We start from the raw sequence: 72,089 nt of genomic DNA, 5'->3' as shown, positions 1-72,089 counted from the left end.
ATAGCAGTTTTAAACTTCTAACAGGTGATGTCACAACTCTAGAATATTTCGAATCGTCCTTGTAAACTTCTTTTTACGGGCAGGAGTTTCTGATTTACTTACGAGGAGATCCTGCGGGCGTCCGTTTGACTGCAGAAGTGAAATCGTTAAATAGGGAAACACTACAGATGGCACAAAGGTGACTCCACAGCTAGGTGTCTGTGCAATAGGGCGTCGCGCCCTATTTTCTCTTATATCCTTATTGATAAACCGTATTTTACAGCAAAGCTGTTTAATCTTGGATCCCCCGTCGATCGTTACCGGATCATTATTGTCGGTGTGGAGAAGGTGAAAATTGTAGGTCAAGATGTGTAAATAACGTGGCGAGGAAGCAATTAGTCTGTGATCAGGTTGGGGAAGTACGCTTAATAAAAGCGTAGTAACAGAGTGGATGGGGATCGGACCCGCACTTTTACGCCCAAAAATGGCAAAAATCGACAACCTAACCACTGGATCAGTCAAAAGGCCGGAGGCGTTAGGGGTTTGAATCCGCGACAACAATAACTTTTGCAGCCAATTGGAAAAAACCACAGGTTGTGTTGGCGCGCAGTGCTTCACACCTGCAAGAAAAAATTACCAGATAGGCCTTTTCAGACAAATTAAAATAAATAGGTAATTCAGGAATACAAGCAAACTTACTTTAGCAACAAATGTATGCGCCAACATCATTAAAATTCATTTATTCTCGCCTTCTGTAGCTGGCGCTTCGAGAGCACAGATGCCAAATGAACGCCTTGGTTGGGGATGTTGGAAACAAATAATAAAATAATGAAAACTGCGATAACCTATTGGCCCCAACTAGGCTCAACAGAAACGAATAGAATAACTACGCCGCATGAAAGAAATATATCCGAACCAGGCGAAAAAACATTTGCCGTTGCCGACCCCAACCAAAGTCCCTCGAGCCACGAAACCGACTTTTGTACAATTGTATTAATGGCATGATCTCTCGCGTGCTGTTATCCCCGCCAGATCATGTGTGTTCTTGCCTGAAACGAAAAGCCAAACACCGAGTTCACGACGCGGTTCTCGCGGCTTCTACAGCGTGCTCACGCAGTCCACTTTGGGAGAGCTGTGAAAACCTGCAGACAAAACGATGCGAGCCCGCCGGTCATGGAAAATGTTCCGTGGCAATTTCTGAAATGCATGTCAGGAGCAACAACCAGCTCCGAAGAAGGGATACGGGCCGCAGCTCTGCATCTTCTGCAGCATTGCATCACCCATGCTAATTGGGCCAAATTCATGGTATCACTCCTACAGGAACCTGAATCGAGGCTGTGCTAGCTTCATTTGGGTGCCTGCAAGAAATTGAAGAACGCAATTGAACACAGGGATGTCGAGGATGCTCGTAGTTCGTTTATTTCCGGTCACTCCAGCAGCATCTTGCCTGAAGTGCTCATGCACACCTCCGTTCATCGCAGTGAAGGATTTCGGCTCTGGCTTTTATTTTAGCCACTTTTCATACAAACGCAGAAAGGCGTACAGAAATTGTATTGGCATGTATAGTCTGAGCAGCAAGAGCCGAATGCATTGCTCTGAAAAAAAGCTGTTCATTTGTGTAGCTGGGGTGTAGTAGCCTGGTACATACATACATCCCAGTAGTAGCCTGAGATGCATGTTTGTGTAGCAAGTGATTCTCTTGGCTGGTTAGAGGTCTACTGCTTCGCCGTAAAACGCTTCGCGTAGTCAGCGTCTAACGTGGGTCACACTCTGTATGAAACCAGCTTCTAAGCGATTTCTGTCTTGCCATGATCTCTCGCGTGCTGTACCTCATGGCGATTCACGTGCGTTCGGGCCTGAAGTGGGGAGAACAGCAGCCGAATTCGCAAAACCGGTTTCCGCGGGTTGTAGCGCGGGCTTACGTGGTCAACTTTCGGAGAGAAGTGAAAGCCTGCTGACAAAACAATCAGGGCCTGCCAATCATGGAGAACTTTTCATGCGACCTACAATAGCCGCTTCTCCAATGAAGGGAGAAATCTAGGCAGCTCTGATGGCTCACCAGTTTTGCCCTGCTACTACAAGCTGCTTAATTTTTTTATCACTCATTACCGATGCTCAGTCGGGAATGCGGAGGCTTCATATTGGCTGCCTGCAAGAAACTGAAGAAAGCAATTGAACACAATGATGTCGAGAATGTTGGTAGTTTGTTTATTTCCGGTCACTTCAGCAGCATCTTTCCGGAAGTGCTCATGCAGACCGGCATTCATCGCAGTGGATGAGTTCCGCTCTGTCTTTTTTAGCCACTTTTCATACAGATGCCGAAGGGCGTGCCAAAAGCGTACTGGCATTTATAGCCGTCGCAGCAAGAGCCGAATGCAGTGCACTGAAAAAAAAAGAATGTCGTGTTAAGATCAGCCTATTAAAGGCGAAAGAATATTCAACGGGATAATAATCACAAAACAAACCAAGAGACATGAGGCACCTGTGCTTGAAGATGTGGTTTCGTATCAATTTGTTACAGTGCGTCAAAATGTTTCGTCAAAGTGCCTCGGTGCGTAGGTGCATTTCAAGAGATATAATGCTGCTTTTTTGTAACCTCGCGAAGGATATTTTGCTAGAAGATACGAGAAGATACGCAGAGGGGGTTCCATTGTTTCCGTTAGGTTGATTCTCGCATCGCGTGAAACGTGCCGTGAACCCCCTGCCGCGGCTATGACGCAACGTTGCGCGGTTATGACGCAACACAATCCAACACAATCCACTTTAATCCAATCCAAATCCAATCCAAATCAAATCCAATCCAAGCCAGGCCAATCCAATTGAATCCAATCCAATGCCCCTCGCGATAGAGTGTTCCCTATCGGAGAGGAGAGGGGGTGAGCGGCGGAGAGCGCAGCTCGCGCGGCGAGGAGAATGGGGGAGGGTTGTGGACGGACAACGACAATGCCGTATGGAGGGACAAGGAGAGTGAATGAGATGCCGTCGCATCTAAAAGAAAGACTCAGTCAAAAGAAACTCCAGACAACGACATGCCCTAGTGTCGGACCTGAGCATAACTGTAAGGTGAAACCTGCGCTCTCCTTACTTCGGCCCCACATTTTGATGTACGTATGCATACATATAGCAGTATGCTATTTGGGTAATTATTAGCTCTGCATTAAATGCTCGGGGTGAAGGGGACCTTCTTTTAAGGCTCGATATGTTACTCAAACATCTACAGGCTATCCAGAACGGTCAAGTGTCAGACAGCCTGCTTATAACCTATGTGACAAGTTTTCAGAAGCGAGGACGTCTGATGGCATAAAGCCTAATGCAATCGAGAATTAGGGGCCCATTCAAAAACTTCTGAAACGTAAACCTGCAGACTACAATGCTAACGAACGGTAACGGTACCACGTTTCAACTGATTTTCTGACGAAGGTTACGACCGTTGAAATACCTAAACAATTAAAAAAAGCGCGTGCTCTTGCCTCCAAGAAAGGCTTTCTTAGGAAAACACGCTTATAATGACCTAACGAGAATTTCTAAGGTTTTAGGTAGGCCTACCCGCAAGACATGTGTATCTCTGTGTTCTTTCATTACCCACTAACAATAATGTTCCTCATTCTAAAGACAAAAAATGAAGATCCCCTATACATTGAAGATTTCTGATATACTGACCTTCTTTGTAGTTCTCGTATGCGATGTTGTTACTCCACACTGTACTACGATGCAAAACTCACTAACACCTAGGTGTGGGTGTGTACACTCGTCCGTTTGTGCGCGTGTGTTCTTGTTTGTGTTATTGCATGATCGCCACGTGCAACTGTAAAGAGGTTTAACTGCTCACCGGTTGTCCTAAACATGCCGCCTCCGTCTTGGCCACCAATACAACGAGGAAAACAACAGCCATCGCCATCTGGCATCTGAAAAGCTGTGAGACGGGTTTTGTTCAGTCTATACAAAAGCACAGCCGTTTGTGAAAATTTGTTGTGGAGAACCCGAAACACGAATAAATTTTCACGCAATATTGACACTTTCGCTGCAGGGCGTTCTGACGTAAAAGTGCACTTTGACTCCTAGCATTGTGAAAACATCTCTTCTACATCGCTGATTGTGAACGATTTATGAACACAGTTAAAACCAGGAGTAAGGCTCACTAAGTTGACTGTTCGGAGTGACGTTTAGTGACCATAAGCAATTCGAGAACTGACTCTGCATCTCAAAAACCCGAGTGTCAGGATTTTTTAGGCAGTCCTAACACTACTTAAAAACATCGAGTGAGCGCCTTAAATACAACCTAATGCAGATCGTCCCTGTACCCGTTTCTTCTGAGGCGCTTTCCCATAACTCCAGCCGCTTGTGTAAGCCTTAAGAGTAATACATCCAAATCATTGACTTTTTCCCTTTCCTTGCGTTTACGTTACAAAGCAGGCTATTATTCGTTTGTTTTGGGAGGCATGTAAGCATTTTTTGGCTGAATCGTTCTGAATAAAAAAGATGCGCAGGGGAGAATATTATCAAGTGCTTTTTCCGCTAATTATATTTTTTTTCTGTAAAATTTACATTCAAGATATTATTGGTGGAACATTTTCCGCCAGTTTTTAGGCAGACGAAATATTAAATCTATTTAAGGTGTGGATGCGCTTAGCAGAATATCTTTAAAGAGACATTATATTGTTGCATCTCACATTCCTGTGACCTAAATAACTCAAAAACACAGTTAGCACGTAGGTATCTTTTTAATTAACCGCTATATTGGTAGTGAACAACACATATGTATTTGGCTCGCTTAGCAAAGGTCTAAGAATCTCTTTCGAGTAGATTTTGCGGCTATAATCCATTTGAATATCAATTTTCTATGGATTTTCTTCAGATGTACTCGTCACAAAGCTACTAGTAATGACACACATTATCAGAGCAAGTGGTAAAATTAAAACGTTCAGTTTCCCTGTATATACTCGTTAAACGTCTGCAAGAGGAAACGTAAATCTTTTATGCGTCATCAACCCACAGCTAGAAATAGCGACGCCGCATGGAGTGATTTTGGGTGGCGTGCCGTATTTTAGAGGTTGATAAGTTCTCAGGGCATTGTGAGTCGAAGGTTTCATAGTAGGCGTGGTACAATCTGGCGCGTTATACAGCAAAATATACATTCTTTGCTGTAGCTTCCACAGGGTTGCTAGGACTCCTACTGTACCATAATGCACGCCAAGCAGTTTTACACACCTTTTCAGACTTCCTTCTTTATAGCAATATATCGGTGTATATACATCAAAACATCTCGCTGGATAACCCTTTGTAACATGTTATGTAGAGTTTGAATAGCAGATCTGAATCAAACCTGCATAACTTTTTTTACATTGTCAGTGAGGTTACGCTGCGCGTATTGACTGCCTGAAAGCAACTAGAGAAACACGCAATTAATAAAAGTTTATAAAAACACCTTACCACGGAGAAAAATCCCATGATGAGGTCAGCAATCTGCATTAAAAAAGAAATGTCTGTTTAAATTGCATTTAAATATAAGCCAACTTCAATGACTCAATAGAAAACTGGTATCTTGAACAATGACAAAAATGATGATAACGGTATTTTTTTCAATATCGCTGTATATATTTCGGAAACGGTCCTATACACGATCATTTATATATGTGCTCTTTGAAAAAGGGCGCGGGCTAAATAATACGAAACCGTGGATTAGTGAAAAGCTGCCCTGAACAAGTGGATAATTTAGGTTGCACATTCGTTTAAAACCGGACCATAAAGGTTGTACGAGGCCTACACTACTTTTTTGTATTAGGGCAAGTAAGATGGGTTCTTGTATATATAGCTAACCAACCAATCTGTGGAAAGGTAAGGTATTTACATGTAGGTATCCTGTTGTCTGATTTCGAGAAGCACATGCCCGTTTCTTAGGATCAGCATCCCACTTAGATGAAACACTACTTGAGCAGCTTACATAAAGATTTGTTTTCAGGCGTAGATTCTAGACCGAAACAATAAATAGAGATTGCGCTCACCACACCGGTTTCTCCTTCAAGAACGCTTCTACGTTTAGGAGCGTTGGGCCAGGGAATGTGTCTGCGACGTTTTCATGGACGGACTTTTATACCAGGCACATGAAATTAGAAGCCCACATGTTTGACGGGTGTTTTCGTGAAGTTTATTCAATTGCTGCCCAAGTAGAGCGGTAAAACACGCTCGATTTCCAATGGCTCTCGTTTTTTTTGGGCTCATGTCAATAGAGCATACATTTTACACGTTTTTTACAGAAGCTTCCTAATTGATTTTCAATTGCAGCTGCAGGGCAAGCGCCCGGTGCAATTGCTATTTTTACAGATTGAAGTTGTTCTGTTTGTTTTTCTGCATTTACGAAAATCAATTTATTCTTCGACACCACCTGGAATCTTCTCAGGAAGTGTGTGTCTACGAAAACACAATTTTGTGTTTTTCCGAAACAATTTTGGTGCTGGAGTTTTCGATTATCAGGGTTAATGACCGATCACAAAGTACGTTTCAACAAAGCTAGATTTTTTCAGTGATCCTAGGCATGCTCCAAGCAAAATCTGTGCGAAAAAGCAAGTATATTTGAGTGTGTTTCAAGGGTGTTTAAAAAGAAGCAAGGGTGTTTACAAAGAAACATCAGGTATGTCCTTGAGGTTGGGGTGAACATCTTGCTTGGATGAAGAGATAATAAACGCATTTTAAATAAGATTCTTCCGCACCGCCACATACGTGGAGATTCTTTCCAAGTATCCGGAACCTCAAGATCTTTTATAGTGATTGCAGTATCAGCTTTGTTAAAATACACCAAAAAATACCAAGTTCGTTTCAGCAGAGATTTAAGACATTTCCTGTAGCCTTAAGCAACCAGAGTAATCTTTTACGAGTATTTTAACACTCATTTCCTCCCTGCAAGATTTGGATTTCTTCTTGCGTACTGCCGCAAAATAAAGTTGTTCGACCGGTTGTGCACGAACAAGAATAAAAACGGCATAAACATACGATGAAAATATTAATGTCTTGATAGTGTTTTCTAAATAGCCGTTATAAACAAATACGGCACTAGAAATCAACACAAAATATCAAAATTTGCATTGAAATCTCTCTGAAAAAAATATTGCAGTTACGTGGATAACTCACATGTAAATGCTACCTCATTACCAAGCTAGAAGCTGTGCAAAACAGAGCGTCACGGTTCATCTCACGCATCTACATTCACCCCTCGAGCATCACACAACTAAAACACGACCTTGCATTACAGCATCTAGATATACGGCGCGCAGCTGCCCTCCTGTGTCTGCTTCACTAATATATTCACACATCCAGGATACCAGCCTTCCCACTAACAGCACCATTGTGCATGTCTAAATGACTACACAATCAACGAAGCATCACACGCATCTTTGGAAAAACAAATTCATTCAATTTATTGCCTTTGCCTCGTGCTATAACACTCTGGAATGACCTAACCCACGTCATCGTCAATTTAAAAATTTATGAAAATTTTGGGGACCAATTATTGATACAATAATCTCGATGGCATTGTATAACCTCCTTCAAATCTGTTTTTGTTCAGTGTGTTTTTTTTTGCTACTGTTAAATTCTTGTTGTTGGCGAAAACTGCTCCTTGTCATTTGTGCAGCCATTGTTATTAGTTCCAATGGAATATTTTGTAATGTGGCAGACATTTCACCCACTAGCATTCTTTCCTAAGTACCCCCTTACTTCATGCTCCGTTACAGAGCCTGTAAGGTATTTTTAAATAAATGAATAAATAAACGTGTTAGCAAAAAAGCCATGCCCGTAAAATAAATTACGCCACGGGTAACCGAAGGCGACGCTGCGAAAAACAACAGTAAATCAAAAATGTAGTGCCATGTGCCGCCAAACTGGCAACACAGAATCCACTTGAGTGTGAACCACTGAAACAGAAATCCTTACAGCCTACGCACAAAGGAATACAAAAGAATAGAATTCATTAAAATCGGTTTTATAGAGAACCAGAACTAAGTAGGGTTCACCGTATTGTTCGAGGCATATCGAAGTTTGAAGTTTGAAGTTTATTAGGAAGATTGCACATAATGCAGTACATACATTGGTAAAGAATACAGAAAGAGGTCCCATAGTTTATCACTTCTTGTTAAAAAGTACATAAAAAACGGTAAAGCAAGAGCAGTCAGAAGATATAAGCAGAAATATAATGTAGATTTATAGACAAACCAAATGGACACGGTATAACGGTGTAAAGAACAATTGCGATAATCGTTCATTACTGATTAGGCCAAAATTTCAGAGCGGAGGTTTAAAAAAAATGACACGTCACTGGACATCAACAGTGTAGAAATATAGAACAACAGAGTTTAATTGCGCCAAGACAGCCTAGGCTGATTTGTTCAGCCTTCATAAAGAAAACAGAGCATGAAAACAGAATTATTGTAAATTAATATTACACAATAAACGCATTACGGGGATCAGTCAGGCAACATGCTTTCACTGGGATGGATAAAAAAAATTGCAACACAGAAATCAACGTCGGCGAACTGGAGACAGAAGAATGGACGCCCCAACCATAAAATTGATATGACCAACAAATTCGCAATCGTATTCTAGAAAGATCAACATAAAATGGCATTCCGCAAAAAACGACGGGAATAATGCACTCATTATTAATAAATTATTATACTGTTTACGGGATCATACCATCAGCAAACACCAAAAAGAGAAAACAAATTGCAATGCAAGGTGGCACAACACTGTATTTGTTTGTCTGCCCTCTTATAAGCTGCTTAATTAAAACTATGCGAATCTGACACAGTCATCAGAAGAAAAAACAGGGAATGCCCTACTCCCCTCGCAAAGCACAACTCGTCTGGACGAGCAAGAGATGCCAATCTCCTGGAGAATCGGAAGCTCCCCGGAAAAGAAGAGCCTTGAAACAATGACCGGCGACCACCGACCATAAAGCATTAGAGTCAAAGCATTCCCCATCCACAACCATGTGAGGCAAAAACTCAATCTAGAATAAGGACATGCGAGGAAGAAATATTTCAGAAAAAAACTAAAAATAAATTGACAGCCAAGGGAGATAAAACCTTCCAAAACAGGAGAATTACAATAATTTGGCCACAGGTAAATGGACCAATGTACAATTTTGACATTGTTCTGTACGTCGCTAAGCAAGGGTAATTACAGTAAGCAAAATAATATGTAAGGCGCCAACCCACCGCTATTTATTGGCAATCGTTAAGGATATTTTTGGGTTTTTCAGAAGTCCCCACCTGAGGCATACTTACGTGCCCATCCGAGCTACCCCTGCCCGTTTTACTCAAAGACAAACACCTTCCAGGTGGGGCGGCCTCAAAACAGCACACGACGAAACGGCACGCGAGAGAGGAGCACGGACATAACAGCACGGCGTCAAAAGGGCACGAGGCAAAACAGCACGCTGGCAGAAGAGCACATCGACAGAACAACAGCGTCAAGACAGCACAGTGACAGAAGAGCACGATATTATGTAATGCCTAAATGGGGAATCGTTAAGGTTTTAACAAGTATACAAACACTTTGAAGGTCGCAAATGCTCTCAATGAGTTTCACGTTCCGTCACTCTTTCTCGGAAAGCAGTGTTCTGGCATTATTTATTACATTATGTAGGATGTTTGAAATGGAGCGGCAAATGCGGGAAAATTATTCATACGCCGAGAGATAACGCACTTGTATAGAATCACAAAATTCAAAAACAAAAGGCGAAAGCTTGACTGGCATAAAACTCAAAGCTACTTTTGTTTTTTTTAAACATCAAGGTTTAGAGTAATGTTATAAATAAAGGCCTGTAATGCGGCGCTAGTTTATAGAAACGATGACTTACACAAATCGTTTTTGATGTAGCCTTTTAATGTTTTATGATATTATCAGAGCATGATAATCAATCAATCAATCAATCAATCAATCAATCAATCAATCAATCAATCAATCAATCAATCAACCTTTAATTTTGGTGCCCAGGAACAACCCTAGGGTCTTGGTACTGGTACACCATATACAAGCATTCATAAAAACAAACTAAAATCAAGACAACACAACACAGAAAACCATATATATGAAAGAAAAAATAAGGTAAAAATAGTTACAGAGATCCCAGAATGCAAAACAGCCCCCCCCCCAAAAAAAGGAAGCCTAGTGTTAGAAGCCATGACACCCGGCAAGCAAAAACGTTGAAGGCACGAAAAAAATTGAAAATACACAAGCAAATACTCAATGAACATGACGGAGATAGATTATACTCATAAAACAAAGGTTTTGTAACAAAATGTTAGGAAGTTTCAAAATGGAAAAACGAAGTCCAGCATTACAAGCACTGACACTTAAACCGACAGAAATTCAAGCAACACAAAATCAGGAAAAGTGAAAAACAAACAAGCAAGATGATGATTTGCATAAAATAAATATGGAACAGAAATACGGCACATAAATGACATAAAGGCACTTAAGCTACAACAGTTTTCAATTCATTAGAGAACAAAGACAAAGAGCTCTGGAATATATCAAGACTATTGGAATAGACTAAATTCGACACCTATGCATCCTTTTATATTTCCTTGAATGTAGAGTGTTTCGAGCGCCTAAATGACCCCGGTGTTTGGCCGAAAGACTGCCTCTTTAAGGAGTTTCGAGGCATGTTTCGCGAAGGCATGCTTCACAGCTCTGAGCGCATCACGTAAGAAAAACAACCATGACTAGTTTAGCTGTTTTTTATCAGAATGTGCGAGGTCTTCGAACTAAGGCGACTGAATTTTTTGGTAACGTTCTGGCTTCTTGCTTTCCGTTAATAGCTATATCTGAAACTTGGTTGTGCCCTGATATCCTATCCAGTGATTATTTTCCTCAAAATTACCATGTATATCGTAATGATCGTGCTTTAACGGGATGCAAACAAAAAGGGGGCGGGGTCCTTCTCGCCGTTGAGAAATCTCTCCCGTGTGTGCTACGTAGCGATATTGATAACGCAGATGAGTCTTTATGGGTCGAAATTCATTTCTCAAAAACTGAAAAACTTCTAGTTGGTGTTTTTTACATTCCTCCTGATGTAGCTCCTGAGGCGTTCAATAAGTTAATCTCCTCCATTGAACAGGTGCTTATCACTCATGGCAACCGCAAAGTCCTCCTGCTTGGAGATTTTAATGCTCCTGGCGTGGAGTGGAGCCAGCTAACTTGTTCCCACTACAACCACCACATTGAACAGAAGGGTAATAGGTTGCTAGATTTTTTGGCTTTCACTTCTATGGCACAGTGTAATCGCATAAAAAATTGCAGTGGAAATATTCTGGACCTGTGCTTTTCGAACTTTGATGGCGTTAGTGTGTTGCACTCTGATTGTTCTTTAGTAATACCGGACAGATTTCATCCTCCTCTTTCTATTTCCTGTTGCCTCCCTTCATTGCTCCACCGTTCCGTAAATTCCAACAACACGCAACCTCATTACGCTTTCGCCAGGGGAGATTATGCTGGGCTGTATGGCTATTTTTCCGCTGCCGCTTGGTCGACCGTCATTGACCACACTGATGTCAATGAACAGGTCGACCGTTTCACAGATATTGTGCTTTCGGGTATGAAGGAATACATCCCGCAATATTTACCGAGGAGGTTCAAGTTTCCACACTGGTTTTCTTCTGAATTGCGGGATGCCCTGAAACTCAAGGAACGTGCGCACAGAAAGATGAAGCGCTCTGGTGCCAACCAGTTTGCTCAGGAATTCCGGCGCCTACGTGCACTATGTAAAATATTGCACAAACGTGATCATACTTCGTACCTGGCGTCGGTAGAAACTAAAGCAACTCACCAACCGGGAGCCTTCTGGAAATACATTCATTCTAGATCTAGTACAACTAAAGATTCTATTCGTCTTCTAGACTCCAACGGCGATGAGGTTGTCAAGGTGGCCGACTGCTTTGCTCGTCAATTTTCTTCTTTTTTTGGGATTAGCGGTGGTAGTGACAACAGCAGCGCCCCTTGTCACCACGGCGAGAACTCCGGTTGTTTACAACTGGACGAGAACATCATTCGGACCAGCATCAAGCGGCTCAAGCCCTCGCTTTCTTGTGGGCCAGATGGTATTCCTGCTGCAATCCTAAAAACATATGCAAATATATTCGTTCCTGTGTTCACTTCAATATTTAATAACTGTCTCCGGTCGGGAACGTTTCCTCGCTCATGGAAAATCTCTCGCGCATTCCCTGTTTTCAAGTCAGGCCTAAAAACTGATGCTATAAACTATAGGCCTGTCTCGCTGCTTTGTTCTGCCTCTAAAATTTTCGAGTTATCTCTTCATATGGTCTTGTCTTTCTCATTTAAACATATCCTCATTCCTAATCAACATCGATTTATGCGAGGTCGTTCAACTTCCACGAACCTTGTATGCTTCATGGAGCAGGCTGTCCCAGCAATCGTTGGTAGAAGCCAACTGGATGTGGTCTACTGTGACATGAGCAAAGCCTTTGATGTTGTCAACCACTCGTTATCGCTTGCAAAGCTCACTCTGTTAGATGTACACGCTTCTTTGGTGGGTCTTATACGTTGTTATCTCAAGGAGCGATATTGCTATGTAAGTGTTAACGGTCAAACATCATTTAGGTACAAAGCAACCAGTGGTGTACCCCAAGGCTCCGTTCTGGGTCCCCTTCTTTTTTCCATTTTCATTAACGATGTTGCTTCTGCCATTCAAAATTCTTCTTTTTTGTTGTACGCTGATGATATAAAAATCTTTAGAGAAGTGCGTAGTGTTCAGGACTGTAATTCTCTTCAGGTTGATATTGTGTCATTCCATCGTTGGTGCACCAAAAACGACCTTATTTTGAACCCTTCAAAAACTAAAGTTGTCTCCTATAGTAGATAAACTCAACAGCTGCAATACCCTTATGAAATTGCAGGCACCACACTGCCGAGGGTGACCGAAATTTGGGACTTGGGAGTACTTTTTGATTCTCCTCTGACTTTCTCTTCCCACATTGCACAAATTACCCGTCGGTCTCTTCGTTGTCTGGGTGCTGTTTGCAGGTATTCTAGAGAGTTTAAAGGTCCGCTTCCTTTCTTAAAGTTGTATTCGGCTCTCTGCTTACCTCTTCTTGAATACGGGTCTGTTGTCTGGAATGGAACTTGCAAGTCCAATAGTGACCGCATCGAAAGGGTTCAAAATAAGTTCCTTTCTATCTTTAGGCACCGTTTCCGTCATGTACAAGAAGACCCAAACGGCAGCATGTCTTGTCTCAAAAGTATTCCTTCCCTTTGGTGTCGACGAATGAGAGCTGACATTATCTTTCTTTACAAACTTCTTCATGGTGATATTTTGTGTGATGACTTGGTTGCACTTATCAATGTTAACTTGCCGAACAAACTTTTCCGAAGATTTCGAACTTTCAGAACAGATGCTTTAAGTAGACGACGCTCGTCCATCTGCAGAATACAATGTTCATATAATGAATATTCCGATCGTCTTGATATATTCCAGAGCTCTTTGTCTTTGTTCTCTAATGAATTGACAACTGTTGTAGCTTAAGTGCCTTTATGTCATTTATGTGCCGTATTTCTGTTCCATATTTATTTTATGCAAATCATCATCTTGCTTGTTTAATAATATACTACTAATAATAATATAATAATAATAAAATACCACTACTACTACTACTAATAATAATCAATCAATCAATCAATCAATCAATCAATCAATCAATCAATCAATCAATCAATCATGTTTATTTACGTGCCCAGGAACAGCCAGAGGCCTGGGTGCTGGCGCACGGATAGTTACATGAAAACAAAATACAAGAAACATATTGAAAGAAATAAACAAGCGACAACACACACAAATTAAAGTAGCGAAAATTACAGAAATAAAGCACAGGCGGAGCCTGGGTACAGGTAAAAAAGAAAAAGAAGATGCCTTTGTGGCTCAGCTTATTGTAATGAATACACAACAAGCAGAGAACAAAGTTTAACAGTAAGACGACAAGAACAATGACAAAGTATAGAGACAAATGATAAGACAACCATGATAAGTAAACAGTTTCAAAAACAGGCAACTATAGTGGTTAAACAGAACCACAGAGAAACCAAATTTCAGCAATAAAAAAAAGAAAAACGAATGACAGAGATATCATAGATGTTTAACATACTGTGTTCAACAAAGCAGTACGGTAAATTGTAAAGGAGCTTTGAAAGATGTCAAGGCGTTCAGAGAAGCGGTTGTAGCAATTCTGTATTCTGCGCACAGGAGAATGATTGGAGTTGCGCGCAGCGGTCAAGAAAGGGCGATGCGACCTGGTGGGCCTCTGTGGAACACTAAACTCTAAACAGTTAAGCAGGTCTGCGCAAGAAAGGTCACCATGAACAATTTTGTGAAGAAATGTAAGGTCTGCACGCATACGTCTGCAGGTCAACGAAGGAATGGAAGGAACTATGGGTAAGTCAGAATCAGGACCCGAACTGTGATTGTGATGACGGTGCTTAAATATGGATAAAAACTTCTTCTGCACACGTTCTATTAATTCACTACTAGATTTGGAGATGCCGTTCCAGGCAACAGAAGCATATTCTAACTGGGGGATACATATTGCATTGTATAGCATTAGAAATGGATCTGGAGAAGAGAATTCCTTTGTAATCCGACACACATTTCCAAGACTTCGGAGTGCTCGCCGGGTGATGAGCCTAATATGAGAAGAAAAAGAGAGGGTACTGTCGAAAAGAACCCCGAGGTCCCTAATCTCCTCAACCCTTTGCAACGGAGCTCCCGCTATACTGTAGGAAAACAGTAGACGATGGGTTTTCCGGCTGTACGTGACAACCTTTGTTTTAGCTGGATTTAAAATTAGACAGTTTTTGCTGCACCAGACCGATAATTCCGACACATCCCTCTGCAAGGCACAGCAGTCCTGAAAACTGCTAATGTGCCTAAATAGTTTGACATCATCAGCATAGAGAAGAAATGAAGATTTTGTTAACACTGTTGACACATCATTGATAAAGATAGAAAACAATAGTGGACCCAGCACAGAACCCTGAGGTACACCACTCGTTGCAGTGTAAACACTAGACCTTTTGAAGTTTACATCTACGTAAAAGGACCGGTCAAGGAGATAGTTGGACAACAAGGCAACAAGACTTGCATCAACACCGGAGATAGTAAGCTTGTTAATTAATAATTTATGGATCACTACATCAAACGCCTTACTGAGGTCAAAATAAATTACATCCAACTGGCCGTTTTCACAAACTGCAGCCGAAGCCTGAGTCATGAAGCTTGCAAGATTTGTAACCGTCGATCGACCCGAGAAAAAGCCGTGCTGATTTGGTATCAGAACGTTCTTGACGCAGGCAGCAAGAATGTTGTGCAGAGCTGACTCAAAAAGTTTTGAGGCGACACAAAGGAGTGAGATTGGGCGATAGTTGGTAACGGCTGACTTATCACCAGACTTAAATATTGGAAAAATTCGAGCAATCTTCCATGCACGAGGAAATTTACCGAAAAGCAAACAGTTATTATAAATGGAAGTTAAGACAGGCACAAAAATGTTGCCGTAAGCCTTCATGAGGGCTGCCGGAATTCCGTCTGCACCACAGGAAAATGACGGTTTCATCCGTTTAAGGCTATTATTGACAAGTTTTTCATCGAACATAAGTGTACTAAAATTAGACATATTATTAAACGATAGGCGTTCGTCGGGACCATCTGGCAGTTGAAAGACAGAATGAAAGTACTGAGCAAAGCTCGTGGCGACATCCTCAACCTGTTCCCCATCGGAATTAATCAGACTAATGTGTTCTTTAGACGCCTTAGAACGGCCGCGTACATACCTCCAGAAGTCAGCCGGTTTCTGAGACGCAGAAGCCTCTAACGACTCTATATAGAGCTGGTGGTCACGCCGGTAGAGGCTTTTACAAAGTGAGCGATACGGACTAAAATCCGCTTTCCACTTGTCAAGCCCAGACCGCTTGGCCTTTTTGTGGGCACTGTCCTTAAGTTTAAGCGAACTTCGAAGTTCTTTAGAGAACCAGTGGGGAAATTTGGAATGAACAGGCTTATAAAAAGGGATGTACTTTTCCATGCCACTCCTGACAATTTCGGTAAAACGTCGAACCTGTTCGTCAACATCATTGACATCAAAAACACTAGACCATTCAGCAGATGAATAAAAGTGATAGAGCCCAACATAATCTCCACGCTTGAAAGCATATCGCGGGACTGCACAATCGTCAACACCACCATAGCAATGCTGGGCAGCGACAGAGATAGAGACAATAAGAGGGGGGTGAAACTTGTCGGGGCGTACAAGAGATATTTCGGAGGCACACACTTGTACGTTTTTCAAGTTCGAGAAGCACACATCTAGGACATTACCACAGAAGTTTTCTATGTGGCAGAACTGCTGCAAGGAGGTGAATGATTGAAAATCTAATAACATGGTGCATTTCTGCGCTGCGTAATGGTTTTTATGCTGAAATGAAAGACTGTTCCAGTGAATACCTGGGGTGTTGAAGTCCCCAAGTATAATTAGCTTATGGTTGGAGTGTGAATTGGAAACATTTTCAATAGATGTGAGCTTGAGATTATATTCAGCAGGTAAGATATCCGGGGTTATATAGAATGCACCGATGAGCAGCTTCTCGCCCCTCTTGAGGCCTACCTCAAGCCAGACTGATTCCTCAGTCTCGAGGTCTGCACGCCGCACGCATTGCACTGAGCGATCGATGGCAATGAGAACACCGCCACCCTTTTGCTTAGGCCCAGTTAACTTTCTGTCACTTCTAAAAATTTCATAGGTCGGAGGAAAATAGTCGGAAGATGAGATATCATCGCAAAGCCAAGTTTCAGTAATAACAATAGCAGAAAATTTGGAGCACACAACATTTCTAAGAAATTCGGAGGACTTAGTACGTAGACCCCGAGCATTTTGATAATAGATGTCGAGAGTGTCGTTCTTACTGGTCATTCTCAGAAGTTTCACAGCTGTGCACCATGCCAGGGTGGAGCTTGCCTTGGAACGGCTTAAAGAGGCAGCCCTTTGGCCACATAGACGGGTCGCACAGGCGCCTGAAACACTCTGCGTCAACAGTTACACAAAAAGAAGAATAGGAGTCTTGCTTGGTTTTAAGGCGTTTGCACGACAATGGCTTGACTTGCACATTCGACAAGTGGGCCAACAGTTGCCCAGATGTCGTGTTAGCCGACAACTTCGAGACAAAGATGGCCCTGGAGCTCGGCGGTCGGCGCACCACAACCAACTCAGAAGTTTCCGATGCACCAACGCGAGGAGGGCTTCTTTTCTTCACTAAGTTCACCGGCGGGTCATTACTCGCAGTGTCGGACTGTAGAGGCGGAGGCAAGGGGCAGTCCGATGGGGAACTCAAATCACTCAACACCGCACCTGGTTGGCCGCTGGAGCGTTCTAAGAATGCCGAAGCTTTCGTCGAGGACAGGAGAGGGCCGCCTTCGCCCGCTGCACCGGCGGCAGCTGCGGCGAACGACGACCTCATGGGGAGACCGGAGTGGGGTGACGTCACCGGTAGCGTGGAACGGCTAGCAGGCTTCGGGGAAGGCGGCGGACGGGCGAGCTCCCCTCGCAGGCAGCGAACCTCCTCACGCAGGGACGCGACGATTGCAGCCTGATGGGCAAGCCCAGCCACATTATCCCGCCGCAGAAGCCGGTTCTCCTCCCGCAGCTCGGTGACAACATCCCCAAGAAAAGAGAGGCTGTCGCAGGCTTCGGACAGGAGATTCTTCAAAGCAGCTACCTCTGCGCGTAGGTCCGCCGAAGGGTTGAAGCATGCTCCGACAGGGGACGCCACTCGTTTGGCCGGGATGTTCGCTGGCTCACCGTCTTCGCTGGTTTGGTCACCGGGGTCGCTAGGCCTAGCGGGTGACGCCGCGGCCACACACAGATTACAGACGAACGGCTGCTCACCGGAGGTCAAACGCTGCAGTTCCTCGTCCGGAAGAACAATGCACTTTCCGTGCGCACGGCGTTTACACGCAGAACATCGAAAAAACTCCTGCCTGCCGAAGAAAGCGAGGCAGCAGAGGAGGCACTTGTCCTTACTGGGCGCCATCACGCGGCCAAAAATAATAATAATAATAATAATAATAATAAGAAGAAGCTAAATGTCTTGAGACCCCGCTACAAAACGTTTTTGAAGTCTGTACTCATTACAGTTCTTTCAATTCCTATTCAGATATTTTGTAGCATTACAGTTCCGAATAAATGTGTCCCAGGTACGAAATGTGGAAGCTCACTTTCATCTCAGAGCAGCCTTTTACAATGACGCATGGAATATCACCGTCACCAGAGGACTTTAAGAGGGCAGACTGCGCATAGCAGCCATGACATCCTAAATAGTTTTTTTGGGCAGCTGTACTACATCAACTAGCGGCACGAGTATCAGTGGGCAGCCGCGATCGTGTGGCGAGGAATACGCAGACCAGAAGTGATCTGTGAATATTGCGCCTATTCTGGTTGGGTTGGAAGCGATTGTATCGCTATGCTGCAAAGTAATTCGCTCTGGGGCTTTTCTTGTGAGCTTTTTTTCGTAGTCCAACTTCCGGCGTTTTCCAAGCCCAACGGCTCGCTCTTCAGTAATCTCCACGCTACCTTCACGCGCTTGTTATTCCGCACCCTCTCTAGTCGCTCTCCTTGTGATATCCGTGGGGTGGTCAGATAGCGCTTTTTTCACGGCAGATCAAAGCCTCCCGCTGCCGCACCCCGCTCAGGGAAGACGGTCCGCTTTTGGTCTAATTTAGGCCGCCAAGCTCGCATGCATGCGGTAAGTCACGTGGGCAGGCAGCGACCCAGTGCGGAGGGCGCATGCCCCAATCCAGCAGCGGTGGTGCGGGCGGCTAGCGAAGGCGGCAAGTGAACACGACCACTGGCGGAGCTCGGCAAGGCGAGTCACGTGAACAGATTCCAAGGGTAAGGCGCAGCTTCGGTTAAAGAAAGGTCATATTGCCCGCGACGGCAAAATGGCTCTACGAGACCAGTGAAGATTTCCTTTGAAGCAAATGCAGCTGTCTCTTTATGTTTAGCACCCTGTCCGAGTTTTTCTGACGGAGCGAAAGCCTCAAATAGTTTAGTAATCACTCAATAAAATGACGATACCTCATCATAATTAATAATAAATTTGCACACTCGATACTCTGCCAATGTCGATCTATTCGCCCTGGAGAAAAAAAAGATAAAAATAAATATGGCATCAGTTTGCTGAGTAGCAAGACATTCAAACAATCATTATCTGCATGTGCACCGTATGTTTTAGGACATGAAATGATTGGAAACACGGCAGATTTCGTGTAATGTTTTTCGCTGTGATTCTATGTAGCGCATGCGCTATACCTCGGTAGAAAATTGGTTTCCACTGACAAGATAATTCTAAGCGGTCGTGAACCCCAATTATTGAAAACTCCAGGAGGACCTTTTTTCCAGCAAAACAAAAGAAAGTCGTTGCAGCGGGGACACTTGGCGAGTGTTATTGCAGCTCCTATTGAAGGATAATGTATAGATTTGCAGTTCGTAAAAAAAAGAGGCGCACCTGCAGATAGAAAACCTCAGTAATTGAAGCACATGCTTGTTCTGCAGAGCAATTGGGTAGCACTCAAGGAGACGCTTGCATGAAGACACCTGGCCATCATCCATGCTTTTGATTAGCTTCACCTACTATATAAACCATCTATGAAAGCCTCCCTGCAACAGCCGTGGAGGCGACGCTCTTCAAGGCACATGCTTTTGATCCTCGTGACAGGAGTGAGGTAAGCTACGACTAAAGTGTATTTTAAAAAACGCTTGAATTCCAGGCTTTGGGCAGTCTACAAAAGTAATAATTCTTCTCGGTCGACTACTCAGCTTACAGGGCAGCCATAATGTAGTTCTGTGTGGACACCACCGCATATTTCTATAAATGTGTTAGCTTTGCTTATCTTTGCGGGATAGTTGCACAACTAAAAAGGGTGTTCACCTTGTTTTCAAACTTTTGGGAAAACGATTTTTATTCTTCAAGACTTTTCCGTCCTGTTTAAGATACTATACGCGCTGAAAGGTCTACCTGGTCACCGGTCCTCAACCAGACTCCGGATATATTTGGGGCATTCCCCAATAGAGGCTCAGCTGAACTATTAGCTATCTGGTTTCTCACGAATCTGTCACCTGGATACAAAAGCAATGGTTTAGAACTTTCTGGCCATTTATCTGTGAGGCCGTTTTTCATAATCACTAAGGGTTGAATGCTTGCTATTCTACTGACGCTGCTAATGTTGTGTTTCGGTTTGTTTTGCACTACAGATTTAAGACTCCAACATGGGCCTTTTCTCTCTGGTAAGGTGTATTGAAGGCTCCAAGTACATGGAGGTTTATATCAACTCTATGCCTGATGAAATGTTTGTTACGCAAAGTCAACTACAATAGGAATAGAATTTCTGGAGTTCCAATGACAATCTGCTATAGAAAGACACAAAATTGTTCATACGAGAGTCTTTCACAGAAATACACCAATATATTTCGTCCTAACGAGAATCCCGTCACCGCGCTTGCAGCAGTCACGGTCAACGCAAACTCACAGACCACAGAACCTTTTTTTCTTCTGCGCATATGGCGCACTGCCGAGGCCAAATGCCTAGCGCTGGTGTGAAATCCAGAAACACGTCCTCTCATTTGCAGTGACTTTGTGCGCCATCCCATTCTTTACAGGCAATTTTTATTCACTCGTGCACGGACCACTGTGTTGCTAGTAATGTGTGCAAATTTGTAGCACTACCCTAATGCTTTTCATCAAAAACGTTCAACTGTTAACTTTAAAGATCCAATACAATTTAGCCGTTTGACATGAAGCTGATTCCACTATACCTGAAACAAATATTTGAAAGTACTGTTATTGCAATTCTTCCCAGCAAGATCTCAAGAAAACGTTGCAGTTTGAAATTCCTTTATACTGTTTTTGTCCAATGCTGCTCAACGGATAATTTTTAGAATACACTTCAGTCTACAAATTCCTCACATTTTAAACGCAACCTGCGACTCATTCTGCAGAAATACTGTGCTACTCTTAGTCGCAGCTCGAGTAGATTCTCTGATGATCTACGTCCATAGCAAAATACGGAGGTGCTCCTGAAGAGAAAACTACTAATTATAACTGAAAGACCAAAGAAAAAAGGTTAACTAAGGAACGCAAGCGCTCGTAGAAAATCTCATGCACCTTTTTGGTATTTATGAGAAATAAAGTGACCGAAATAGATACGACTGCCTGTGCACGAAACAGCAGGAAATTTAACTAAAAAGCCGTAATCAAAACAAAAAACACATTTTTTAGCCATGGGTTGAGTTTGGGAGTGGCCTTAACCCAGATGACCTTAGCAAGGTCTAGCACCCGTTGCGTCAGTGTCTGTTTGTCGGAGAGGCAAGAGCTACACAAGGCCAGTTACCAGTCCACAATAACAAAAGTAGAAAAAAAAACATAATTAAACTCGGTAAGACAAATGTTTATTCGCCGGGAGAGGCAAGTGAGGGCGACAACTATTGCAATGCTTGCTACAACACGCGCGTTGGTCGGCATTGTCGGTGGTAAAGACGCCAGCCCGGAGTAAATTTGGGTGCTGCTAGCGTCTTTTTGTATCATTTGCTTAAGTCGTGGGCCCTTCCTCCTTCAACCTACCTTTCTCTCCCTGCCTACTTGAAAGTAAAAATTAATAGGACGACTTCATTAAGCAACCACACAGCGCGATGTCCTGACCTCGTTGAACTTGGAAGTAAGGTTGATACTGTGGGGCATTAACCTCAGAATACGTGTCGTGGGTTTACCTGTAGTAAAGAGCTTTCGCTCTTAAGAAAAGACAGATTTACAGGGCCTATTGACGTTTGGTAGAGAGCACTGTTGTTTAAATGTGTTAGACTGGTGATACCATTGAGGCTGTTTCAAAATAAGATTACATTTTTGTGCAAGACTGTTTCAAGATTTTTTCAATATGCTTTTTAGAAATAAGGTAACGCAATTTTGGGCCGCGTGTCTTTGTCAAACAGCCGGGTTGCGTACACTTATCTACAAACCTAATTGCTTCCTCCACCACAACCCACTATTGAGTAATACAAATGGGTTATTCCAAGGCGCACTCGTGAATTCTCCATTTTTTCACAATGCACAGAACACTAATACTGAAGAAGATAGTAAAGGTTTAGCGTGAACTGTATATCGACATTTCTTGATCGTGCTGATTCAAAGTCTAAGGAAATATTATTAGCCGAACAACTTTTGCAAAAGGGTAAATAACAATTTTTTCCAGATTTTCAGATGCCAGGTTGCGTTGACTATTGTTGTCTTCGCTCTTTTGGCTGCACGAACGGATGCTCAATGCGTTGGACGACCGGTAAGCAGTTGAACCTCTTCGTAGTTACACTTTATGATACGAAAAATCAAGTACACCCAAACGCACGCACCACTACCATATACGTATCGCCTTCACGTGGGATTCCGTGCGTCCATATTGCCTAACAATGAAGGGAAGGATAAGCTAAGCTGTTACTACAGTCAGCAGGCTAGGAACCACCACAAACCTAGACTCAAATATGTCTTCCGATTTGTAGCGGGGGAAAATACTCTGAATATATGGGAAGAAAACTGTGATACACGATTTTCGTGAATAAATAGCATCGATACCATTAGGAACAGGCGTCACGGCAGAACACGCTAAATCAGAGAGTCCTGAGTTCCTCCTCAACCCGAAGCTCACGCTTTTCCTGGTTTTTACACTTCAAAGCGCGTCTTCATTAAAAACCGCTAAAACCCCTTACCGCTTGGCCTTCGTTCGCGTTTAGGCTCTCTTTTGCATTTTTGTAATATTTGTTGAGCAATTTATTAACCTGCAAGCTATTAGAGAACCGACGTTTTCGACAACAAACTATTTTTTTCAGGTAGTAGATGTGTAAGTCACATCGACGCGGTTAAAAATGGTTCCTGCACCCCTAGGCGTCCGAGTGGCACTGTTTATTAGGCCTTATTGGATTTCCAGCGAATGAAACGCGTAAGCCGAAGCTTGTAGGTTTTCTAGCGACCGCAGCGCTTGTTTTTCCCCAGTTCGTTTCAAAAAATGGCTTCATCTTATCTCAGAAGACGGTGGATATGAAAGGCGAAAGTTTCGTTTGCCGTCGCTAAGAACGTTTCCAGCGTTCTGCGGGGTGAACGGCTCGATCTTCTTCAGTCTCCGACGCTTGCTTCACGTGGTTCACATTCCAGGCCATCCCTTGTTAGCAGTTGGCCAGGCGTAATCCACGGCATGGTCAGATGCCGGTTACCGACCACAGCTTAACGCCTCCTGCTCCTGAGCAATGCTGCGCAAACGAAAGCCCGTTCTAGATCTGACCCATAGTTACGCTCAGGCTGACAAGGGGGCAAGGCACTTTTCTAAGCCTGGGGCGCGGCGAGTCATGTAGTCAGGCGTAGACCCAGCTGCGGAGAGGGCATGCGCAAAGCCTGATGTGGAGCCGGTAGCAGCTAGCGCTTGCTACGGTGGTGGGGCTCCGCGCCGCGAGTCACGTGATGTGTTGCTGGTGCAACGGCACAGCTGCAGTCGAATGAAGGTCAAATTGATGGCGACGGCAAAACTCAGCACGACTAGCTTAGTAAAGGTCTACATTAAAACTAATCGTCCACCAGGAACTGCAGGCATTATTATCACATCATTATGATTGATTTCTTGTCAGCAGCCTTAGCTTTCTTTTGTATTCAATCAAGGAGCCTTTCTCTTGTATTAAAAGATGCATATGCTTTGTATTAGGAACCCATCGGCGCTATTCGGGGTATGAAGACAATAACATGCATCCGCAAAACAACTCTGCTTTTTAAAGGCTGCAGAAATTGGGTTAAAATTATTGCCCTTAATGACGAGTTGCCGAGCACAGGAAGTTTCCAAATCCAAGCATACAGAACTTACCGAGAAAAACCTCCTAAAGTTATTGGAACTTGTATGAAATCGAAGACGTATTTCGAAGCTTATCGTTCTATCCCTAAGTCACGAGATTTCGTAAAAGTCGGAATTGAAGCTTCATAATTTCTCCTCTCCACTTCAAAAATGGTCAATACTTAGCCAAAAATCACTGAGTGGTCCAGTGCTGTATTACTTCTCTGATATACTACAAGCACGTCCAGATATATATATATATATATATATATATATATATATATATATATATATATACTTGAGAAAATGGTAGACGCACGATTAAAAACAAAAACAGTGGTTTACTTACGTTTCGACTGCGGCACCAGTCTTGAAGACAGTCTTGAAGATGAAGACTGGTCCCGCAGTCGAAACGTAAGTAAACCACTGTTTTTGTTTTTAATCTTGCGTCTACCATTTTCTCAAGTATTTTTTCTCCCTCATCGAGAAGTTTTCTTTTACTACTTATATATATATATATATATATATATATATATATATATATAGAGAGAGAGAGAGAGAGAGAGAAGAACGCAAACATTTTCAAACACGCGCCCCACTCTGGGCGCGTGTTTTTCTTTTTTTCTATCTTCCTTATATTTAAAAAAAAATCTTAACTTTATTAACCGTAGTAAAAAATAGAGCCTAACCACACCCCTATGCCTGCTTTGGCGTTGTAGACTGCCGACCTATGTTTCTGTATATATATATATATATATATATATATATATATATATATATATATATATATATATATATATATATATATATATATATATATATATAGATATATATATATATATATATATATATATATATATATGAAAAAGAAAATAGTAAATAAACAGAATACAGAATCCTGGCTTTTAAGAATACAATTAAAAAAGAAATACATATCTGCCAAGTTCAGCAAAACACCTGTCTGTACCAGGCACGACCAAACAATCTGAACTGCTTTAAAATATTTACTTTTTTCAGCGTCTTTTAGACAACAAGCGCAGTTTTACTTCTAAAAAATATACAGGCTTGGAAGAAGTACATCCTTCCGCTTGGAGTTACCTTTAGACCTGTTGAGGAACTCTATATAAGACTTATAGAAAATGCTTTAGAGCTTCCTGCTCCCATCTGGTATAACAGATGGGTCATCTAGAGAGAAGAACGCAAACATTTTCAAAAAAACAATTGTATCAAAATTTCTAAAGCGTTTAAAACAGTACCCACCTATGCCTTAAACATCAGAATAAATTTCCTGCAAATTTACTTAACGATCGAAAAAGAAACTAAAAGATTTAACGGTTCCTTTTACAGAAAAAAAAATCCCCCAAGAAAAAGCGCGGTTTCACAGGTGCCGGAATAAGCAATAAGGCAACAACAATGTAAAAATAGCGCCCTTACAACAGCATTTAATTTATTCATCCGAATCACTGCATCTAAATAAGCAATTTGACAACAGCATCAGCTGTAACGCTTTCACATAGACCACTAAACTGAATTCGGAGGCAAACTTCGGAGTCAGTACACATTGCTCGTAAGGTAAGCATCCGAGATGTCACAATTTACAACATAAACATGTAAACTTGTGTAAACCAAACAATAAAACAGTCATCAGTGAGGCAATAATTTTAGGCCGAATTAAGCGCTATTTGAAAAGTGAGTGCACATCGCCAGAGCAGCCATAAAAAGTAAATGTGCAACAGCTCACCAATAGACCAAAAACCCTAAAACTATTAGCAATGCAAATATCCGAAACCCTGTCATTATTCGAATTATGGAAACACTGAGTAAATTACAAAACGTGGTTATTATTATGTTCACTCACATGAAAGAGAAAATGAGTAACATTGGCAAAAATGAAAAAAAAATTATGTAGACACGAAAGCAGCAAAATGTGTCGGACAAATAGCCTCACCTATTCCAACACAATTTACTGAGGAGAGGTAAATATAAGGGTACAAAAATATACGAATGTTTACTAGGAACAAGAGCGAAATTCTCTCAAGCTGCGCCGCTCAAGGAAGATCATGCGTAGGGGAGGGCTCCGGAGAAATATTACCAAGTGGGGATCTTTACCGTGCACCAACTTCCCGACACAAGGGCGTATTTGCTGTTTCCTTCCACTTGAAAAGCAGCTACCGTAGCCGCAATCGAACCCATGCCATTCGGGTTAGCAGCGCGACTATTTACCAACTGAGCACTTAGTTACACGTTTGAAGGGATCAGAAAGATCGCAAAATTATTACCCAGTTTCCCACAATCCACTAAACCTCGCTTGTTATTGCAGACTAGGATACAGTAGTATGACATTTTTATATTTTAGGCATTACACACAACAAAAGCGGAAATTGTACCTGGAAACAGACGTCCTGGGCCAGTACGAAGATTTCTCTCATAATGTATAAGGAATGAATGTTGTCATCTTCCACACAAAAACGCCAAAAAGAACACAAAATAGGTACACCAAATAGTGTGGCGCTCACAACCTATATTATCGGCAACACTTAACAATTATAAGCCCTGCAATACTTTATGCGAAGTTGAACACACGCACACACACACACACGCACGCACACACACACACACACACACACACGTACACACACACACACACACACACACACACACACACACACACACACACACACACACACGCACACACACACACACACACACACACACACACACACACACACACACACACACACACACACACACACACACACACACACACAAGAATTTTTCAGCTAAAGAGAATGAGCGGAAAGTAACTTAAGAATAATGACTTCATAACGACTTGTGCAACCATTTTGTGTGTTTATCTAGAGTAATTGTATTTTCTTATTATATTTAACTGTTTCCCGTAGCTTTTGGATTTGACAAAGAAATTTAAAATTTCATGTCTTTTTTAAATTTTTCTCCCGGTTATAACTTAGTGGCACTGCATGGGCTTCAGAAATCATTAGCCTGTTTAGCATGTAAGCCATGAATAAGTGCCCTTCCATCACAGGTTTTCGAACATATGGCAATAAACATACAAGGCCACACCCGAACGGTTGACACAAGTGCTGACGATATAAATGACTCTTGGCGCGACGTGGTGCACACACGTAGGTAGAAAATTTGACAAGGTAGCACGATCACTGTGAACACTTTTTTATTGCGTACACTATCTATTAGCAGTTTCCCAAAGCAGCCCCTGAAAAATGTTCAATTTATACGCTTTCATTGTAGGTACAAATGAAACCGCTATAAGCGTGGCCATATGTCAGAGATACATTGCTGATGGCATTTCGGTCCAAGAACGCCAGGCTTGAGTAGCCTATTTAGAAATATATTCGGTTGGGTTACAAAACACGTATTAAATTTGGAAATGCACATAACAAGTTCTTTTTTTATACGACTCATGGGCAGACTCACCTTCAAGCAGAGTTGTTTTTCTTGTCTTATCTCGGTTGTTCTGGTGTTTCCGTGTGTTACAGGTTTTCAATAAATATTGGTGTCTTAGTGTATAAGTTCTTTTCTTTGAGTGCACAACTTTCGGAACCCCCTGCTGTGCAGGCCATACCTGCTTGGGCCTAGGCGCTGGACTCTGTGTTGCAAGTGGCTAAAAGCCACAACAACCGACAAACGCAATTTCGGCGTTTCAATGCCACGCTCTCTGATCTTTAAACAGTAAGAGTACCCAGAGTGGCTGGAAATAAAAACATCTGCAACAACCCTGTCACCTTGCGTCAAAATGCTTCAGCCGATTTCTGCTTGTCATCCTACATCTGGACTACAACTCAACTAGAAGTTTGATTAGTGTGCGTGAGGAAGGTCAATTCCTTTAGGATGTGGAATACTGGTCCTGTGGTAATATCCTGAGCGATACGCGTTTCACACAAAACTTTGCTGAGTTGGAACCCTCGTTATTATTTATTCTGTCCCTGCCAAAAATATTTTCAATTCTATATTGAGAAGGGGCACGAGCAGCAAGTGTGCGTCTAAAATTTAAGACCTCGAAGGGTAGGATGAAAGTATTATCAGGTAGGAAGCTGTCATTAATTTCAGTGCGTAAGATGACGCAAAGAAAAGCATCGTGGGGATGTAGTTTATTGGGCATTCCGCTTCATGACTTGTAATTATTTTTAACCATCCCCAGCTTTCTGGCTCATGCCTAGTTCCGCCATCGGCAACCAAGCGATCAGGAATGAGCCTAACTCTGAGGGCGGTGCTCTTTTTAGCCCGATTACTGATAATTTTCGAAATGTTCTGCGATCTTTTTCTTACCTTGTTATCTTGGAGTGAACACAACCAGTACATAAAACATGGCTTCAGTATATTAGTTCCACAAGGTTCCTGAAGGGTTTAAAGTGTGAGTATTGCGGAAAAGCTTCAAGCATTGCGTCGCCACCGGAGCAGACCATGCGCTGATAACTCGGCGGTTGCTTTGTCTCGTCGTATCAGTCAGGGTTCCAAAAAATGCACAGGTTTTTTTATTCCTACGTGCATTACTGGCGCATTTACTAAGAATCGAATAATGTGGAGCTAAAGCAAAGCGGTGGTGTGAGTTCTGGGTGCTATTAGGAATCGTTGGTGTGTGAGTGCGCGTATGTGTGTGCGTGTGTGCGCGTGCGGGCGGGTGAGACTGTGTGTGGGTGTTTGTGCGCGTATTCGTGCGTGCGTGCGTTCGTACATGTCCGTGCGCGCTTGCGTGTGTGCCCGCCTGTGTACGTTTGCGTGTGTGTGCGCTTGTGTGCGCGTGCGTGTGTTCGTGTGTGTGTGCGTGTGTATTTGTCTGTGTTCGTGTGTGCGTGTGTGGGTGGGTGTGACTGTGCGGGTGTGTGTGCGCGCGCGCGTGTGCGAGACTGCGTGTGCGTATGCGTGCGTGCGTGCGTGCGTTCGTGCATGCCCATGCGCGCGTGCTGGTGTGTGCACGTGTGTGCGTGTGCGTGTGTGCGCGCGTGTGCGTGTGCGTGCATGCGCGTGTTCGTGTGCGTGTATGCGCGTGTTCGTGTGTGTGTTTGTGTGTGTGTGCGTGAGTGTGTGCGTGTGTGAGCGCGGGTGTGTGTATGTGTGCGTGCGTGTGCGTGTGCGTGTGCGCGTGTGTGCATATGTGTGTGTGTGTGTGCACGCGCGTGTGCGTGCGCGCGTGCGTGAGTGTGTGTGCGCATGCGAGTGCGTGTGGGCGCGTGTTCGTGTGTGTGTATATATGTGTGTGCGTGTGTGTGTGTGTGTGTGTGGGTGAGTGCGCGTGCGCGAGTGTGTGCACGTGTGAGCATAAACCAGTCGTGAATGTCGTTGTGAAGTAACAGAAAGTTTGGTTAAAGGGAAGCTGAAGCGCTTTCCAAAAAAATTGAGTTAGAGGCACGTTTATATAGTTTCTTGAGCGCTGATACCGAATATCACATTGAATTTTATCGCACTTGAGTCCAACCAGCATTTATTTTGCAAAACGCGAGGTCCCGTTTGAAAGACGCGCGCTTTTCGTCTTTTCACGCCCCTGATTGGTTGCGCCCTTCATGACGTCAAAGGAGGTCACCCTTCGGTCGCGCGGGTTGTCGGAAGCATTGGGAACGATCGCACGGCAGCGGCGCTTGCCTTTTCGGCAATTTAGCTTGCTCTTTATTGTTTGCACATGACTGCAAGTTTATTTTATAACTTCCCGTGCGGTTGGTTCAAGTATCTTGGAGCTTAAATTTGCTTTACATGACCGAGAACCCCAAAGCAGTGACTGTGGCGTCGGCTAGAGTGTTTCGTAAAATTATTTATGAATTAGGCAACCCGCATAGGGGTTTCTATTTCTTATGTTTATATTAGGTACTGCCTAAACTGTTTGTTACTATATATGAAACCATTTATGCCGAAGATTAAGCGGCGTTTTATAAACAATCTACCAGCAAAAAGCACGTACGTGCACTGCGGGAAAAAATAGCGTACATGCGCTGTAAACGTATATGCGAGACATGTGTTGCCGGTACACGCATAAACCAACAAGCGGACTCTGCTTCCGAATTTCCATTGTTCGTTGTCGCCCACCCCTGCCCCGTTACTCATCCCCATACACAAAACCGCATGCGCGCGCGCGCGCGTTTTTTGGGCAGCGGCGCTAAGGTGCCTCCGTGATCGCTGGCTGCACTTCGATGAGTGGCGTCTTACTGCTTGAGTTGCATTTATTCTGAAAACATTGTAGCATACTGGGGCCTCCGCAGCATTGTAGGCTTGGGTTTTTGAACACTGTTCTAAGCCCATAGGGAAAGAAAACCAACGCGTTCAACGAAGCAGGTATTTCCTGAACAAATGTGACTTTGGTTCTGGAACTGAACGAAACAGAAGCATCCCAGGCCAAAGTACAGCAGTATTCACCATCCTTCCTAAATCTAGCATCTAATTTGAACATTCACGTCCGTCGCCTAAAAAAAGAGATGAAAAAAAAATAAGAAAAACGCACTGGAGCGTGTTACAAAGTATCTAACGTAGTGTAGTGTATTCTCTGTCATCCGGCACAGCCATCTCGGTTGTCGCTTCCGTGTGTTATCAAACGTCCTGCGTGGCATTATCCTGCTTAGGAATACGGCACGGTAACGTATGCCTCGTTTGGCCTTCGTGCATACATTTGAACACGAATATTGTACAAATAAGTGCTATCAATCACAACAACAACAAGTATCATTCACAAGGCAACACGGCGAAAAGAGCGTGGCAGAGGCGGCCGATCCGGCAGGAAGTCCAGGTATGACGTTTTTCAGCCGGTTTTCGCCCGCGCTCTTCGGTCTTCCGGCGTCGCGCGGCAAGATGGAGACGGGGCATCGGGCCACTTTTGTTTGCTCATTGCGCCGCTTCTATTGCATCTATTGCGAAAATTTTTCGTACACGGCAACTGTTAAATGTGTACTTGCTACTTGTCAACTTTTCTTTTATTTTTAAAACCGCTTCACCTTCCCTTTAAGTACATTTCACTTTTCTCTGGTTTCCCTCTGTACAGCCCCGTCTGAGAATTCAAGTTACGTCACTATGGTAATTTTCGTGTGTGTCATTTACAGCTTCGCAGTCCAACCACATTCACAGCGTTTATTGGAACTACATTTTTTTTTGTATTTTGCCTAACTACATAATTAGTGAAGATTATTTAGCCGACTTCCAAAAGCAGCTAAGCTAGGTAAAAATTTTCAAATAGAATGTTGCATAGTTGTTTGCAATAGTTTTGAATAAATAGTTTCTGTGGGATTTTTCAGCTTACTCGTGCACGATATACAAAACCACTGCGTGACGTGCCCACTTGGGCGTCGTGATTGCAGTGCTCCAAAACGTTCTGCGCACAAACAACCACACGCATGCTGCCGCTTGAAAAGCGACAGGTCAACTACGCAAACGATAACCGTTGCTTGTTCTTATCGCTATGACGAACTGTCGCGAGGTGAGCACATTGCTGGCGGAAATGGCACAGCCAACGCCTACGTCGCGAAACTGTCGCATTTCAAGCGGCAGCACGCGATGGCTGTTTGTGGCGAAAAATTTGGGAGCACTGCAATCAGGAAGCACAGCAGGCATGTCATGTGGTGTTATTTGTATTTTTTTCAGTGAGAAGAAAAACACTGATTCTAAATAGATAGAGAGAAAGGGAAACTTTTTGTTTGGACATTCTGCAAACCGTTCTTCAAATTTCAAGTTAAAATTTTTTGCCTTGCTTCCTTGCTTTAGAAGTTGGCTAATAAAGCTTGACTGGTTATTTGATTAGACAAGATGCCAAAAATAGTGACACACTGCATAAAAAACAAAGTAACATGCATTTGGTCGCGTCGCCTTAGAGTGCATCAGCATATTTTTTATACTCCGGCTGAAGTTAACTGAAACACCCTTACAAATAATACTGAGTTGGAAAATGAGATTGATTTTAGGTATAATAAAAAGCTGACCGACTGACTAACTGCTTTTATTTAATATATTAGATAATGAGTAACAATGCACCGGGAGAATATTTTGTGGTGATTATTATGAACCATCTCTCTTTTGTAGTCGTCTTTATCTGGCGAAAAAAAGAGCCTTTCGATGTGCCGCCTATTTGGGTTTTTCCGTTTGCGAAATGGCACCGTGCGTATTGTTCGGCATATCGGCGTTGGCGTAGCCATTCCAAGATGGCCGCAAATGTCCACGATGGCTTCCGCTCTCCGCTTTGTCAAAGCATAGGGTCGAAGTCGTCCCGAAATTATGATAACACGATTTCAAAATTATTGTAACACTAAGCTGATTGCGGGATGTGCAAAAGTACGAAAAAGCAATTGTCGTAGTTAACTGTTCCGGCCATCTTTTTGACTGCCTGACTCTGCTACATGCTGTAACGAAGAAGCTGAAGTTGGAGTGATCCCCTCCGAATTCCGACTAGCTCAGGTACCGAATATATACGTGAACATCATTACAGGCTTTCAAATGGCATTAGACTATCGGCTGCAGCCAGAATACCTAAACGCCTCAGTAAGATACTCCCATCCACAATAAAGAAAGTTTACGTTTTCTGGAGGACACCTAGGGAGAAGGGGATGGAAGAGGACGAGGCACCGACAAAGGAGCACGCGAACTCACAAACTCTGCTCCTCGCGAGCATGATAACCGCAATAATCATGGTCGCGAGTAGCCATCGCTAATTATCGAGAATCGATTTCCGGGAAATATTATTAACATCTCCTCATCCTACTCTCTTATCCTACACGATCCTTCATCGTGCCGCAAGGGGTTACAATTCTGACGAATCGCGAACTCTGTAGACGACAAACCAACACAGGTATCTACAAATCTACGTGGGTGAACATGTGCAGTGGGAACATGAAACATAAGCTTTAAACTCTGCTAAATTCGGGAACATATCTATCCTTTTTCGCGCAACTTAGCCATGATATATATATATATATATATATATATATATATATATATATATATATATATATATATATATATATATATATATATATATATATATATATATATATATATATAGTAAGGAAATGAGGGTCTCGTTGGGGGAATACAGAAAGATAGGTCGGCAGTGTACAACGCCAAAGGAGGCATAGGGGTGTGGTTAGGCTCTTTTTTTTTACTACGGTTAATGAACTTAATATTTTTTTTAATATACGGAAGAAAGAAAGAAAGAAAAACACGCACCCAGTGTGGGGACCGAACCCACGCCTTTCGATTAGATCTTGAATGCCTTACCAATTCGGCTATCTGGGGGACTGTGTTCTCCTTCACTTTCTGGGCTATTTATATTTACTAGAAGTGTATCTGACGCTTGAGGGTGGTAGCCAGCGCCACTCAGACTACACGGGGAGAAGGGGACCTTCTTTTCCACCCCCGGGGCGTGACTAGAACGTCTACAGCCTGTCATGAGCGGGTAACTAACAGGAAGCCCTCTTATGCTACCTAGGCATCAAGGCTGCCAGAACCGAGACCCTCGCTTGGCTTTCGCAGAATAATATAGTAAGGAAATGAGGGGCTCGTTGGGGGAATACAGAAAGATAGGTCGGCAGTCTACAACGCCAAAGGAGGCATAGGGGTGTGGTTAGGCTCTTTTTTTTTACTACGGTTAACGAACTTATTATTTTTTTTAATATACGGCAGAAAGCAAGAAAGAAAAACACGCGCCCAGAGTGGGGACCGAACCCACGCCTTTCGATTAGATCTCGAATGCCTTACCAATTCGGCTATCTGGGCGACTGTGTTCTCCTTCACTTTCTGGGCTATTTATATTATTAAAAAATATTTAAAAAATATTAAGTTCATTACCGTAGTAAAAAAAAGAGCCTAACCACACCCCTATGCCTCCTTTGGCGTTTCGGAGAGCGATATCTCCAAGGAAGGGTGAGATAACAGAGCCCTGGGGTGTTCCTTTGGGACTTGTGTTAAACGTGTCGGAATGGAATGGTTCGTCACCAAGAGTGGCAGTACGGTCGGTAAGAAATGCACGTATGCAGTTGTATGTGAGTGCCATACGCAGACCATCGTGAGGCACGAAATGTAGGAGCACTAGCTTTGGATCAAGGACGCGTCGGGAAAGAAAAACAGCAAGGCTGGAAGGAGAATTGGATGAGGGCTCTGAGAAAGGGTGACAGATGGCGCGCAAGGAATGTGAAACAAGCGCCGGAGGAGGGTATACGCCACTGCCGCCCTTGCAATTCGAGCCGTCTCAAAATTTGAAGGTACCGACGAAGACGAGCTGGAGGCTCCTAGCGACGGCGAACGAATGGAACGACCTCCGGGAAATGCTGTCTGATGGGGCTGCTTACAGAACGTGCTTTAATGACGGGCGCTGCCGCTAAGTTCTACCGCAAGTTGAAGAGCAGGACAACAGAACGTTCTTCTAGGCTTTCGTCTTCACGATCCTAGGAAGTTCTTAGCATTTCGCGTAAATTTTCTCCGTTGTGGCCCCAGCGCATTCGTGCCCAGTAGAAATGCAGGGTAATCTTTCCCTAGTGAATAGGTGAATATTTAACATAGGTAATACGCGCAGACGCGTAAGCACAACTTCACTGTTTAGGTTTGAACAAACCGTTCCTTCGGCGTCTTTTTTTTTTAATGTGTCCCTACTGACACCTTCAATCAGCTCCGCCATTCTCGTTATTTCTCGCCAGTCGGCATAACGAGTGGCTGCTGGCAAATTGAAGTTCATGATCGTGGCAGAGAGAAGAATACATTTCTAACGCAGGACGGCCCATACGAATTCAAAGTTGCGCCGTTCGCGTTTCGTACGGCGCCGGCAACACTTCAGGGCGTTATGGACACCGTCTTAGCGGGATTGTAATACAGATGCGTCTTGCCCTCCTGGCAACATGATTGCTAAACACCGGTGCATTATTTTGCCGCTGGTATTCGTGTTGCTCTTGTGCAACATCAACTATTTTTGGATGATTGGCACCGGTGCAATATTGTGCCGTTGGTATTCGTGTTGCGCTTGTGCAACATCAACTATTTTTGGATGATTGGCAATTAATTTCCATTTGAAGCAAAGGTGATTCAGTTTATTATAGACTTTATTCACAATATCCAGGAACTGGTGCTCCTTCACGCCTTGCTACACTTCGCTTAAAGGCTCCGCTCCAAAGAGCGCACTGACGTCGCTCTTGTTGCTGTCACACTCAATAATTTTCAATAAAAAAAGTCCATAACAAATGATATAAGTGAGCACCATACACAAAAAAAAGAAACAGTGTACAAACTCAAAGTGTAATTTCTCAAACGACAGTGGAGCTACGACTGATGAAAACGCACATTTATTAATTTCGAAGTAAGCGGACACTTCAACGTGAGGCGATAATGGGTAATGAAATGGCGATAGGCTGCAGTAATTTGCAAGTGACGGGCTAACAGAAACTAATGATCCGCGGCGCTAAAGCTGCTGTGAATAATTTCAGGCCGCAATTACCCACGGGCACGGAGCAATCTTGCTCCATGCCCACGGGACAGGAAACCTGTCGTTCCGGAAGCAGCGCACTGTACAGCTGTGTTTCGTTGACGATAACAAAGTCTGGGAGGCATGATTGAGTGCGCTCGCTTCTGTCGGCTGCTAAACTAGGCGCACTTTCCCCTTCACATGGGAGCGGGGATGCGCTGATCTCCCAACCGGATCCTGTGCCACTGTGATTTCGCGTTCTGAAATTACAAGAGAATATTCGTGTCGGCGCGCATGGTGAATTATATGTTTTTACCCGACAACGACATTTCCTCCAGAACGTTCCACAAACATTGCTTCTGGCATTGAGCGCGTCCGGTTTTGAATAGGCACCGCTAAGTACTTGCTACATTTAGCGGTATGTCGTAGTTGCACATTCACCCGGAGCTGCTGTTTTTAAAAAAAGAATTAGCCCAACCCTTCCCGTGTGAGGCCACTACGTACCCCACGTGTTTGCCGGGTGGCGGCAGGGGCTGCTACCTCGTCTATGCCACGCGTATCCGGGTTCCGCATCTGCTTGAAAATATTTTCCAGAAGAGCGATTAAAAATAGTGTGCCAAATTGGGAATTTGTGTATTCATTTTCGGTATCCCCGTGCGTCAAACATCCGGTTCGCGTGCTATATAAAAGGTTACCGGTTAGTGGGATAAATCACCCGTCGAGGCTTCCAGTATCAGCAGTGTCTTCAAGCCAGCAGGAACATCTTGAACCATGGCACCAATCATGCTTATGTTGGCCCTCACCGCACACACTGCCTTTGCGGCAACTAGTAAGGCGCATTCTCAATTCTGCTAATCTTTCTCTGCCGATGTCGAGTCATCTTTGATTTAATACTAGAGTCCGCGAAGTTTGTTTCAAAACTTCTCCCGTTAATGGTTCATTGCTTATAAAGATGAGAAGACTTGGCATGCCTCATTGCCTGCGTTGCGTCGGTGCGTTAACCCCTACAATCACTCAATTGGTACAACTTGTAACGTAAAAATTAAAGATGGCGGCATGTTTCTGCAGATATTTCCTCGCTCATTCCGCGGATGCATTCGTATTGCTGCAGGTGTGAGACGGGCATTTTTTTAAGTTTTTAGGGAAAAAGTGCAGTGTACGCGCATGGTAACCAATTCGGAAACCATGGGTGGTTGGATATCAGGACATCGCTCTTCTTTTCTTTTGCGATAATATGCCCTTTGGCATAACCTAACGCAGCCCTATAGATACAAGTTCTGTTTTTGTCTAAGAATACTTGGTAATATCTGACTAGGCTCGGTGGTAACAAACCAATTTAACGAAAAATTTGCTATCGAGGTGCAAACAAAAACGGCTTTTTTTTTCTTTTGCTTTCCTTTAGTAGACGTATACATTATTCTAACGTAAATAATAGGGCTGGTTTTCGTTTTAGCTGCTATAACTCTAAAAGGTTTGAATATTGCAAGCTAGGACTATGTAAATTCAGCTATATACTTGCCTAATATACGTGTGGAGGTGTGGGATTCGTCGATCTTAAACACCTTAAATAGACTTTTCAGACTTTTCATTGGAAAACCGAAAGCTAGGAATTAAATCGAGCGTGCTTTGTGAGTTTATGAGTCTAGAGAAGGGTGTATCAAGAAAAAAACAGTTTACGTGGTCGGGTATTAATCAAAAACATAAAATATAGCATTCGAAACTGAAATCAGACGAAGGTAGCACTGAGATGGCACAGGAGAAGAGAAGAGAGAAGAGAAGAGAAACGGCGTTCCGCGATTATAGAATTTCGCCGTTAAATAAACGTGGCTAAACAGCTGCTACCAGCTTGCGGGACAAATGCTAGTGTTTCGTCGCTGAGTTGCCTAAAAATAACCGTATGGTTGCCGGCAGAACGCTCTGTTTGCTTCTCGCGGTGTTTCAAAGTACAGTAAACAATTATTATTTTATTTTATGACGATGATAGCCTCCTTCGAAAGGCGTCAACTTTTTATACTTCGATTACGTGAAAGTCAAGATGTGGAGTGAGTTTACCATATGCGTACCCTGCTTCACCAAAGCAGCACTCGTCGGCGAATCAGAAGTACTGGTTCTCTGAAAACGGCGACCTTAGATACAATCGGTTTCCTTCTGCCTTCCGGCATTGTATCGTTAAATTATTGACAAAATGCAGAATACATTGCTTTGCAATTTCAAAGGTAAAGTACCCTCTAAGAATAAAAGAAGACCAAGGCATTTTGTTGCATTTTTCCAAGGGTACGAAACTATCAGGTGTCATTTTGAAGTGTTTCAGCCTTAACTGGAATTGTGTATAGTTTCCCAACTGAAAAAAGAACTCTTGTTTAGGCATTTTTCTCGCTTGCATTTCCAGCTGGCTGCATCAACGTAACTCTGCCTGGAATTTCGGGGCTTGGGACGGTATGTATCTGCTATTCAACCAAGGTTTTGTCGCTTACAAAGCATTTCACTCGTAAAAACGAAGTGCCTTTTATAGTCGTACATCAGCGAAAGCTTGACGGGACAAAGAAAAGACAACAAAACTAGCGCTGTTTTGTCAGAGTAGCGCAGCTACATTATTGTGAATTCTAACCCACTGGTCCACTTCTGGATCTTTTGCACTTTATAATGAGACTTTCGCCCAGTGTGACATTTTTGTACAAAGAATGCTTGCATCAGGAAGGTCGACTGGTAGCCGACACTTTTTTCGCCGCACATCTTTGAACCCAACTCCTAGCACTCTCCATTGCAGCAACGGGCTCATTTAATATAAAAGTCGCTTTTGCGAAAGCGCAAAAGAAGATGCAAGCTGAAGTTTGTCACCACAGGTGTTCCCAAGGTAACTGCGAGTGAATTTCGACAAACAGATGTCCCCTGCTGCCGGCTCATTTGTTTCGCGTGGTCGGAACCGTGTTATACGAGAGGACACCAAAAAAGCAGCATTAAAACGCTAGTTCACAGCAGCAGCTGTTAAACTTTCACACACTCCGCCGTGCATAGAGGAAACGAAATGAGAGCGCTGAGTTCTCGCCTGGCGAGGCGAAGGGCAACAAAGACTGAAGGTGCAGCAGAAATCGCCCAGGAATGAATAACCCATACCTATAACAGCCTGTTTCGACACGACGCAACCGGGAGCTACGTATGGGACAACCGAAGCGCGTTGTTCGGTAGACTGCAAATAGTTGATTGCTTTTATTGTTTCAGCAGTGTATGGGCATGTTGGTAACATATCCGCGTCGATCTGCCTCGTTCTGTAGCAGAGCGAGCAATAATAGCTCAGAACCAATATAGAGCGTAGACAGCTGATGCAGATAGCATCCTTCGATATGGTAGGAGGTGACGTTGCCATGGAGACCTCACTTTGCACGCATATTCTGTTACCTTTTCCTTCCCTTTCGCAATCTCTTGCGTTTCTGCGTGTTTTAGGCTTCGGCAGTCCAGCGGGCAGTGCCGGTCTGCTGAAAGGAATACTTTGCACACTGGCCTGGCGGCATGTCCGCCGGCGCACGCCACACCGCCGTTGAGAGGTCGAATTAGGCGCCCCTGCTGTTTCCATCGCAAAAGCGTATGACCCGACAAGAACTGTCATGCATATATGCAGCATTGCTCGGCGTAGCCTGAGGTCCAGGTGACGGCGGGAGCCTTCGATGATGTGTTCGAGCTTCTTGTCATCGTTTGGCGGCGTGCGGACGAGGTTCTCACGCATTCCCAACGATCCACAGAAGGACCATGAACTACTACTTTAGTTGCTTTGAAGGTCGGAAAGCCTCGTACATGCCATGAAGCAGGTTATGCAGTTTGCATCGCGCGTTCGACGGCAGTTTAGCAGTAATTTACTTTCGTGGCATATAAGCTTAAAGGACATACGATGGCGTAATCGCTGCTGTCAGCTTGTCGGAAAGTTTACCATCCGATCCGGCCTCAGTTCTCAGGTTTCCACTTAGATGAATCCTCAGGGGAAGCAAGGGAGTGATATGGTGAATTGCATCTCAATGGTTTAGTTTAAAACGAAAAATAAATGCACTGCTATTAGCGGGACAATTTGTAGCCTGTGCTTATAAATTAAAGGGCTTGAATTCGCTAGACCTCACCATTTTAAGCGTTGAATGTTTGGTATCTGAACCACGTTGCCTTTGAAGTTCGCATGCGCCGTACATCGTGGTTTATGCTGTTTCAGCCAGGTATCGTTTTTGAGCATTTTCTGCACCGTAAAACGCAAATAACGTGTAGAGGGGAAAATATCCCCCGAGGCAGTCAAATCTGCTTACGCGCTTTCGAAGCGGAAAAATGACAATACTTACCAAATACGTTTTCCCTGCTGCATCGTGTTTGCGTATCTTCCCTCGCTCCGCTTTCTTATGGTTTAATGGCTAACTTATTAGAGGGGCAACACCGGCCACAAATTCGCCAGGATCAAAGTTCTGCGCGACTTGGGTACATCTTTCCACTCACGTGTTGTCCCGTTTGTCCGTCACACCGTATTACGCCAGCGCTCCATGAACTGACTAACTTTTGTTCAACCGCAGATAACATAACGCAGTGCAGCCTAACGCGGTCGGCTCTATACAGAAAACAGAGTAGATGGAGGAAAGAACGACGTTCAAAGTTTAAGAAGAAATTCGGTAAAAGGAGGTTAGAAGCAATTGCAAGACTGTGGAAATGATCTTCGCCCTTCAGCGGGCTTCGCCAGGCTGGTGTGTATGCTAATGGCAATCAAGCATGAAAGCCAGCCTTACCCATTCTGTAGATGCTCGAATTCTTGCTCCGAAAGCCCCATGTGCTAAACACTTCGCTCGCCTTTTTATTTTATGGGAAAACAGTAGGGACAACTTCTCAAGCGTTGTTTTTGGCGTCTTACAAGTACTGGTAGAAGACGACGAAAGCGCAACGAAGATTTACCAATGTTCAACCTACTCTTGTGGCGAAACGCGAAACCCAGCAAAGCCGCTTGAAAGGAGCGATGGGAGTGATCGGACAGACAGTTCGTAGCTTCTATGACCACGAATGCTCAGGAGCGAAATGCGGCCCAAAAATCACAAAAATCACATTGAGTAAAAATGCTTGACATCTTCCATCAGTACGCTCCGGCTGTACTGCAGCTAAAACGTGTCGCCACGCATATTAAACTGCCGCGTCTATCTGAAGTAATGGTTTCACATAGCTTTCGCCGAAATTCCTGCCACGCTTAAACGCCATCGCGAAGTGGGCGGAATCAATAAAAAAATTCCTTACTCGTGTGGGAAGGCTTGTTTTACATAAACAGACGGCTATTCAGCCTCACGTTCACCGCAAACTTAATCGTGACATACCAGCATTACGTGATTAGCATCAATGTGACAGTACTCACCGTTACGATTACCACAAAATTCACAGTGAAAAATTAGAAGAGCTTTGTGAAAGTGTCCGCGAACTTAGTGAAGCACATCCACTTTGAGAATTGTTTTAACGCTATGCGTGGCGGTCCCAGTTTATACAGATCTACAGAGATTAAACGACCCCCTACTTAATTATCAGCTAGATTACACAACCGGCTCAGTTTCTCGCGTATGCAGGGGAAACAAATTTTTAACACATCCGAATTGCCTCCTCCCATCGGGTTGCTGAATGAATTTTCCGATAACTCAGCTCCTGACACCGACTCTAATTCCTTCGGTAATAAATTACTCCTAGGCTATGTTCAGACTACCGATGTAACAGGCATATAGTAAGCTGTGGACGTAAAAAAACCGCGTGTCACGCAGCTTGGTTGGCTGAGACTTGGAATGACGTTATTCTTGAAATATATTGCGAAAGTTGTGGCAACATTCTGAAGTGGGCCTTCTATTTCCCTTGCAGATTTTAAGTTTCAATTCCTTCAATGTATCATATACAAAGTGCTGTGAAAACTCTTCAAAATCATTTTGCTCTCGTATTTTTGTTTTTGCTTATTTTTTGTATTGCCTTATCCACACGATCTCTTAGTGTTAGCACATTATCTCTGTTAGCACTGTTATGGCGTCCTCAGTATATTATACGAAATTCTATTGCAAATTTTAGTTACTAGTTCTGTATAGTTTTCAAACAGCCGGGAATTGATTTTTTTTTCGTTGTGTCGTGAGATTGGACGCGTCTTTATAATCCAGTTTTTCTGTAGACCGTACCTATGTTTAGCGTGTATTTTATACGCACTTTTTATGCATTACTTATGTTACATGCTAACACTTGCACTGGTGCCTTTGTTAGCCCCGCTTGCTCAGTTCCCTATCCAAGGGTCTCCAAGGTAAGCAAAGCATGTTGTTGGGCTAGTTGGTGTTGCATATTTAGAGGAAGGAACAGCGCAAATGGACAGGACGGATGAAGAAGGACGACAGGACTGCGCCTGTCTTGTTGTCCTTCTTCATTCGTCCCGTCCATTTGCGCAGTTTCTTCCTGTGTCTCTGAGGCACTTGTAAGTATTGCTGTAATCGGTTCCCAGCTTCACTAGGCAGAGGACGGAGGTGCACGCATGATCCGAAACCACTCCCATGAAAGACACCAAAAATAATAAATACGCTTGCGGACTCTCATGCGTTGTGCCTCCGAATGATATGCCTACCAATAATATCACGCAGGAGACAATCGAGTTGACGGTTTAAGCAATAAGAGTATGCGAGGCATTATCAGACAACTAGAGGCGATAACTCCCAAGTGCTTTGGAGATTTGTAGACATACATGACCTTAACTCCAGGAAATGCGAAATACAAGAACGTGACTACTTTATTGCCGTTTCAACGCCATTTACCTGCATTCTTTGTTTTCCTTTTTTTGTTTTTTTTTGTCGGGAATGACAAGTATGTGGAGTTTACATGCTGAATTTCGCGTTCAACGCAAATCTTCCTCAACTGACAACGTGATCGAGGGGTCCAACTTCTACCAACCTGCAAACCGATGTGCCCGTATTAAATTTTTAACGATCGTATCGTCAGCCGATCAAAAGCAAGCATGGAAATGTATTTGAACTGAACAGAGTAGAATAGTAGTTTAATAATAGTAGATATAGAAAAAATGAAATAATAATAATATTAATAAAAATACGAATAATAATAACAATAACAATAATAATATTAACAATGTTTAATACAATATTAACAATATAATATAATAATAGTAGTAAAATAATAATAATAATAGATTCATATTGGAATAATAAAATATGAGTATTGTAGATCGAATAGGCGGCATGCAGGAATTGCGAAGCATGGAGCTGTTACAGAAACGCCCCGTAAGGAGCTGGATTTGTTTCTATTGAAATCCTTGTTCTGCCCTCTTAATAGTTTGGAAAGGAAAGAGAATACGTTTTATCGGGACATGGCTAAATGTTCTCTTCAAAGGAGCTTGTCTTTATTTTCTCTCGTTTTTTTTACAGTGCCTTGGAACTTCCTTGAACCTGTGCACGACACCCGTTGTAAGAACACGCTAGCGGCTTCAACCTATTTTTGTTCTTTCTGATACCCGTACCCCATGTATTTTAAGAGCAGAGCACATTATGGGCTCGCCTTGTCGTCTTAGCTCGCTAACGGTCAATGCGACTGCCGGAATCGGGCGGCGCAGCGAGATAACGGACCCACGTAGAGCCTTCTGTCTGGGCGCCAGGGAGTCACGGTGAGGCTTCAACAACCACGCGGTTTAAATCGTCATAGCCGTTCGAACCTCGTGAACCACTGGAGCTTTTCATACACTCCCCGTTATTTTGCGCAAAAAAACTGCAGGTACATTTGAGGCAAAAAGGAATCTTTAAATATCCAGGTACTTTTACTTGAAACTTACGAACCAATGCTTCTAGTTACTTAAGTGCTTTAGATAGCTTAAATTTGAGACGACAGGTTAATTTTTTGCCATCAATGTATTTCTCGGTGACTAATCTTAGTGCAGAAATCAGGCTTTGCACACTTGTTACAGCCGTACATCTGAAAAAAGTGGATTATTAAAATTTACCAAAAAGCTAAGAAACCTGCACAAATCTCAGCCAATCTTGTTTTCGTTAGCAAACCATAAAATACAAAGAGCAGTGTCGCTGCAAAAGGAACTGCTATCCACTAAATAGTTTACAATTCCCTGTTGGAAGGGGGAAGGGCGGTTAACTTAAGTAAATTTTATTGAATCATTGCACTGCCTGGTTTAGTCATACCTGAGACCAGTCCCCGAAAGGGCAACCACCCATTTAGTAATTTTCAGTGTAAAACCTTTCAGTTTTGTTGGTATTGCTATGCATCCCTGAGAATAACACGCTGCTTTTTTTCTGTCCCGCAGTCTGGGATCGTGACAGCTTTGACGAAGGTTCTCCAGGTAGGTTTGGCAACATGTGTCTGATACCTGTGGCTTTTGTAAAGTGCTGTACACCTTTGATATACATTGTTTGCAATGCTAAGAACATCAATGGTGCAATTTAAGAAAAGTGGGATTGCAGGCAAAAAAACAAGACAATTTCGGTGTGCAAAGACATCCCTATTTGCAAAAGGGAATCTGTACGGCGTTGTTGTACAGTGGCTACACGTGACAAAATTTGTACGGTGCTATGACACTTTCACAAATCTGCTTTATTTGCGTTATTTGCCCTTTTGTGTCGTTTAATCAACCAATTATTTATCAGACTAGGAAATACAAACCGCATTACACATTCCGCATTCCATGCATGATCCACTTTTATTATAGCGTGATCATTCTTTCATGACTTCTTCCTGAAATTTGCCCACCCATAACGCGTGACGGAACGATGACACTATATTATAGGTGATGGGGCCTTGTAATAACTAAAGGCCTTTTAAACGTTATTTTTTACAGCGCATAATTCACTTTTTTGAAGACTTGTTTCTATAATTTCTTAACGTCAGACGCTTAACATCAGCAAATGGTAAAAACCATTGTGTCAAACCGAACAAAATACCTGTTCGGTTGCGGTTCCGGTTCAGGCGAAATCATTTCGTTCCGGTTCAGTTCCGGTTCGACAAAATTACGTACCGAACCGGTCCGCGAACCGGTTCGGGAGCCTGAACCAGCTCGCAAACCGGTTCAATGAGTTGAATTTTAATTAGAAATGTTAGAAAAAAAATTTAGTAGTTTAAAATGACAGTCAAATACAAAATACAGACAAAAATTCAAAATGCTTCTGTTCCACAAGGACAGCGGCGCAATCGGAAAGCAAAGTTGAAACAATTACGAGATATTAAAAAAACAGGTGAAGTGGCGACGATTTACCACCTACTTTCTCGCCCATGCTTTATGTTGTCCTAGCGACTATTTATAAAGCCACCGCCAGGAGATATGACGGTGGAGTAGACTTTCTACCCTTTCCTTTTTTTCTGAAGTCGCAATTGTCGCTATGGAATCGTCCGTCAAGCTAACCTTGAAGCCTTAAATTTAGGTCTGCGTACTGGCGCGGTCAAATACCAGTGCTTGATACCAATGGCACGCATTTTTTATATTTGTAACAGAAACAGATAAATCCTACAACAGGTACATAAATACTACAAATAAATATGATTATTTGGTCACCCTGAATAATTTCTTAGCTGTCACCTTATCGAATCTATTAGCCACGCTTTGTAAAAAGTAAGCCTTAGTTAACGCTTAGTCACTGCATCATTGCTCTAACCACTGCAATTCGTTTTGCAATAGCTTTACCGGTTGTGTGCATTACAATCAGTGTGTCATCGTACCGCCTGACCCCCTGCCATCCTTCTGCGTGCTAGATTGTGGAATCGTATAACAGATTATGCTATTACAAAATGAAAGAGAAACTTGACGCGCTGAGCATGAGATGGGACTTTTTTGGTTAGGCGCTCTTTAATTCGTCCACAGCAGTACTTCCCTCCGGAACGAGTAGCAGTAGAAGTAATGTAGCGAGTTGGGTAGTCAGTGTAAGTGCACCTTCAAAAAAAAAGCAGATCTCAAACAGACAAAACTGCATCAGCAGCAAACGGCTTAGCCACTGAGCAGCTCCTGCGGTCACACTTGTCCAGTATTAAGAATTTGCACGTGTCGGACCATTTAAACCAAATACGGAATAGAAAAAGTTTGCACACATCGGGTGCGAGCTTTCGCTGTTGCAGAGTGGACCAATCCTGCAGCCTGATTGCTCCAATAAAATCGCAGATATTGAAGGGCAAAGTCGTTTTATATCTGAAATTAACAGCGCGAAAGAACGACACAATTAGAGGAGTAGACTAACGGCGCTGTGTTAGTCTACTCCTCTAATTGTCCCGTTCTTTCGCGCTGTTATTCCCAGAAACATGTTCCAACTTGCCCGCGTACAATCCGTGTTGTGCTTTATGTCCCCTGCAAGCTGCCGAGAATGACATTTCGTTTGGTAAACTTGCACTACGCTGGCACTTCCAGCAGCAACAGACCATTGCTAAATTGGTGCGCATTTGTTGCTACACAGAGCGTGATAGTGTTCAATTGTCTGGAGGGGAAAGTGCGGGAGCGGGTACTAAGTTGATGGTACGTGAAAGAAAAAAGGCCGGAATTGTATTGACTGTGCAATATCAACGACGAAGGGCCGAACCGGTTGGGGATGAACCAGTAACCATTATTTCTTTTTTTCGGTTGAGTTCCGATTTGGGTTCAGCGTGCTCAAAAAATATTGGTTCGGGTTCGGGTTCGATTCCGGCGAAAATACCGGTTCAGTTCCACTTTTCGGTTCGGTTCGGTACCGGTTCGACACCCTAGTAATACCAAAAGTAAATAATTGACTCACTCAATAAAAAACAATAAATAAAGTACTAAGTAATTATTTAAAAACCTTAATGCTTCCCTGCAGGGTGCGTCAAAACGAAAGCTTAGTTCTCCCCGGCTCTAGCTAACGAATGTGAATGCAACATCAAGTGCGTCGTACCGATATCCACTCGACAGAGCAGTTATGCGAATGTGAGGCCATGCGCGGTCGCACTGAGCATCGCGCACAGAGCGTAAGACGCATTTAAAGCATGCCGGAGCCCCAAGAACGGTACATAACTAGAAATGCTATTTTAAGCTTGTTGCTGAGCTGCGCGGGCTCAACTGCAATTGAACTATTTGGACTTCGTGAAGATGTCCTGTCCGATCTGTGGCGTCGGCCGCGATCGACCTGTGCCTAGGCCTGGCAGCAGTGCCCAGAGGCTCGTGCATCTCCGAAGAACTATCTGACGTCGACGCGCAGCGTGCCCCAGCGCCTGAATGCGTCGGGAGACAAGATCGCGGGCCAGGACACTTACGCGCTTACTCCTCTGGACATATTCGTTTCCTGGAATTCACACAGCACGGTGGACAACCTTCGACAGGGCGGAGAAAGCATGTTCAACCTAACGTCAAGTTTGGTTGTGGCGGAAGAGAAGTCTGCAGACGAGCTGTACGTCGGGTGTACATTACGGCGGCTCAGTCTGAGGGATTAGTCAAAAGGAAAGGACCTCATCACATTGATATTGGAATCAATTATTTATGACAATGTTCCTAGCGGCCTAGTTTGCCGATTTTAGAAATGTGAAATGTAAAACTCTCGTTCTGATGATGGTTGGAGGCCTTCTGTTTCTTTAGGGACGCCGGTTGTCACCAACCGACTTGCCTGTTGTAATCCCCTGATTAGCCCTACCCTTAACTAATCTAATGGATTTACCTCACCCTATCTGCCTATGGCCCCAACCCCGGTTTTAAACTACCGTTACTCCCTCCACTCTTTTTCCTGCACTTACGCATTTGTTTTTTCCTCCGCCCACTGTTCTAAATTTTGATCCGTTTTAATACTCCTCCCACGGGCCCCTCTTTTTCCTACTTTTCTTCCACCATCCCTCGAGCTGGCCTTTTCGTCCCCTCCATGGCTCCCCCTCACCCATACCCCAAAGCCTCCGTCAACGTCGCTGTCCCATGGCCCCGCCGCGGTCGTATCTCCATGCAATCTGTGACAATATCCTATATGGTTTCCCGTTAGCTGCCGCAGCATATTCACACATAAAATGAGAAAAACTAGGCTGTTAGGAACATTTCTACGGATCTGTAAAACTTTTCGTATTGACACATGGTGGTTTTAAATTTTAAAGCCTGTGCGTTGCGAATTATTAAGTCCCTTAGGAATGTGATCACGTGGGTCCTTCTAAACCCCGGCGACATTTTAATAGAAACGCAGGACTACGGTGACAGCCCATATATTAGATTCACTGAAAACCAATGGTCTTATGGCCTTTGCTATACATAAAAACTTCAAAAACGTAGAATGTATCTCTTTACTGCCAGAAATCACGCATGGAACGGAAAGGGTGCACATCAACATTCCGTAAAGAAGAATCGCACTAAGTGTCGAGCAAATTTAGTGTCTTCCGAATATGGGAAAAACAAGTGCACTTGTGTTGTGCTTCCTCTCGGCAGTGCCTGGTCACCACTCTGGGCAACACCAGTCTCCTGGGCGTAGTGGCGGCTCTGCTCAACTTCATCAACTTCATCTTGAGCTTCCTCGGACTGTGTAAGTACCCGCTCGTTTAAGGGACTCCAATAGAACTAGAGGCCCGCACGAACCGAGGTTTGAATCACGTCTCCAGCCTGGGCACGAAGCTTTCCTTTGTTAGCCCGGCCAGGCCCGGTCAGGCCCCGCCGACTGCTTTGAAAGCCAGGGGAGGGCCAAACGAGGACTGTTCACTCCAAAAGGCAGCAAGCTAGCAAGGCAAGCACAACCCACGGACATGTACTGAACGAACGCTTGTTTTATTTCGCTACACTCTCTAGTGTGTTTTAAAGAAAGCCGGCATATTGTTGCAAACGGGGCAGTAAAATAGATATTTCTGATATAAATTTTCTTAGACCAGAAGTAGCCCCAGAACACTAATACCCACCACCGGTCACTCTTCGCTTGGAGGAAAGGAACCTGATGGCAGCGTTGCCCACAATTGCCGCAGGGGGAGGAAGGCTCTGCCCCGTCCGGCATCCACCCTCCAATTCAAATCCAATACACTGAAATACGGCGGAACTGTTACCGACCTAGACGAGAGTACGCCTTCCCCACCCGTCACTAAGTCTCTCAGGTGGACGCATGGGGCGACGACTTCAAACCAGTACCTTTTACACGACCCCAGTCAATATACCCCTACAACTGCCCTTTCTGCGACATACCGGTATCCACGTGCTGCCTCGTATGGGAATGCCCAACACCTATACCCTGTACTAGTCCCCTTCCCCAGAACACTGGGAGAGCCGCCTGGCCAGCTCGCGGCTCGGGGACCAACAATTGCTGGTCGATCGGGCCCGAGCAGCAGCAGCAGCCCGCGGTGTTCTGAGATGAAAATGTGCCAACCACTTAACGTTTTTCTCTTATCGTCTGAAAAAAAAACGTTTTTTTCTCGTTCTTCTCCTCTGTTAGAAGTCGCTAATTGTTTTTGATGCAATTCTTTCTCAGATGCTTGTGGAAGATACAAACACAAGTTTCAGAGAACATCTATGTTTAGCACTTATACGCACGACGCCGTTAGTAAGCCGTCGAAGGAGCGTTTTTGAGAGCATCTGCTGCATTCACAATTTACGCTCTCCAAGCACTCAAGCACTCAAGACTAGCCTCAATGATTTTTTAACACAGGCCTAGTACGCTTCCGTCCCTGAAGATGCGGGTGTGAGAGCTCGTGGCTGATCATTTTGATCAGTTTAAGCGGGAAACTAGCACAGCGTCCAGGTGTTTCGCTGACGTTAGTCCGCGTGGCGACATCGATAAGACAACCTGAGGCTACAATGCCGTGGGAGAAAGTGATTTGCAAACAATTTATTTACTAATTATAACCTATGTATATAGGTAATTCCTGGTATATTATTCTTGGTATATAGAACCAGGAATAAACGTTCAATGAATTTTCGTGCAGGTTTTCGGCGTAGGTTCTAGCTGCCATGTCATGTGCACGACACGCTGTGTAAAAAAGAAGGCCTGGTGATGCGACAAAAGCGTAAACTAATTCCCACTTTGTAGCACAGAATTTCCTAGTCTCAAAACGTAATTCATGTTTAGCACCTGTGGGGTGTGCTGTTCCGCCTTTTACAGCGCCATATGATTCAAGTGGCGCAGGTCCCGCTGTGCAGCTTTTCGGCAAAACGGAACAAACCAGACAGTTTCTTAGAGTTTCTGCATTGAAATGAAGTGAATGCTTATTTCCAATATTTCCATCACATGTTTTCTGCAGCCTCGCTCTTCTCCGTGGTAACGGGCTTCGTGACAGCTCCTCTGTGCGCCATCAGCGGGGTGCCCAACTGCCTGACGATGCTTTCCGGCAACCAGAGCTGCACCGATCCCGTCAGCCTCACCCTTCCCAGCACCCTCAACCTTGGCAGGGTAGGCGCGCACTCTTCTGGGCTCTGTAAACAGGAAACTGGGTTCACTTCAGAGTTGTTCCCGTACGCGCTTACTGGCGGCTGCAGGTAATTATTAGTGCGGACTTCAATATCAGGGCAGGGAGATTTTCGGGTAAAGCGTCCTTGATGCATCATTGCTTTAAACGTGATTATTTTGGCAGCCAGTTTAAAGGACCGAGCTGCACATTCGACAAACGCCTTCCGTTTCCGTCGTGTCTGGAAGCACAGCGAAAGCTACAGTTATCGCCAGCAGGGAGCAGGACTGCGTGCTTTGCTCGTCGCAGCGTGTGCGCCTTTCGTGTCTGCCTTGCTTTCGCGGTTTCTTTTCAAATAGTGGATGTAGATTGCGTTCATGGCTGGAACTGAAGGAAAGCCAGCCAATAGCCGCTACACCGTTGCAATGACGTAATTTTAGCTGTCGAACAATGCCGAGACTTGGAAAGAAAAGAGAGAACAATCTTTTGAGAAAGTTTCGAAGTTATCTGAATGGAACAGAGTAATCATTTGCGGCTGAGGTACTTTGCTACAACCTAATCTGAGTACTGGATGTGTTTATTGACCACGCTCTGCAAGCATTTAGGATTTCTAAAGAAGTTGACAAACGTGTTGCCGGCGCAAGTAACGTGAGTCAGACAACCAATTTGTGTACCCACTTTATTTTTCGCGCGAGTTCATTTATTTTATATTTTTAATACTTTTTCATACTTCCAGTGTTTGTGAGACCAAAGCAGTTGAGCATCAGTTCTTGAAAACATCAAATGTAGTTGCATTGCTACAGACGGCATTATTGCTTACAGAAAATGACGATAATTTGACTCCAACAATGAATAGCAGTTACATTCTCTCAGGCCGAATATTAGGCAGTACCATCTATAAATCACAAAAAACAACGCTGATTACACACAAACACAAGAGCGTAGCATTTATGCACCACAAAACACGCACGGGCCGGAAACAGCGATTTTAAGTTCTTCTACACACAAACGAAAACAATACACTGCTGTACGCACAAGTATACACGTATTTTTGTACATTGGAGGAAACACACTCACAAAACGGCAGTTCGACTCACGAAAAAACAGCAGTTCCACTCAATGTGAAGTCTGTCGGAAGTGCGGAGTACTGATCCGCCACCGCTTCCCATGAGTTATTCTTGTGGTTATCTTGTGTTTGTGTTCTTTTTCCAATGCCGCGTGCATAACATTGCCCGATACAGGAGGCGTCGCTCCTACTCTTCCGCCAAGAGGGGCTGTGGCGCCCTCTAATGACAAGTAGCAGTTTCAGTCTGGCGTTAATACCGAAACCAGTCAGTAGAGGGCGCCGCATCGTGACACGGAGGACGAAAACTGCGCCGCGACGGTGTTTAAGTACCTGTATACGAGGAGGGTGGACACGTAGTGGAGGCGGAGGACCGGACAGCTGACCAAGCGGTACGGAAAGTCCGTAGGGGAGAGGGGGGTTTACACAACAGTTAAAAAGCAGGTAAAGGCAGCACCGACGACAAAGTGGGCACGGAAAAATGGGAGGGAAAAAAACACTGGAGACTGGAAACACTGGCTAGGGCAGAGAAACGGGAAATTAATAAGGAGGGTTTCTATGGCCATACGAGAGGCAGTCCATTGCTCTTCGAGTCACGGGCGGGGTGCCAGAGAAACCGGACGTACACGGGTAGCTAAAGCCAGCAGGATGAAACATGTGCATGCTGCGGCAGTGATTCTATTTCTCAGTGGTTTGTTGTCGTCTTTAACTCATCAAACTTTCGTTGTGTTTCAGTGCCTGAACCAGACTCTTCTCCTCTGCCAAAACGGGCAGCCTGCCACGGTATGTGAAACAACTGTGCTTATATGTAACGATACCAGTTACACAAAAATTATTAACTGGGTAATGGGATATGATGAAACTATCTCCCACGTTCCGATCAAGAATATGCTTTCTGTTTGACAGCTGCTACAAAAACCTCTAAAAATGCCTCTAAGGGACAGCAATTCAATAATTCTTCACAGGGACAGCAGTTCAATACCGAACAAGCGATACCTGTTCGTGCTCAGGCAATGAATTTTAAACTTTTCCTCGCAGTGTTTAGAAGATATTCACATGCGACGTTTCCGCGTTGGTATAGTATGGCTATGGGGCGATGCATAAACAGGGTGTATGGTGTGAGGAAGTGGCTGCAATTACTTACGTCGGATCCCTGCGGACGACGAGTCGCTATGCAACCTTCGCCAAAAATTTCGCAGTCACCGGGAATGTCACGCAGGAAAGAAACGTAAATTTTATACTTTAACCCAAGATCACCCCAGCAAGTGTGCGCCCTTGCGTTTGGTGTGCACTGACGTTTTCGAGGCCTTTTGCCTTCTTTTAATATCGTCGTGGCCATAACTCCAGGACGGTTAGTATTCCTGTAGGTAAAATTAACACTTCAGAATCTTTTTTTTCCCTGGCGAACGGTACAGGTTTGGAAGGAATGAAACTGTAGCGTGAACCAGTTTGGCAGTCATAAAATTGTAGTATGAACGAGTTTGGCAGGCATAAAATTGCCACATTAAAGAGTTTTGAAACTACGCTCACCTTCGGCGTGCATTGATTACGTCTAGATGTCCTTGCGCATCTTCTGTAGACAACGTATTGAAACGGTTTCACAACTGTGCAAAAGCAATATCTATTTTTCAGCACTGTGCAAGAGGCCCTTTCACAGCGCTTCTTGCACAGAATTCCGAAACTATCAAACGACCATCATTACCAATAAATAAAACGTCCATGGGTGCTTAAACGCAATGAGCTTCGGGTCCAAGGACTCGTGTCATACAAAAATACGCATAGAGAAATCAAAGAAATGACATTTAAACAATTCACTTCACTCCAAGACTAGCACAATTTTGCGATAAACTGCGCCTACCATGGCGACATTTAGATTGTTCATTAGCTAAGTGATTATGAGGTTTAACTCGCCGACGTTACACAGACGATGAGGCGTGCTGTAGTGGAGGGCTCCGTATTAATTTTTACTACCTGGGATATTCAACGTGCACCGAAGTCTCGAACACACTGGCGTTTTCCTTTTCACCCATTTATATTGTGTACATACACAAACAAGCACGTACATTATTTTGAAATAACTGAACTTTTATATTAGGTTGTGTAGTTATGAGCAATGGTACGGAGAAGCCTTCGTAGTAAACTTCAATGTTGGTATAAAAAAAAACAAACCTTCTAACGTTTATATCCAAAACAACTCCAAAACAATACGAACTCAAAATATAACGTATAACAGTTATGGAAATAAAATCGAGAAACCAAACCTATAATTCAATCTTACTTTTTTCACTCAAGCACTCGGACTCTTGTGTTCTAACTGTACCAACTGGTTCTAATAATGCGTCTTCTCTGAAGGCAGCTGGAAAGTTGGCGTATGGCTTTATCCAGAAGCGCCAAAGTAAAGCGTACCTCTGAAGCTGAGTGAGCGACTGAAAGCTCTTGAAGGAAGTCTTGGGTAGGAGGCAGGGGTTTTAGGTACTAGGGACAGTTTGAAGGAGTGCTCCAGATTATTAGGGCTCGCCCCATGTAACTTGAGAGAGTCGGGTGACCAGAAGTGGTCAGGCCCGCCGGGCGTACCTCCATAAAGAGCGATTTTTATACTCCACTTTGTAGAGAAACCGAGTATCCTGAAGCGCGGCACGTCACGTGAAGGTAGGGTGAAGAATTTGTGTATTTCTTGACGACCCACAGGGAGATCGTACAGTGTCGCACAGTTACAGGAAGGGTTGATTTCTTTGCAAGGAAAAACGTCTAAGACACATTTTTGTGGTTTTGCGGAATAGGTAACGATATTTCTACCCATAAGGATTTTACCGGAGCATAACGAATGGAAAACTGAAATTATAGCGGCCAGTTAGTTGGCTTACGACCGATAACCGGCACATTCTCGGGTGTTTAGCATGGTCTAATTAGAGATAGGAAAGCCACGCAGCGATGGTGTTCGAAGGATGGAAAACAACGCAAGTAAGAGACTTCGAACACTCCGTACCTCTACCCCCCACCTCTATCGTTTACATACTGGCTGCCATCTATCACGAGGGTCTGCCCACTGTCTGCGCGATACGCGAGAGATGTCGTTAGATGACAGAATGCGAGGGGTTGCCTTGCATCATGCGAGCGATACTCGAACAAAGTTATTGTAAAGTCCGTCCGTACTGATGCTACCCACAATGTTAGACCAGTGTTTGGGGGCGGGGGCTAGGTTTTTAGGCGAATTACTCCCAAAAACCGAGGAGCGTTGCGCCGTGGATTGCAGGGAACATTGCGGAGCTCGTTAAGCTGCCCCCGCACAAGGGAGGGCCCCGCACGTGGCAACGACACCGCATCATCGTTATGTTTTGGTGGACCGTTGCATCCGCGGATATGGCGTCACTGCTGCGAAGTTTGTCAGTTGCTGCTTGCTTACCGGCATTTACGCGCGGTTACCTTGCGCTGATAGAACGTAAGGGACACGCGCAACAAAACGGTAGATGGAGGGCAATGTCGCGTGAGAACAGCCCAAGCCTGCAGGGCTTTTCTTTGGGCTGCAAAGTTGCGCCTGAGGCGGTGTAACGTGGATTTTTACGAGGTAGAGTTACTTTAAGGGAAAGCGTTACCGTGGTATCGCTTGCCGAGGTCTTCTGTGGTGTACCAGGCTCAAAACTTCTGGGTGTTGATACCGCTTCTGGGTGTTGATACTGCTGATGCCTGAAGTTCTTCTCGGAGGCCAGGATTTGGGTATGCTTCTGCCCGCCTCTTGCAATCCTGTGATCATGTTGTCGAAGCTGCATGTCAGAAACCTTCTTCAATGTAGTTGATTGATTGATTGATTGTATGGTTTAACGCGCCGACGCAACGCAGGTGATGAGGCGCGCCGTAGTGGAGGGCTCCGGATTAATTTTGACCACCTGATGATCTTTAACGTGCGCCGAAATCTCGTACACACGGGCGTTTTTGCTTTTCGCCTCTATCAGAAAAGCGGCCGCCGTAGCCGGGAATCGAACCCGCGACCTCGTGCTCAGCAGCGCAACGCCTTAGCCACTGAGCCACCGCGGCGGGTGTTCTTCAATGTAGTGACCCCGTCCTCGTGTGCAGCGATACCTGCGGAAAAGGCCTATTCGGGTCGGGGCGTGCTATTCGAGCGCAAACCTCAAAAGGGCTGGTGTCGTGACACAGTCATTAAAGGGGCTCTCCTGTAAAACCAGGGGGCCTTCCCCTAAGCCGACTTGGTCAGTTTCTGAGAAATCGTTCATCGACTACACTGGCTGACCACTTCTCCTGTCGTAATGCTCTGGCTGACCCTGTCGAAACCTGAGCGCATTTATGCTGCAGCAACAAAGGTCCGGTGCGAGATGGGCTACTCTGTGCAGCAACCACGAGCACCGTTGATCGGTAAAAGGGGAGTGAGGGCTGCTCCCAGCCGTGGGGGGCCAGTGCCGGTCAGACTCAACTGTAATATTATACCAGTTATTGTATTTACTTAAACACCCTCAAAGCCCGCAGGAGTTACAGGGATTATTAAATGGCGATTTATACAAAAGAATTAGGAGCCATTTTGAGCAATGTTGGCCATTAAGAGAGGGGGGGTTCCAGCCGTCGCCCGTCATTGGCAAAGTAGAGGTTTAATAACGAAGTCATACTTCAAGCGATCTTTAACACAGGACGCAGCAGGAAAAGACGAAACACGCTAGGTCTGCAAAAGTATGAGCTTAGATTGTATTGGTGTTCGAGAAAGCAGCCGAACATTTTACAGTGGCGTAGCGTAGTTCGATTATGTGGGTCGGTTACACTTCCAAAAGCTTAGCGCTGTTTACTTACGTTCACGTTATAATGCTGATCGCAGTACCGGGCTATCAATAATGTTCCTGATATGCGCATTTGTAATGATCGGTAGGCACGGCTTGTAGCTTTGTGCGCTGTCGTGCGACTATGTGGCGCCTGATAATTAAGGCACGCGCCATAACCTAAATACTGAACATCAAGATAATCCAGTAGCCAGTAAGGTAAAAAATGTTCACAACCACCGCACTTATTGTCGATATGCCTGCGATAGAACCAGTAGAGCTCTCTATTGTCCTCTCCTTGGTTCCCCGGTGTTCCCTTCTGTTAACAAGTGTAGCCTGGGTGCCCTTGAGTCGCAATGCTAAGATTGTTTTTCACACTTTCCAGGATAGGCTTCTCTTGAATCTCTTCAATACGCTGACGGTAAGTACTATTCAAGGACTCTTGAAAACATTTTTGTAAGAAATAGTCGATGCATTCACTCAATTTTTGTGAGTTTATTTGCTGCATTAGCATATAGTCATGACAAAAACCAGCGCAAAGAAACCTAACGGAAGGCCAAAAAAGACAAACACGAAGTCATCTTCCGTTGATTTTCTTCGCACTCTTTTTTGCCGTGAGTACGAACAAACTAGCCCGTGTTAACACTCTAGCGAATAGTATTTAAAACTGTTCGTCTTCGCAGTACGTCACAAGCTTTAGTCAGTGCACACTGCCCGTTTTTTCAGTGCATGTGTTTGTGCTTCTTTTTGTGGGGGATACGTCACATGAACCACAATGGGTTTAGCAGTTTTTTGCAAGGCCAGAAGCAAAGAATAAGACGGGAGAAAATCGCGTGTGGGGACCAGGGACGGACAATTCACCCAAAACGAACGTTCATAAAGAGCCGTCCTGCCCTTTGTCCAGTGCCTGCTGCAATCCCTGTTGGCCAATAATCCGGGCTCCATGATCAACAGCTCCATCTGCCTCATTCTCGGAGTGCTGAGTACCCTGTTCGGAACGATCCCGTTCATCGGAACGATCCTCAGGGCTTTCCTGACCATCCCAGCGCAAACCTTCGGATGTGAGTTGGTGATCAATGTTGTTTCATTGCAGAGTTTGATACAATGCGTCGCTCCAGTTAAGCCTTTCAATGACGGTGAAAGCTGCAATGTGCAGATTTTACATATTCCCGAATCAATGAAGTTCCGGCTCTGTCTTCCCCTCTGTCGCTAGTGTCGCTATATTAAGGTGACAAATAAAAACGATGGAAACACTATTTTTGGAACAATCCAAAGAAGAAAAGAAATTTGAGTTACTTAAACTGAGCGAAAGATCAGCGAGCCTGCAAGAAGAATAATTTAGCGCCCGGGTGCGCTTTCTTGTGACTAGGCTGCTGTAACGTTTTTTGTCAAATCGCCGCTCCTGCTTTGCCAAAATTATCGATTCCCTTTGTCACTATAGTTGCACGCAATGGATGCCGATTGTCCTAACGCGCGATTCTTGTTTTTTCAGGTGGATCAATCGGTTAAGCACGCACACTTTGGGCCACACGTATCTCGGTTGATCTCCTTGGAAGCTGTGTGCTGGACGTTGCCTGTCGCCGAATATCCTGTTTCTCTATATGCTGTCGCTGAAGTTCACGGTCACGTCGGGAGATCAAAAGGCCCGCCTTGTCATTTGCAAATACACATATTCAAAGCATGCGCTTGAGTGTCCCCTTTTCTTCATGGTAGTTTGGATTTCCCTCAATGTGTTGTCCAATAGCACTATTGTGGCGATACTTTAGAAAGTTTGGCTAAAGCGGGTTAAGCAGCTTCCGGGTGCACTTCGATCAGCAAGTGCTGGGTAACCATTGTATACACGAAGCATCCAGAACGTGATGCGCAGGGAAAAAAAAGCTAACGCAGTTCTACTCATCTCGGAAGGTATCATGTGGAGCAGTAATTCGCCAGAGGGGCTGTGGTTCTTGCCTTGTCTAGTTTCGGTTCCAGTCCTGCGTTGATACCGAAAGTGGTGGGCACCGAAGTCCTTATTGACTTTTCGATGAATAACTACTTTAATCCAGACTTTTTTCTTTATTTCATAAAATCGTGTACTTTTTGCGGCACGTCGCAGCGCAAAGATCGACCCAGCACAATGCATGTGATTAACGTGGGCGTTTGAGGCGCAATGGGATTGACGTCGGCTTCTTAACGCGAGTGACCTAGTTTCGATTCCAACCCAGGAGAAGCGGTGATGAATGAATGAATGAATGAATGAATGAATGAATGAATGAATGAATGAATGAATGAATGAATGAATTTATCGTTGTTATAGAAAGGAAAGACCACGAGCAGGTGTTGTTTGTTTCACCTAAGTGTGGATACCGGAATGCCTGCTTGTGTGGGTCTATGGCGGAGGGTGAAAACGGGAAGACAGGAAAGGGAGATGAGACAGCGGGAGATGACGCATGTAGATATTTGCAGGAATAAAAAAAAACAAAAGCAATATGCCCACCGTTCAGTTTGCTATCCGGTAAGCTAGCGGAGCGCCAGGAGGTGTTACGGCTACTTGAGGCCCTGAGTGATCTTTTCTAAGCCTCTGCTTGGGCGCGTGACGCAGTGTTACTGACACCGCGCTTCTATGCGGCTAGATACCGGGGCACTTGACGAGCTACGACAACGAGCGGGAACCCAAAGCTGTGAGCGTCACGGCGCGAAAACTGACCAGGGACAAGAGGAACTACAAAAAAGCCCTTCTACTAAAATTTTAGAGAGCACGGAACTTAAAATTGTTCTATATCCGTTCACAAACACCTTCTTCTGCATACGGAAGAGCCGGAAGTGGAAATGGAGGAGCCCGAATGGGGAGCATAAAAATAAAATACACTTCATATTCTGCGATAGACCTGGCGTCGTGCAGGATGTGGAAGTGCTCGGAATGATAAGGTGTAGTGACCACCGTATGGCAAGATCTCGGATTAGGCTTGATTTGAGGAGGGATCGTAACAAGCTAGTACAAAAGAAGCCGAATTATTAGCTTAACAGTAAACCGTATAGAAGAGGAATTCAGCCTCGCGCAGCAGAGCCGATATTCAGCCCTTACCGAGGAAGCAGAGTTTCCGTCTCAGGAAGCCAGCGACAATCTTGCACGCATTATCACGGAGTGTGTAGTAGAAGTCGGTGGCACGATAGCTAGACAGCATACTGGTAAACTTTCCCATGACACGAAAGATCTAATTAGGAAACGGCAAATTATGAGAATGTCCATCTCAGCTGACAGAATACAACTAGTGGAGCTTTCGAAGTTTACCAATAAGCGTAAGACAGCCGACATAGGAAAGTATAATATGGAGAGGATCGAATATGCTGTAAAGAAAGGAGGCAGCCTGAAAGCAGTGAAGAGGCGTCTAGGCGTGGTGAAAACCAGATGTATGCACACAAAGACAAGCAAGCCAATGTCATCACAAATAGGGATGAAATAGTCAGAGTAGCCGAGGAGTTTTATAGAGATCTGTGCAGTATCTGGGACGTCCAAGTTATTGCAGACTGAGAAAGTAGTTCAGAGGAGATAGACATCCAACCAGAGGAGATAGACCAGAGGACATCAGACCAGATAGACCAAAGGAGATAGGCCAGAGGACTAGATCCCACCACATGAGAGGATATAGTTCAAGGGAGATAGACGTAGCACGACAGAAGAAGTAAGGCAGCCTATGAAAGAAATGAAAGGGAGCGAAGCACCTGGCGAAGATGAGAAAACAGCAGACCTCTGGAAGGATGGCAGGCAAATTGCACTTGCAAAACTGGCAAAGCTATCGACGCAATGCCTAATGATCGCGACTGTACCCGAATCTTGGCAGAACGCGAACATCATCCTAATACATAAGAAAAGTGGCATGAAGGACTTCAAAAATTACAGGCCGATCAGCTAACTGTTAGTCGTCTACAAGGTACTTACCAAGGTAATCGCTAACAGAATTTCGGCCCCTTAGATTTGACTCAATCTAAAGAACAAACAGGGTTTCGTAAAAGCTATTCAACAATGGACCATATTCCCACGCTCAGTCAGGTGGTAAAGAAGTGTGCGGAGTATATTTAACCATTATATATATATATATAAATATATATATATATACATATATATATATATTACTTTATAGAAGGAAGCGGCCTCAGACCTCTGCCAACGTTTCGACACGGAGACTTGTCTTTTTCAAGGCATCAGGGTTCATCTCTGGCACACTGTTTTATAGTGTGGGAATCGTGGAGAACCGCGACCTGCGATACCGAGCCAGCGCGCGCTTCGGGAGAGACGCTTGTGCGCTGGAACCGGTCCGGCGCTCCGCTGGTTCGTCGGCGTCCCCCGAGAGATGGCGCCACCGATGTATGCGGGGATAGGCGCGCGGGCGCGGGCGGCGCGAGCGTGCGCGCACGGGAGAAGGGAGTCTCGTCGGAGACCCGGTCGGGACGAGATCGGCGGAACATGGCGGCGGTGATGGATACTTGTGTCTCAGGTGGGAGCTTTGTTTGTCGCGCGCCGTGAGTGCCTGCCTCCCGTTCGCGGTCACTACCCGGACGGCGTGATTCGTGAACGCCGTCGAGCCTTGTGCTCGCATGCTTTGGGATTCCCCAAATAAACGGCTGTGCTCCGGCACTACTGTCTACTGTGTTCTAGTATCGGCGAACCTCGCTGGGCTGCCGTAGCCATGGGAGCCCGCGTGGTTGACACGCCGGGAGCTAGCGTGGGGGCCTACTCCAGAGAGCTGGCAAGGCCCCCGAGGAACCCCTCATGTATCCCACATGGCGCCCAACGTGGGGCTCGTATTCGGACGAATTTGAGGTTGCTAGCTCCCCGAGAAATGCGTTGCTGCAGTCGTAGCCCGCTACCCTTTGTCCGGAAGACTTCGGACGAAACGCCTCGCGCCAGTCGGTTGCAGGCAGACAGTTGTGATGCCCGATACAGCCGTGACGGCAAATGCGTAAACCTTCCTACACGCACCAGGCGGTGAGTCAGTAGGATACCTCCGAGCACCGCAGTCGCGGCCCGCTTGCGAGACGGGAGGTGCGTAGGCCTTGTTCCAACATGGCGGCGGGTCGCCTTCCTCGTAGCGCCGTCCCCGCGCCGTCGCGCCGGCGGCGCCGGTTGAAGTTTCCCCCAGACGCGGCGGACACTACCGAGCGAGGGTGCGGTGTTTGGGAGTTCGCAAGCCGCACGATGAGCCTGCCGCTACTGCGCTTTGAGTCCGAGGCGGAGTGTTAGCCGATTTGACGCCTGACAAAGAGCGATGGGGATCGCTGAAGAATCAGTCTCCTCTCGCTGCGGGGGGAAGCGGGAGCAATGGGACCGTTGTCTCCGCGCTTCCGGAGTGCGTGCGTCTCGATGCCATGAAGTCTCCGCTCGAGATTGCGTTTAGGCAGTAAGAGCTTCACGCGGCTCGGCAGTGGGCTCGTTGGTCGTGAGAGATCGCCAGTCTTAGTAAGAGACGGACTCTCAGGCGACCTATACCGGCGATGTGCGCCCGTAAGCCGCTGGTATTGCGGTTGGCGCTGGCTCTACGGCAGCTTGTATTGCTGCGAGTGAGTTGCAGAAGCCCGCCTGCTTGATGCTGACGCAGCTTTGCCGACCAACGCATCAGGCCGAAATAGCTCGGACGGGCGTTTCGATGCCGACAACCCGTAATAGTCAGGCGAGCTGCCTCCACGCGGGGGCGGCTGCTGGAGCACAGTTGCCGGACTCGTGATTCCGCGAGCAAGCGAACGTGCAAGGGGGAGTCCCCTCGGGCATCTTTGTTACCCTATTTGGCGAGATCGTCGATAAGGTTTCTGGCCAGTCACAGGAGATTGCGGAGTCCCGCTGCTCCCCACTTCAAGTTCGGGAATCGTTTAAACTGGACGGTGAGAGCGAGACCTGCAGCATACGGATACCACCGGGAGCCACGCCAGTCACCACTGCCACGGACAGCGAGGATGGCCTGCTGAACCACCGGCGGGGCCGAGCGCGGTTCGTGGAGCTGCTACTCCAGTCGCTGCACCGGCCTGCCGGGCGGCAGCCAACCGTTCGGGAGGACCTGCGGCCGAAGCGGCCACGGAACCAAGGAGGCGGCGGTATCTGGCGCCTACGCGAGCGGCGCGAGCCTTCGGGCAGCCGCAGTGGGCGCGGCCGTTCCTGTTGCCGCCTCGAGCTGGGAGTTGGGGTCGCATCATGGTGCGACCCCGGCGTTCGTCGGCTGCGGCTGCAGCTACCCCCGGGCCTGCCAACCTGCTGTGCTGCCCAACCGCGAGAGACTTGGAACCATTGCAATGTGTTTGCGGGTTTGTGAGGCGAGCATCGCGACGGCGGCATCGTGTGGCGAACTTTGGTGTGGAGTGGTGTTCGGTGGCTGTTTTGCTGACTTGAGACGTGACGAGTGTGGTGCACCGTGGCGTCACTCGAGCTCAAGTGGCGTCCAGTTTTAGGGGGGAGGAGTGTGGGAATCGTGGAGAACCGCGACCTGCGATACCGAGCCAGCGCGCGCTTCGGGAGAGACGCTTGTGCGCTGGAACCGGTCCGGCGCTCCGCTGGTTCGTCGGCGTCCCCCGAGAGATGGCGCCACCGATGTATGCGGGGATAGGCGCGCGGGCGCGGGCGGCGCGAGCGTGCGCGCACGGGAGAAGGGAGTCTCGTCGGAGACCCGGTCGGGACGAGATCGGCGGAACATGGCGGCGGTGATGGATACTTGTGTCTCAGGTGGGAGCTTTGTTTGTCGCGCGCCGTGAGTGCCTGCCTCCCGTTCGCGGTCACGACCCGGACGGCGTGATTCGTGAACGCCGTCGAGCCTTGTGCTCGCATGCTTTGGGATTCCCCAAATAAACGGCTGTGCTTCGGCACTACTGTCTACTGTGTTCTAGTATCGGCGAACCTCGCTGGGCTGCCGTAGCCATGGGAGCCCGCGTGGTTGACACGCCGGGAGCTAGCGTGGGGGCCTACTCCAGAGAGCTGGCAAGGCCCCCGAGGAACCCCTCATGTATCCCACAATAGATACAGATTGAGTTGGAGAGAAAGGGGGTAGGTTGTTAAAAGCGCGGCCGGAAGGAGGACAGCAGAGTGGGTCAACGGTCGGTTGAAAGGAGCAAAATTGTGAGAGAGAAAGGGAGGTGTGGTTCTTCTGACAGGACCCCGCAGTAGAGAAAGAGGGAAGACTACGCGAGAGTTTGAGAAAATAGGGGGGAGCGACTTAAGCTGGGCTGCGGTGGGGCCGGGCGACCTCAAAGGAGGCTTCCGGGAGGCTTCCCCCTGTTTTCTTCGACTCTGGCGTAGTCTTCCCTTTTTCTCTACTGGTGGTCCTGTCACAAGAACCACACCTCCATTTCTCTCTCACTATTTCCTTCCTTTGAACCGACCGTTGACCCACTCTGCTGTCCTCCTTCCGGCCCCGCTGTTAACAACCTGCCCCCTTTCTCTCCAACTCAATCTGTATCTGTAAAACAGTATGCCAGAGATGAACCCTGATACTTTGAAAAAGACAAGTCTCCTTGTCGAAACGTTGGCAGAGGTCTGAGGGCGCTATCTTCTCCAAAGTATTATTTCTATCTGGTGACCATCTTCAAAGCCCTCTCATTCCCTGAATTTCATCTACGAAGAAGACGGGACAAGGTAAGCAACCTCTCCTCTCTCTGGCACACGTAGCTGTAATTGGAGACAGCCACTTTTAAATACATTCAAGATCACTTTCCATCCGGACAACAAGCACCATACATTAGATTCCAAAGCGGCGCCACAACGCAGGACATTTAGAAGCTCATAAATTCTGCCCCACGCAACATCACGCACTTTATACTGCGTTTCCGAACTAATGATCTAAAATACAACAGCACTGAAAACACTTTCGAAGCCATCAAATCTCTCGTACGAGATGTTCAGACCAAACGACCCAACGTGGAGATAACCCTGACAACAGTGCTTCCCGGAATTGAAAACAATCACCAGCCACTCACACTTCAGGTACACAGACTACAAGCTCACTACGAGCGTACATTCAAGCTCAACGACGCCCTCCTTGACCTAGAACTCACCCAACAAAACGTGGATCTCATCTACAACACAGAAATCTATCATTACCCCCAGGGACATCTGGCCAAAGACGGTTTACACCGTAACTTCCGAGGTGTTTTGATAATGGCAAATAACATCAAGTACAGGCTGAGCAAGTCGTTTGAGGTGACGCGCTCCACTACCGGCGCCACTGGCCCGTCAGTGACCAGCACCGAGCAGCAGACCGAACCTGACATTCGCAACAGTAGCGAACCACCCTGTCCCCCCAAGAACACCACATGCGACGCGAGCACACAAATGGTAGATGCAGCCGGAACACCAGCTGAACAGCACGAAGGAGAACAACATCCCGACCGACCAAAGACATCACGCTCAATGTTGACGCAGACACTAACACGGACTAAAACGCAAACAAGCACCCGAACAGGCATCGAAGTTGACACCACCCCTAACAGCCCCCCTAAACAACTGACTCCGAACAAAAAAAGAACCATCCCGTAGGTCCACTCGGAACAAACGAAAATGACTTGCACCAAGAGGACCCGACGCTTGCCCCTCACATCCCGCGCTTTCCTTAGGGTTCGAAAACTCGACGGCAAACAAACACACTACAGATTTCACAACAACACCTATTCCTCCACCTCCAAACCAGAAAAATCCCCAAAGGCCTCCGCCATAAAGCTATTTGTTCCCTTGGAGTTCTCCCCCCTCAACTAGAAGTAAAATGGCAGGACACTTTAAAGAATGCACCGTTTTCCCATCGAGAAATTCTCAGAGAGCACTGTGAGAAACAACTTAGTGTTTTAAAAGAGCAGATTGAAATCATTCCCATCACTGAGCAAGAGAAAATTGATCTTGATGCCTTTAGAGACCGTAAAGAACACGAGCTGTGCAAGAAACAAAGAAATAAATTTGAACGTGACCAGCTCCTTTTGCATGACACATATCACCAATGAACCTTCTGTCCTCGCTAAGCCTGAAGACGTGGAACTAAATCATCTGACGTCCCCCGCAGACACATCAGAATATGCTACGGTGGAATTTTTCCCTCCCGCTAATAATCAAAACCTAGAATCTAGCTCCCACAGTAGGAGTAACAGCAACGTGACACCTGTTCCCGAACAGAATGTTGTATCCACCTCCGCCGTCACGTGTAACAGCAACGTTATAGATTTTTCAGAAACGTTATCGGGAACGAAAAAAATTATCCTAAACGAGGCCTCACTTTCTGCCCTACAAACAACCACGTGAATGAAGACGATTTACACAAGGATCTTATCGAATTTTCTCGCAGAATGATGCTGAAGGAATTCTTTTTCGATAAGCCAAACAATAGTGAAAGCAACGACCGCGCACTCCTCGCACAAAGCACTTGGACGCCAGATGCCGAGGAATCTCCAGAACTCGGTTTGTATATCAAATCAGTATCAAAAGAAATATTAATCTCAACCAAGAAATCAAATAAACGCAAGAACTTGACCTCCTCAAAAGAAGTCCCTCTAAATAACCTAGCAGCCAGACGGACATAATCACTAAACCTGCAGACAAAGGAGGTAGCGTTGTCATCTTACCAATGATAAAATATAAAGACGAGGCCTATAGGCACCTTAACAACCATGGTCACTACCAGCCTTTAGACCATGATCCTACCAACGAATACAGTCAAACGACCCTTCGCACTGTCACAGATCTGCTGGCCGAAGAATTAAGCACTACAACAGAACTTAACTTCATGAGACCGACGAACAAGCAAGCAGGATGTTTCTACCTCCTCCCCAAAATCCATAAAATCCCCACAGAAGCATTTTTCTCAGCTGACATTTTGGGAAGGCCCATAGTTTCTAACAACACCCCCACGGAAACATTGGCTGTGTTTCTGAATCACCATTTGGCAGACATTCCGACTTCTCTTCCTTCTTTTGTTAAGGATACCCCACACTTCCTCCGACTAATAGAAGCAATAAACGATGGTGGGCAAATACCCAATGACGCCCTTCTGGTCACGCTCGACGTCGCCGCCCTCTATACGAACATTCCCATCACCGAAGGAATAGAAGCTACATCAAAGGCCTTAGCAGAAAACCAGCACCAACATGCGTTGGAAGTCTACATTAGCTTACTAAAGTTAGTTCTAACTCTCAACTATTTCGAGTTCGACTCATCTTACTACTTGCAAATTTTTGGAACCAGCATGGGCACTCTTTTCGCACCCACCTACGCCGAAATTTTTATAAGACAACTTGAAGCTTCCCTCTTAGACTCTTTCCCCCTCAAGCCGAAGGTTTTTCTTCGATACATAGATAACATCTTCATAATTTGGGAGCACGGCCGCACAGCCCTAGAAAGTTTCATTTCGCGTCTTAATTCTTCGCATCCGACCATTAGGTTCTAAAGCCAGTACTCGGATAAACAAGTGAACTTCCTAGACACCACTGTTGTTCTTGACAACAGTAAACTGAAAACCACACTTTTTAGGAGACCAACGGACAGGCTACACTATGTAGACTACACTAGTCATCACCCACAACACTGCAAACAAGGTATCTTTGTAGGACAGGCTACCAGACTAAGAAGAGTATGCAGTGATAACACAGACTATATAAAACACCTTAATGAACTGAAGTCCACCCTGGCAAGCAGGAATCACCCGGTCAGCTCGCTGGATATGGCTTACGAAAGAGCATCCAAGCTAGAATGGGACGAAGTGCTCAAGCAACAACGTTGAAACGAAAGCGCCCGACCACCAGCCTTAATAACCAAATTCTCAAACACGCTCCCTAACATAAACAACATCCGGCGGAAATACTACCCGATTTTAGCCAGTAATGACCGACCTAAAAAGACGTGTCCGGAAGCCCCAAGTGTTACCTACAGAAGAAACAAGAAACTTAAAGACATTTTAGTGCATGCGAAAATTAGCGCTTCCCAGGAAACAGGAACCAGCCCTTGCCTCCGCCCTAGATGCAAGACCTGCAAACATCTGTAGACGGATTGCATTGTCAATAGTACTGCCAGCCAATACGTTCACAAGATTAATTTAAGCTTCACTTGTAATTCTTCTAATATTGTGTATATGCTGGAATGCTCATTCTGTCAAAATCAGTATGTAGGAAGCTCACTCGGTTGGTGGGTTCCTACATTTATTCTGGTCGCGTTGGCCCGGCCAGGAGTGGGAGCGGTGCGGACGTGCGGCCGCCCAGCTGCTGACTCGACGTTCGATCCGTAGCGCGTGGAACTGATGATGCTGGCCGGTCACCGTGATGATGATTGTGACGCTGATGATTACGATGACGATGGTGTCGTTACAGGGCTCCCCCCTAGCGTGAAGCGCGGTAAATTGACAAATGTAAGTAACAGTGCACGAAAATGGACGATGCACTATGTACAGGTATGTACAGAAGGAGCCATAAGTAATGTATGTCCGCGTTCCATATCCTTGGGTGGTCGTTATCAGTCCCGTGAGAGCATCCAGTGAGTAAAAGCCGTCGGGTGGTCTTGGCTGGGAGTGGTGGAGGGGACGAAATAGCCGGCGGTTTCGAAGTCCCGAAGCGAAAGAAGCTAGAGCCGCGGCCATGGTGTAGACGAAATGGCAATGCTCCGAGAATTGGCGCTCCACGAGCAGCCTCTTGCGATGCGTGCACATCGGCGTTCGGCTGCCGGTTCGAGTGGGCTGATATCCTTGACATGGAAGTTTCGAGCGTGGTTTCGGGCTCAGAACTGTTCCGCAGGTTCGTAGCGCGTCTGTGGCACGACACCTCTGCTGAGCGCGTCTACAGCAAGACACGCGAGTGCCGGAGTGCCGACGAGTGTTTGCACGGATCCGAAGCCCCCGTCGACCGGGCACGTGCCAAGGGCGTTGGGCAAGACGCCTTTGACGGCTTGGGGGCGTGCACCGAAGGAGCCCCTGCGACAAAACTCGCTTTGGCGACTGCTGCTTAGGACGTCGGTGGCGACGTCGGCGGTGCCGAATAACAGACTTTGTCTGGTCGGGAGATTCTGCGGCCGTGGTATGGTCATCCAAGTCACGAGCGGTGGCCCGGTTTCGCGGTGTTGGGGCCTTGGGTGTGCTGTCAACGTTCGCTTGTGCATAGATTTGTGGGCGTTGCGCTGGTAGCCGGAGAGACGGGATGTAGTCGTCACTGGTGGCATTTTCACGTCCTTGAAAATCCAGGTACGGTGTTGACTGCAGCCGGACGGGAGACGCGAATTCGTCGTCCTTGGCGTTGGGAGCGACAACGTGCATCGTGGTGGACTTATCGTGCAATTCTGGCGGAGCAGGAGACGAGTTTTGGAATGATTGGCTGGTCGAGGAGCAAAGTTGCTCACCGGAGGCCTTGCATGACGTGGTAGAAATAGGTGTGGCGGGGTGTGACTGGTGGGCCTCCGTGACGTCGTCGGCTGCAAGTCCCGTCCGCGTGGGTGAGGCTGCCTTGCTGGAGATGAGGTCCAAGGGGGTGACACTACTGGCAGGAGACGACGCGGAGGGTGCAGAGGGTAGAATGCCCTAAGGCGAAGCGTGCGTGGGCTGCGCGGGTACCTCCTCTGCTGGCGGTCGAGAGCGGTTGTCGCTGAAGCCGTAGTGCGTGAGCACGGCAGCAGGAAGGTCATCGTAGGGGGTGGCGCTGGGCGGTGGTACGACGAGGACCCCGCGCTGCTCTAGCGGAAGCGTCTCCCAGAGGATGGAGTGCTTCAGAGGCTGTATGCTGACGTGGTTGAGCCAGAGGGCAGCCTCGAACTTGAAGAACGATCCTCTTGGGTAGAGTGGCTCGAACGCCGGTATTGGCGGGTCCCCCCACGTCCCCATATCGGTGTGCCGCTGGCCGAGGAACAGGCGCGGAACTCCCTGGTCACCACATGTAGGGAACGTCCTGGTCACCACTTGTAGGAGACTGACTCGGTTGGTGGGCTCCTACATTTATTCAGGTCGCGTTGGCCCGGCCAGGAGTGGGAGCGGTGCGGACGTGCGGCCGCCCAGCTGCTGACTCGACGTTCGATATGTAGCGTATGGAACTGATGATACTGGCCGGTCACCGTGATGATGACTGTGACGCTGATAATTACGATGACGATGGTTTCGCTACAAGTACATTGGAGAAACGATTCAACCTGTGAACTTGCGCCTGAATAGACATCGCGCCGACACTCATAACAGTACCTCCGTAGGAGTCGCGCAACACTTCAACCAGCCGAACAACAATTTCCATGATCTCAAGCTCTATATTCTGCAGTCAAACGTTAAGTTTCCAATGGACCGGAAATACAGAGAATCGTACTTAATCCATAAGTTCAACTCCCTGGAGCCGGCTGGAATGAATGCTTCGAAAGGCAGCTTAGAAACCTTACGGTATCTGAAACGAACAGAAAAATAATGCTCTTACAAAAAGTGAGCATCTCCATTCGCAGTATTCCTGCCTGCCCATCCCCAATGCTGATACTTGAATACAATGTCTGTACTTTTCTCCTCCCGCCCCCCTTTTTTTTCTTCTGTGTTGCTCCAAGCCGATTTCGACATACCACGCGCACGCGCCTCCCTCGACCTTCGGCATTTCGTGTTACTACCTGCTTTACACACACACGCAAAAAGAAAAAAGAAAAAAAAGAAAGAAAACAGAAAAGAAATCCTTGAATGTACCGCAAAGCTCCGCGTGAGTTGCACCCGCGCATACCCCTTCTATTCTTCTGTGAACACTGACCTCCGCAGTCGGAATTCTTCGAACTATACGGGCTGTTGCTGTTTGCGAGTTTTCTTTTTTGCGCGCAGTTCAGTAACCTTGTAATTGCACCCCCAAGACGCCCCTCTCGTCCCCGATCTTCCCGGAAGCCTCCTTTGAGGTCGCCCTGCCCCACCGCAGCCCAGCTTAAGCCGTTGCCCCCTGTTTTCTCCGACTTTCGCATAGTCTTCCCTCTTTCTCTACAGCGGGGTCCTGTCACAAGAACCACACCTCCCTTTCTCTCTCACTATTTCGCTCCTTTGAACCGACCGTTGACTCACTGTGCTGTCTTCCTTCCGGCCCCGCTTCTAACAACCTCCCCCTTTCTCTCCAACTCAATCTGTATCTATAAAACAGTGTGCCAGAGATGAACCCTGATGCCTTGAAGACAAGTCTCCTTGTCGAAACGTTGGCAGAGGCCCCCTCCTTCTCCAAGGTATTATTTCTATCTGGTGACCGTCTTAAAAGCCCTCTCGTTCCCTATATATATATATATATATATATATATATATATATATATATATATATATATATAGATATATATATATATATATATATATATATATATATATATATATATATATATATATATATATAAATATATATATATATATATATATATATATATATATTTATATATATATATATATATATATATATATATATTTATATATACTGAGAGGATCTGGGAGTCGCCAGGCGGGAGTCTTTATTCGTGCGGTCACAGCGCCAGGAAGGCTCAGCAAGAAAGGCGATGTCCATGACACTGTCGCCACCGAGATGAAGATGATGCGATGATAATAGGATGCACACCCGGGAAAGCGCTATTGTCCATATGCTAAAATATAACCTGTACAGCTTCTCACACTTATTCTCCCCCTTCAGAAAAAGCGGTCACCTGGCCGCTGGCTAGGGCGTGTCGGAACGATGAACGTATGGCTTCAGCCGAGAAACGTGAACAATTTCAGTCCCGCGGCAGCGACGATCGGCGACAGCGTTGTTCGGAGCCACGCGACAATTCACCGGGGACGTTTGCTGAAGCACGGTATAAGCTCGCGCGGCCGTGGTATAAGGACCGATGAATCGCGAAAGCAGATTTTCTGACACCCCAGGTTGGCGTAGGGGTGTCCCGAGTAAAACTTGGTCCTCTGGCTGAAAGGAGACACTGCGGTGAGTCTCATCGTAGTGAGACTTGCGGAGCTGCTGACTGGCTTCAGTATTCTCCCGGGCCAATTGGTGGCAGTAAGCGACGCGGGCAACGATTTGTGTGGGGACATTCGCCGTGCAGTCAACAGGGGCAAAAAAGAAAGTTGAATCGAGAACAGAAGGTGGCGGGCGCCCATAGACGAGATAATACGGCCAAAAACCAGTGGTGCGTTGGACTGCAGAATTACACGTGTATGTCACAAAAGGCAGAATAGTGTCCCAATTGGTGTGATCTGGTCGGATATAGGCAGAAAGCATATCAGAAAGTGTCCGATGAAAGCGCTCAGTCAACCCGTTTGTTTGAGGGTGATAACTCGAGGTCGTTTTATGGGCGGTATTGGCGGCACGAAGACCTTCCGCGAGGACTGCTGACAGAAACGTCTTCCCACGGTCGCTTAGAAGAGCGCGTGGTGGACCGTGGCGATAAAATAGGTAGTGTAAGAAAAAATCGGTGACCTCTACGGCGCAACCGGTTCGGAGAGGGGCGGTTTCAGCATAGCGGGTAGGGTGGTCAACCGCAGTTACTACCCACCGATGACCAGCTGGGGTAACGGGCAACGGGCCGTATAAGTCGATGCCCACAACATCGAATGGTGCTGGCGGACAAGGTAGTGGTTGCAGCTCTCCGGCAGGTGCTGTGGTTGGCCGTTTATGGTGCTGGCAGGGCGCGCAGGAAGCGACATATTTGGAAACACTGGTAGAAAGCCCAGGCCAGAAGAAACGACTTTTGATTCGGTGGTAGGTCTTGTCAAAGCCTAAATGTCCGGCCGTAGCGTCGTCGTGACAAACGCGCAGTATCTGCTGTTGAAGAGCACGCGGAACGACGGGAACCCACTTGTCACCGGTAGGGTCGTAATTATAGCGATGCAGGGTACCATTAAAGAGACGGAACTTCTGCAGCTGACGACTTAAGCGGCTGTTCGACGGCTCTGCCAAGCCGTTCAGTTCATCCATGAGTTTCCTACAATAATGGTCTGCCGGCTGGAGTGCAACGAAGTCTTCGGGACAGTCAAGCTTTACGACGTCTAAGGGCGCTATTGGCAGGGTGACTTGAGCCGCAAGAGCTGATGATTCACTTTGTGTCGAGACAGGGCAACGCGAAACGGCGTCCGCATTCATATGCTTTTTGCCAGATTTGTAGGTCACAGTGAAATCATACTCTTGCAGCCGCAAGACCCAGCCGCCAAGCCGTCCGTTCAGGTTCTTGAGCGACGAGAGCCAACATCAAGTATGGTGGTCAGTGACCACCGTAAAATGACGGCCGTACAGGTATGGGCGAAAAGTTTGTACTGCCCAGACAACTGCGAGACACTCTTGTTCCGTGATTGTATAATTTCGTTCGGCAGGTGTCAGGGCACGACTTGCGTAGGCCACAACGTTTTCTACTGAAGATGCGGTGCGCTGCAACAGCACGGCACCGAGGCCATGCCCACTCGCATCTGTGTGTCGGAGAGTCACCGCCGTTTGGTCATAATGGTGGAGTACCGGTGCAGAAGTGAGAGCGTGCTTTAGATTTTCGAACGCTGCTTCGCAGTCATCTGACCATGTGTAAGAGGAGCCAGATGCGAGAAGTATGTGGAGGGGCGAAGCAAGCGAAGCGAAGTTTCGTATGAAACGCCGGAAATAAGAAGCTAAGCCAAGGAAACTGCGGAGGTCTTTGAGGCGGGTCGGCCGGGGAAAGTGTTGTACGGCGTAAATTTTGTCGGGGTACGGGCGAATTCCGTCTTTGCTCACTACGTGTCCGAGCACCTTGATGGATTTTCTCGC

At 45.7% G+C, this 72,089-nt stretch overlaps 1 protein-coding gene across 1 annotated transcript; it reads left to right on the top strand.

The window, feature by feature from the left end:
• Positions 1-35,986: 35,986 nt before the first annotated feature.
• On the top strand, positions 35,987-57,095 carry LOC144158516 (uncharacterized). Its single transcript, XM_077689421.1, has 10 exons — positions 35,987-36,114; positions 37,675-37,721; positions 42,686-42,724; positions 43,570-43,605; positions 47,656-47,749; positions 49,446-49,594; positions 51,388-51,435; positions 55,798-55,833; positions 56,317-56,473; positions 56,905-57,095. The coding sequence occupies exons 1-10, from the start codon at positions 36,057-36,059 to the stop codon at positions 56,919-56,921; spliced, it is 681 nt and encodes a 226-aa protein (XP_077545547.1). The 5' UTR covers positions 35,987-36,056; the 3' UTR covers positions 56,922-57,095.
• The last annotated feature ends 14,994 nt before the right edge of the window (positions 57,096-72,089 follow it).

The sequence above is a fragment of the Haemaphysalis longicornis genome, unplaced genomic scaffold (assembly GCF_048455015.1).
Source record: "Haemaphysalis longicornis isolate Haplotype H1 unplaced genomic scaffold, Haemaphysalis longicornis Haplotype H1 scaffold_10, whole genome shotgun sequence".
Lineage (NCBI taxonomy): Eukaryota > Metazoa > Arthropoda > Arachnida > Ixodida > Ixodidae > Haemaphysalis > Haemaphysalis longicornis.
Note: the sequence above shows the minus strand (reverse complement) of the source record. Positions and strands in the feature narration are given on the sequence as shown.

Coding starts and splice junctions, on each gene's coding strand:
- LOC144158516 (XM_077689421.1), top strand. CDS start 36,057: ATGGCACCAATCATGCTTATGTTGGCCCTCACCGCACACACTGCCTTT. Junction 36,115..37,674: donor CACTGCCTTTGCGGCAACTA/GTAAGGCGCATT, acceptor TTGCATTTCCAG/CTGGCTGCATCAACGTAACT. Junction 47,750..49,445: donor CTTGAGCTTCCTCGGACTGT/GTAAGTACCCGC, acceptor TGTTTTCTGCAG/CCTCGCTCTTCTCCGTGGTA.